Genomic DNA, 72,089 nt, shown 5'->3' on the forward strand with positions numbered 1-72,089 from the left:
CTCAATGAATTGAGACACACCAACGTCATAGCAAATGTGCCATACTGTGGCATCATTTTTGAACCATCATGTTTGCTTGGCTCAATTTAAACCCTATCCCTACCTATTTTGTTATAGTCAATCATAGTAGCGGAAAGCCCCACACAATTTTAAGAGAAACCCCAAATCATATTGAAAGGGAAGGGAGACGTAAAAAAATGGAAAAGGTTATAATTAACTAAATGTGTGCTAATACCGTCCACCAAATTCTCCATCCTTCTCATAAAATCGCACTTGTGCGGACAACACTTTCTTTTATGAGTAATCAATATGGCCCAAATCGCAAAATCTTTGCTTGGCTTTCCTAAATTTGAAATGCTTCAAAATTTCACCTTTTTCATCCCATTATGATACCATCTCATCATTGGGGCCTCTTTCGAGATATCATATGGCCCATGTGTTTCCGGGTGACCCACCTCAACTTTTTACACGAGGACCCCTCCATATAAGCATACTCTTCCCTAGCCCTTGGTTCCTTCTAAGCCATTTTAAATTCCTCATCACACCATCATTTTCCTGTCGTTGTCCTTTTGAGACATTATCGATATAGTCCCTCTTCAACAAAAATAAAATGTAGAACATGGTAGTCCATAACCATGGATTTTTAAACCCTAATCAAAATATTATTGGCTTTACTCTCTCACTCTAGTACATATCTAACATGTGGTGGGATACAATTGATATTTCTCCAACACCTTAGACCATTAATTTTAATACCCATAGTTGCCAAATCATCTGAGACCCTGTTACCCTCTCTGTAGGAATGGTCAATGACAAACAAGTCCAGCCCTAGGATGAGTTTCCTAATGTCCCCAATGATTCCTTCAATGGACCAACATGTTCTATTTCAGCCTTTCACTGCTTCGATAGTCAATTTTGAATCCCCTTCAATGGCTAGAGCCTTAACACCAATATAAAGAGCAAATTTCATTCCCCACAACATGGCCATCCCCTCGGCTTGGTCGTTAGTATATCCATTTAAATTACCAATAAATGCAATCACCAAATCCCCATTGGTGGATCGAATGACCCCACCAGTTGTTATAAAATAAATATTTTAATTATTTAGTTTCATTTCATTTTAGTTATTTAATTTAATTCATTCTAGTTATTTAATTTAATTTATGTAACATGCCCATTGTTCTACCCTTCAACTTACTAATTTTTTAACCAACAAGTGAAAGAATTTCATTTCTAAAAAACAAGTAATAAATTTTTCCGATTTCGATATCAATAATTAAGGTGCATATTTGAAATTAAACTCATTTCAATTCTTTTCATTGCATCCTAAAGTAAGTACATGATCATATTCATAAACATACAAAAGTAGTTACAAGTAATAAAAAATTTCTGATTTCCATATCAATAATCAAGGCACATATTTAAAATTAAACTCATTTAAATTATTTTCATTGCATCGTAAAGTAAGTACATTATCATATTCATAAACATATGAAAGTATTTACATTTTCACTTTCAAATTTCCATTTTCTTTAGGAATATTTGAATACATACAAAGCTTCTATGAGCTTAATTAAACATAAGAGTTACAAGTGGTAGAGATGTCCTCGCTGGCATACATCCTCAAATAGTGGTCAACAACTAAATGAGGAAGGGCATCAGTCAAGCACTTTTCCACCCAACCAAGATTTTACAGTCCCCTATGCCTCTTCTATTAGAAGTGACCTGACCCTTCGACAATGAGTTTGGTTTGGTAACTTCAAAATAATAGCCTTAAGAGCACAGTGTTGTGTCCTACATAACTAGAGCTTGACTCTCCCTATCTAGTATGTAAACCTGGATCATAGTGAATCAACAATGTAGACAGTGGCAACCTATACTACTTTGGCCAAACAATTCATCACCCAATACTTCGAGTGAGAGTCGTATGTCAACCCATTTCATTGCTCTATTTGGTAAACTAACCATTTATACTAAACCCATACCAATCCCATGAGTTAATAATAGAATGATTGTCTAGGTTATTCCCATCCACGAATTGACCTAGCCCAAGTTTAACCAAATCAATCATTCCTATTTACTAATAAGCATATCATAGCATAAATCTAACTTAGCTATCACATACATGATCTATCCATAAGATTAACAAGTTCTAACACATAAGAATGCATATACTACAAGTAACTCAATTTTGAACATTTCTTAATTTAAGTTTATGTAATATTATATAATATATTTCAATATAAAATAAAGGAAGAATCCTCATGCCTATATTATAGCTACCACAAAATACCAATTCCTTCCTCCAATTACGCTAGCTTCTCAACTTATCCACTAAAATAGAAATTCCCAAGCCTTTAATAGCAACTAGCCTATTCCTTCACAATAATTGAACTATTTCCTTCTCTCAATGAAGAAATAAAAACAAGAACAATAAGAAAAATGACAAGAGATTATGGTGAAAAAAAGATGGAATGTGATGAAAATGAGAGAGAAGATATTTGCTCCAAGAGAGCTCCTCTATTCATACATAAGTTTGAGAGACTTAATGCTATAATTGAGTTCTCTGAATTTCCACCACTCTCCCTCTTATTTCTACCACTAAGATATGTGGCTTCTCTTCTAATTACAAAGACTACACATAAACAATCCTATGCAATATTACTACAAATCATCTGTAATGTTATACTTAGTCAAATATGATCAACTAACTTACACATTACCTAAACAACTTAGACTTCTATCCTAATTACTACATACTTATTGACCAAGTCTTCCTATGCTTATTAGGATTGTGAAATGGGTTGATTGCTTTGTCAAAGTATCAATCCCCATTAAGTTCACCACCTTGCAAAGGGTGGGGGGGTCGATGTGTTGTTCATCACAGTTTAAATTAGCACTTTCATTGCATGAGAAAAGGATGGGGTGGTGGTTTAACCACTACACTACCCTCCTTTGGAGTAGGGTATGCCACCTTCCATGGTGGGCGCCCCCCGTCCCATTTCCTTCCCTCCCTCCATATAAAGGTCAAGGTAAATAAAGTGGTGCATATCATATATATATATATATTGAATACACATATAATCTATTATTTGATATTCAAATAATACTTATATTTATCGGTCGATATATATATATATATATATATATATATATATATATATATATATATATACATTAATTATGTGTGTGTGTGTGTGTGTGTATTCATCAATTAAAATATAGATATGAAAGCATAAAGATTTAAATCTATCATAGAGATTCAACCCAACATTATGAACAAGGATATTCAAACCATACCAATACAAAACGTTTCAAATAATCATCAAATTGACAGAAGGAAACTTACTGCCACCCAACTAATACATCTCAACTTGACCGACTAGGTTGTGAGTGTGTGATAGCTCAATAAGACTCATATATAAGATTACTGAACCAAATTTATCTCCTAAGTGATACTCTTCCTCCCGTTTGAAGGCTTGTTCATTTACTGCATCCAACTTAGCACATCACAACAATAGTCAGCTGCCATTAAAACATGTATATTCATCATATATTTCATATTCAAAACATCGTATTGACTGCATAATCATTCTTTTGATTCCTAATCAAGATACATATCTATTCAAAATATATTCATGCATTAGAGAATTTCAACTAAAACAAGTAATAGTAAATAGTAATATCACAATGGGGTGTAACATATCCTCCTGAATCATTGTCCCTGATGATTTTCAAGTATCAACTATAAAACATAAACTTAAAATAAAACATAGTAGCATTATTTTTATGAATTTTTGAACTAAAGAAAAACATGAGGAAATTTTTGCTTCATCTCAACATTATTCTCCCAAGTAGCTCAAAATATTTTGCATACTGATCCCACTAGGCCTTACATTGCAGAACCTCTCTTTTACGCAAGTGGAGCTTTCATAATCCAAGTACCTTGAGAGGCTCGATTGTTACCACTCCTGGATTCTATACCTATAGGCAATTCCAATCAATTGCATGATTATCCCTTGGTATGTACCTCTTAAGGTATGATACATGAAAGACATTGTGCATCTTGGCAAGAGTTGGTGGCAACGCTATTCAGTAAGAAATAGGGTTAACTTCCTTGAGGACCTCAAAAGGACCTACGAATCATGGAGCTAGTTTGGATGGCTTTCCAAACTTTATGGAGCTCTTATGAGGCTTAACTCTTAATATCACTTTTTATCCCACTGGAAAATGTCTAAGTACCTACTTGGAATTTGCATAACTCTTTTGCCTATCATTAGATTATGCTAATCTCTGCTTAATTATACCAACTTACTCTTCTATTTCTACTAGTAGATCAGGTCCAAGATTTACCCTATCCTCAAGCTTATCCCAACTTATAGGAGTTCGACACTTCCTTCCATACAATGCTTCAAATGGAACCATCTTGATTGTAGAGTGATGAGAGTTTTTATATGCAAATTCTACCAAGGGTAAGTAATCTTCCCACTTGTATTGCTGATCCATGCTATACATTTTCAGTAAATCTTCCAATACGTGGTTTACCCTCTCAGTTTGACCATCATTTTCTTAATGGTATGTGTATACACCTAAAAATGGTATGAAGATAGTTAATTAAATACACAATTATTTGATTAATTCCCCTTCCCAATTAATTGAATTCACAAGCAATTTAATTAATTTCTCTATTCATCTACTAGTAAATAAATCTACATGATGTATTTATATAGTTCATTTTATATCCCCCTTTGATTAATTGATTCTAAATTAATTAATGTCCCCCCATATAAATCAATTCTTCTAATCCCTAATTAAGATTAACAAACTCAAGTTTGTTGAGATTAATTATCATTTTCCAATTATTTGAATTTCTAAATTCAAATGAGCACATGGCTCCTAAATTTTAACCACCTAACCTAACCATCCCCTAACCTAACCCATTTCACCTAATCCTGGGTCTAACTAACCCTTTCCTATCTTGCACATTCTAACCTCCTTATCCTAACCTCCCATGGTGTGGATATTCTCTCCTTGAGACACATGACACTTTTGCCACATGTCTCCTCCCATGGACACTTGCCCTCTCACAAGCAAGGCTCCTTGACACTTGTCACCACAGAGATGACAAGTGTCCCTTCCTCCAACCTCTTCTCCAACTTCCTCAATCTTGGCCCTTGATATCTTCAGATCAGATCTAGACCGTCGATTCCTACCATCTCAGCTTTGGCCTTGGAATTCCTATAAATGTCCCCCATTTTGGAGCAATAAAGATCCCTTGCATTCATATTCTTAGCATCATTACTATAGGCAATTTGCATATCAATTATCTAGCAATTAGCTTTTGGATTAATCATAGCATGTTAATCTAGTTTCTTAAATCATGCATTTCATATCATCTCCATAGTCAATCATGGTCAAATAGCTACTCAACTCTTGAGTTGCCACTTTGGAGGTCATTGCTCTGCTGGGAGCCCATCAGTCCAACACCTTCAAGGTCCTCAAGAATAGAGGAAAATGGGACATTTCAAGGAAGGCTTATGGTTTGCATTTTTAATCTAGTTTTTAATTAAGCTTTTCAATTACATTTTATTGTCTCATTATATGTGTATGCCTTCTATATACCATATTTTTAGCATCACATTAATTGGCGCCCACCATGGGGCCTAGCCCCTTTGATCTTTAACAAGTTTACTTGCAGGAAATTTCATTGACAGGTTGATTAGCTCTTTCAGAGTGCAGATTAGCTCTCTTGGGCTCCTGAATCGTGTACTTGGTCTCTATTGTGGCGTTCTGTCACCTCAAATGACATTTTTGGGAGACTTCTCAACTCTGTTTTCATATTTTCTGTACATTAGCATTTTCAATCTATACTTTAGCATTTTTGGTATGTATTGTGGTGTTTTTGGCACATTTGTCAGCATTTTCAGTCTGTTTGACAACGTTTCTGGTGTGCAGAACAATGTTTTTGGTGTGTAGAATAGCGTTTTTGGTGTGTAGAGTAGCGTTCTTGGCACATATGATGGTGTTCTTGGTCAATTTGATGGCATTTTTAGTTTTTTATTGATTTTGCAAATATTGTATGTTGCATTCCTTATTTCTGCTTTTGGACTGTCATTTTCCCGAACCTAATTTGTAGATTATTGGTTTTGCAGGTACTTATTTCGCTGTGAAATACCAGAGTCATAAACTATTTCATTGTCAAAGAATGCAATATAAACTACTAACTTTGTTTGCAACCACGAGATTTTGCACTTAGTTTTGTTAAATTAGGCACATAGACTAATTACAATGGAAATGAACAAACATGTCTTATGTGTTTTGATGATAGGTGAGTATTCTCTCACCTTTCTTAGGTGATCAGAAAGCTAGACTCATCCTTTTATTTCAATAGTGCATATCTTTAGCGGGCCTGCCCTCTCGAGGAGCTAATAACTCTAAGCCATTAAGGTCAGTGAGAGGGGAACGACCCAAGTGGGAACGACTAACGCCAAGTACTCCAACCCACTATAAAATAAACGTGATTTGATGAAAATGATGTCAACGACAGTGCTTAGGAATAGATCTCCTCCATACCTTTAGGTATATCAAACCTTGGTTTTCAAGGCTGGGAGACCTCTTAATTGATTTTATACCCTGACGCACAGAATGGATCCCTTACTAGTTAAAATTAAATTAGAAGCTACCCAGTTTACCTTTGAACATTATTAAATTCTTACTGCATGGAGGGGGAAGAATATCTCCATACTCACCATATGTCCCTCTTGAGTGTATGTGTGAACTCCCCTTTTGAGACCTTATTGCTAGGCTCATAATGGGACTCCACTAGCTCTCGCAAAGGCAAAAACATAGGCATCCTTTAGGGGGTGACAAGGTTGTGTGAGCTGACAGGGTACCAAGTTGTGGGCTAAGAACTAATAATGAAGCCAATCTCCTTAGGGTAGATTGATTGATGTGTTTTCAATTGTTCAAAACCCATGAAAACTTGGGATTTCTTTAAAGCTTCTTGAACATACACTTTATGTGTCCTTTTGGACAAAAATACAATCTAATTTCTATGTTTGTAAGTCAAGTCAAGATCTCATCCATTGAAATACAACACACATTGAAAACTCAAACTTAAAATTGTCAAATTCACAAGTTTCACAACAGATTAGCTCTTTTGGTCCAAACATTAGCTCTGTTGGTCCAAACAGTCGCATTCACAGTCCAAACATTAGATCTTTTGGTCCAAACATTAGCTCTATTAGTCCAAATAGTCGCATTCATAGTCCAAACATTAGCTCTTTTTGTCCAAACATTAGCTTTGTTAGTCCAAATAGTCGCACCTATGGTCCAAACAATCACATTTTCAGTCCAAACGTCAGCTCTCTTGGTATGAATGTTAAATTTCTCATATTTCAACATTAACTCTCCAAGGTTGAGCACATCAGAGTTCTTGGTCTAAACAATAGAGTTCTTGGTCTAAACAACAGAGTTCTTGGTCTAAACAACAAAGTTCCTGGTCTAAAAAGTGGAGTTCTTAGTCTAAATAGTAGCTCTCTTGGTCTAAAGGTCAACTCCCTTGGTCTAATCAACAACTCTTGTGAGTTTAATGTCAAATTGCTCATGTTGCAACATTATATCTCCTAGTTTGTACTTGTTAGGTCTAAATATCCGTTCTCCGAGTTTGGAAATCACAAAGTTGGGTCAAAATTGCAATCTCCTAAGTTAAAACACTTAATTTTCTAAGTCTACACATCATTATTTTGAACTTTATAGTCACTGCATTGCAGAACATCATTTCTGGTTTGTTTCTCAACGTTTCTGGTCAATATAGCAGCATTTTTGGTCCATATAGTAGCATTTCTGGTCTGTTTCTCAACGTTTCTGGTCTGTTTCTCAGCATTTTTGGTCTGTCTGTCAGCATTTCTAGTCAGTATAGCAGCATTTATGGTCAGTATAACAACGTTTCTAGTAAATTTGTCAGCATTTTTGGTCAGTATAGTAGAGTTCCTGGTCATTTTGTCAACATTTCTGGTAAACTACATCAAAATCAGAAAACAAAACAACCCATTTCTCAAACAGTCAAACATAGAGACTAGATCATCTTCTTAGGTCATTCAATTAGGTTATCTTATGTCAAAAACAAATTCAAGAGATAGACATGCTAAAGGTCTCAAGTATTCACCTCAAACAAGTTTATAGATCTAACACCTTAAAGTGCAACATCACATTTTATTTGATAAACTGATCATTCAAACATAGTTTCTCATTAGGATCTATCATCCTTTATTCACGAAACTACAACGCTTGATTAGAATAAGCTCATTCTTTATCATAGGATATAACGTTCTTATTGAACTTGGTCATATCAAAAATCACAAAATTTGCACTCCAAAAACTAAGATCGAAAAAAACTTGACAACAAACAAATACTTGAAAAGATCATTTCCTCAACAATTGATCACTTATTGCGACACATTATGCAAGATTTAAATCTCACAAAAACATTTAAAACACATGTATGCCCGTTCTAACCAGGGCTCAGAGACGAAAGATTGCAGAAACATAAATATAAATGTTTGAAATAACCGAAGACTATAGAAACATGGAACACGAAGATAAAATACAAGTTGAAGGGGAAATAACAGAACAACATGTTAGAGACATCAAAAAAGATCCTCAATTCGATAAATTTATGGAGAAAATATTGGAGGGAGAAAAAGAAAAATATTTCCTAATGTTAGCAAAATCTGGTGCTAAACTCCCCCAAGATTTTGATGTGAACAAATTGACACAAAAGAGTAGTGACCCCCCTCCTTAATAACGAACAATACGAGGATATTTTTGGTCTCAAACTCAATGACACGCCAATTTCCTAGTAACACCAGAACCAATGAGGAAACTTACATTCCCAAAAGGGATGAAGTAGAAATTCTAAATAACGTTCATTCCAATGAGGATACAAGAAGGGGTAGAGATGATACAAGAAGAGATCAAGATCCTCCTAGAATACAAAATCATGGTTATACAAGAACAAATCATGTTGATAATCCTATCAAAACTCTCACACAATAAATACAAAGATTGCAGACACAAATTCAAGATATTTAGAGAGGAAATGTTAGAAGATACTCCAAGAAATCTGTCCTTATCCATTCGACATAAATATAAACATGATACCATTTCCTATAGATTTTGAAACTCCTAAATACAAAAAATATTATGGAAGCACTGGCCACCAAGATCATATATGAGAATTTTGCACAATGAGTATGGAGTTTGCACATGAGGATACCTACTTGATGAGATTATTTCCAAAAAGTTTAATTGGACTAGCTATGGAATGGTTCCCCAAACTTACACCTGGAATCAGATCATTCTCAAAATTGGTGGATAAGTTTGTTTCACAATACGCTTACAACATACAAAATGAAGTAATAATGCTAGACCTATGTAACGCCAAACAAAAGAGTGGAGAACCTTTCATGACATTTTTACAAAGATGGAGATGGTTAGCTTCACAATATCCTCATACAGTGCCAGATATGAAAAAATGGACATATTCATCGACAACCTAAATGATCAAATGAGTTATTATCTAAAAATGCAAGGAAATCAAAGTTTCAGAAAAATGAGTGATAATGGAATCAGAATGGAGGAAGCCATGATAAAGAAAGGCGAGTTGAAAATATACAAAGGAGTTCACCCTCTTAACAACACTAACAACAACAATCACAATGATAAGCCAAAGTTTTGGAATAGAAATTGTAATTTCATCAATGATGGGATAGTGGATAACAACAATGTGAAACCAAAGCAACTGGTTTTTAATTTATCCAATCACTCAAGAGTGGCTCAGCAAAACAACAATCACCAAAAAGCAACTATCAAAAATTTCTTTCGAAGGCAATTTACAAACATTCGTGAACCCCTTGGATCCACATTAAAAATGCTTATCACAAACAAATTGATTACTTTACCAGAAGAAAGAAACTTTGAACCCAAGGTAAAACCTTCTTGGTGGAATGACAACCATTATTGTGATTTCCATCGAAACAAAGGACACCAAACAGATGTTTGTCAACGATTAAAACATGTCATCCAAGATTTGATTGATAATGGAGTAATAACTATGGATGGACATACAACAAATGAATCTCATACAAATTTCAAAACTCTGCTTCCTAACTATGAGAAGGGTGAATATTCAATAGGGCAGAATGGTAAAGGTAAAGCAAAGGTAAACTATGCTCATGCATATGACAATGTGGTAAATGTGATTGTGGTTAAAGAGCAACAACATCAAGAACTTGCTCATGTTATCACACGAAGCAAAGCCAAAGTGGTTTTGCCGGGTCCTACAACAAACACATCATCCACTACCAAACAATACAATCTAGTGGATCAATTACAGAAAACACCTGCACAAATATCCATCTTAGAACTTTTAAAGCTTTCACCTGCACACAAAGAAATTCTAGAAAGAGCAATAATCGATACAACAATATCCAAAGATCTTGATATAGATCAATTCTAAACCATGGTGGGACACCTCACAACCCCTCACTACTTATCATTTACCGAAGAAGATGACATGTCCTTGCAACATCCCCATAATGTTCCCTTGCATATTGAAGTCCTCATTCATAAGACACGTGTTAAACGTGTCCTAATAGATGGTGGAGCTGGTTTAAATATTTTCTCATCGAGTCTTGTCTATGCTCTAGGTTATTCAAAAGATGCAGTTGATCCCCAGAAAAAGATCACCATCAAAGCATATGATGAAGAAGAATGCTCCTCTAAAGGAATTATGATATTACCCATCAGAGTGGGATCTTTGCAGAAAGACATAGCATGCCAAGTTCTAGACTTGGAATTATCATACAACATACTCCTAGGAAGACCCTGGATACATGACATGCAAGCTGTTCCATCCACATATCATCAGTGCCTAAAATTTACCTACAATGGGCAGGAAATCTCGATCTCGGCAGATTCAAATCCATTTCAGTATTGTAGTAATCTCAAACCAACTCAAGAAGTCATTGTTTCTCATAACAGGGAGGCATCATCTTCAAACACACAAACCAAAGAAAAATCATTTGACTCAATTTTGTCAAGTATGGAAAAACAAATGTAACTAAGAGATTGAGGGAATGAAGAATTTCAATATCCCAATGACCACTTTCTCCTAAATCCTATGGAAAACCATCAAACTCTAAACAACAACCAATTGTGAAACATCTTCCAATATTTGATGAGGCATTTGTTAGTGCTATAACCTTATCATAGAAAACAAAAGATAAAGATATGCTACAGTGGCTATACAAAGATGAAGAAGTCCAATGAAAGATCAACAATGTCAGAATACCCACCGAAAAGTATGGAAAAGGGTTTAACATTCTTCAAAAAATGGGATACACTGGAATAGGTCCGATAGGAAAATGACAAGAAGGTATCTTAGAACCTATCCAACCTCATACTCACAAGGCTACAGAAAAAATAGGCTTAGGGTACAGACAAGTTACTCTACCAGAGAACACATCCTCTAACCAGCACCAAGAGGAATATGAAAAAAAATAAGAACAACGTGCAATTGAATGGGAAGAAGCATCTGCCAAGCAACAAGCACAAACATACATGAAATGGCAAAAGAAGTAATACTCAACTCAACAAGAGAAACAAACCAATGATACCTCCCAAGCAACATTAACTCTCAATCAAAACAAGCATGAACCTAGTACTAATCAAGGAGAGCTAATAGAAAAGTTGACATAACTCAATCTCAGTCCAGAAGAAGTTGAATATGAAATAAGAAAAGATGTAGAAAGAAAAACAGAAGAAACACATCAGAAGCTATATGAACAAATTTGTAGATTGCAAGCTGCAATTGAGACTGATTCTAATGAATGGGAATGAGATTCCTATCATTCTGAAAAATCAGTTGAAGAAAGTTGCTTTGAAGAAGATGTAGGAGTCGATGTAGTTCACACGTATGTAGGACAAACGTTAGGAACTAGTTCACTTGAATTAGAATCACATTTGGCTGACTTGGACTTAATCGAGGATGATCAAGAACTTCTTGTACGAGGTCATTCTGATGAGGTTACCATTCTAGACATTGACATACATATTGAAAACTTTGATAGCTCAATCATGACCCTAAATACTCTTGAAACATCTCAACCTGATGAACCCCTACCTCTAATCCAACCCGAACTTATTGATTGGGAAAATGAAGGACATACTGCCATTGATACCTTTACGAATGACCATGCCATATCCGTATATCTTAATACAATCGAACCGCAACAACTTTCACCAGAAATTTCAGCAACGCATCTTTCAGTCAAGTGGGTGCCAAATCTCCTAGTCGCAAAAAAGGAAAATAAAAAAACAATATCAAGTCTAATGCTGAAAACCATTGCTTGGCAACATTAGATCAGGAAAAAGTAAAAAGAAAGGATGCATCTAACAGTGAAAACCTCCTCGAGGCATTGGAAGATGGGAGATTTGATACTTTACCTGAGTACTATCAAGAAAGATCATCAATTTTGATCGAACCAACAAAGGTAGTTAACATTGGGACAACAGAGCAACCAAAGATCCTACATCCAGCGACTTCTTTGTCAGAAGAAGAAAGGAAACAATATATGGAATTCTTCAAATGATGGCAAATCAATTTTGCCTGGTCATATGTAGACATGTCAGGATTGGATCCAAAGCTTATTATGCATCACTTAAATATCAGTCCAGGAGCCCAATTAGTCAAACATAAATTAAGGAAGATGCATCCACATATTGCTCTCCTAGTCAAAGAAGAACTAAAGAAATTACTAAATGTAGGGTTCATCAGACCTGTAGCATATCCTCAATGGGTATCAAACATTGTTCCTATTTCAAAACCAAACAAAAGTATCAGAGTATGCACAGACTTCAGAGATCTTAATAATGCATGTCTAAAGGATGACTTTCCTTTGCCTAACATTGACATCATTATAGATTTAACGACTGGACACTCCATGTTTTCTGTAGTGGATGGTTTTTTCGGATACAATCAGATTAAAATAACACCTGAAGATCAAGAAAAGATAACTTTCACATGTCCGTGGGGTACTTTCTGCTGGAACGTCATGCCTTTTGGACTAAAGAATGCAGGTGCCACATATCAGAGAGTTATGACAATGATATTCCATGACATGATGCATACATTCATGGAAGACTATGTGGATGACATCTTGGCCAAATCATACAACAAAGAATAACATATAGAGATACTGGAAAAGATCTTTGACCAGTTAGAATAGTACAAGCTATGACTAAATCCTAAGAAATGTGCCTTTGGTGTCACTTTAGGAAAGCTATTGGGATACATTGTTTCAGCTAGAGGTATTGAAGTAGATCCAGCTAAGGTCAAAACAATCATGGAAATGGCATCTCCCAAGAATATAAGTCAACTTAGATCACTCCAAGGAAGACTCCAGTCAATCAGAAGATTTGTTGCTCAACTAGTAGATAAATGTCACCCATTTACTCATATATTGCACAAAAATGTTCATTTCAAGTGGGACCATCAATGTGAGGATGCATTCAACAAGATCAAGGCATATCTTATGCAACCACCCATCCTAATGTCACCAATTCCAAAAAAGCCATTATTACTCTATGTATCGACAACTGAAGTATTATTAGGAGTTCTGCTTGCACAACATGATATTGAAGGAAAAGAGCAGGCCATCTACTACATTAGCAAAACACTAGTGGGATACGAGCTCAACTATTCCCCAATAGAAAAAGCATGCCTAGTGGTAGTTTTTGCTTCTAAAAAACTAAGACACTCTCTACTATCTCACTCCATCGAGTTGATAGCTAAAATCGATCCATTAAAGTATTTTCTCAGCAAGGCAACATTAACAGGATGACTAGCAAATGGATCATGATTCTAAGTGAGTCTGATATTGAGTATGTAGACAAAAAAGCTATCAAGGGACAAGTCATTGCAGACCAACTAGTCGAGGCACTGCTTCAAGATGATCATCCTTTACAGATTGAGTTTCTCGATGCTGATATCCTAACAGCCACCACAAAAGCATGGCAATTATACTTTGATGGTTCATATACACAACATGGATCAGGAGCAAGTATTCTATTCATCACACCACAAGGTCATACAATTCTGAAAGCATACAAATTAAGCTTCCCATAAACCAACAACACAACAAAATATGAAGCTTTGGTTGCAAGTATCAACATGGCTGTAGAATGGAACATTACACAACTTCAAGTCTTTGGAGACTCTCAGCTCATCATCAATCAAATTAATGATGATTACCAAACAAAAGATGACAAATTAATGCCTTGCAAAAAGGCGGTAGATGATTTCAAGAAGTATTTTGTAGAAATAAATTTTGAGAAAATTCCAAGGAATGACAACAAAGCAGTAGATGCCATGGCAACACTTGCTTCTCTACTTTAAACATAGGAAAATCAAGAGCGTTATGAATTCTTGGTGGAAGAGTTGTTTTACCTCGCTCATAATTGTCCTGATTCCCAAACTATTTGTCACCTTGTTGGGCATGATTCCTCCCGCTATGGCCAAAATTAGACATACGTAAAAGATAACACCCTACCTCCCGATTTATCAAAGAACCAAAAGAGAAACTTTATTCACCAATCCTCCCATTTTAATCTTGTTGTGGATGCCCTATTTAAACGAGGTCTAGATGGTACTCTTTTAAGATGTCTCGAACAAGAAGAATCTGAGAAGGCCTTACATGAAGTCCATAACGACATTTGTGACACTCATTCAAGTGGTCTTACCCTTTCAAAAAAACTCATACGCTTGGGCTATTATTGGCCAACTATGGAACGAGATTCTTTTCAGATAGCCAGAACATGCAAACAACGTCAGATCCATGAGAATTTGATTCATGCACCAGCACAAGAACTTCATGCTTTGGCAACATCTTGGCCTTTCTGCCAATGAGGTCTCGATCTAGTAGGAAAGATAAATCCTTCTTCATCTAATGGTCAAAAATTCATCCTTGTAGCTACAAAATATTTCACGAAATGGATTGAGGCAGTACCTCTCACAAATATCACAGGAAAACAAATTGCTGAATTTATCCTGAACTACATCATCTATCGCTATGGAATACCCATGACCATTATCACTGATAACGGGCGACCGTTCAAGAATCATGATGTACAAGAACTATGTGAGAAATTCAAGATCCAACACAAATTTTCCACACTCTACTATCCACAAGGGAATGGGCAAGCAGAAGCATCAAACAAAACTATTTTGAAAATCCTCAAAAAGATAGTGAATGATGCTGGCAGAGATTGACATATTCAATTGAACCATGCTCTATGGGCCTACCATACTAGTATTCACACACCAACAGGCACCACACCTTTCTCTCTTATTTATGGATCAAAAGAAATACTACCAATAGAAGTAGAAATACCTTCTCTACGAGTATCATTAAAAGGTCTTATCCCAGATGAAGAACAATGAGTATCTAGATTGCAGGAGTTAGAATTGATCCATGATCGAAGACAAAATGCCTTTGAATATTTAAAGGTATATCAGCAAAGAATGTGCCAAAGTTATAAGCACAAGGTCAAACCACAAGTCTTTCAAGTTGGGGAACTAGTACTAAAGGAAAATCCATGAAACCAGTTAGATTGAGAAAAGAAAGGAAAGTTTTGAACCAAACTGGTTAGGTCCATTTGTGGTCACAATAGTATTTGGGTTAGGAGCATATCAGCTATCATTATAGGATGGGGATCAACTCGACGAACCCATCAATAGCATGCATATGAAGAAGTTTTATGTCTGAAAAAGCAAAAAATGCAAAAATAGTGAAAAAACAGAAAAATCCAAAAACAATGAAAAAACAAAAAATCCAAAAACCGTGAAAAAAATAGAAAATCCAAAAATAGTGAAAAAACAAAAAATACAAAAACAGTGAAAAACAATGAAAAAATAAAAAAAATCAAATATGAGAAAAAGTGCAATAAAAACAGATGGTGAAAACCTGGCAAATAGGTGCTATCTGTCAGCTAGCTCTTCCATCTATTGGTTCATGCATTCTTTCGCTTGCATTCTTTTCCTTCAGCGCTGTTCATATCCATCATAAAGCCTTTGTACATACGCAGACATCCCAGGTGATTTTTCATCATGGTTTGGATCATTGAATATATCATAATAAAGTTTGTTTCAAGGCTAGGGGCAAAATCCTGAACCTGGTTGAGGGCAAAAAGTTTCGATCATTTTGAGCTTAATCAAACAGGTAGAACAATAGTTAGACAACTCTGGCCAAGTAAATATATGAGACACATCAAATGTTGAACATAAGATCACAGTATCAACCATTAACTATCACATATCAATCTAAACATGACAAAACACATATCAATGGATGATATATCTTGACTCATGATTTTAACACTTTGACATTAATGGTTCAACTATTTTATTTGGATTTTTGCTATCATGATTTCTGAGTAACTCAAGGATGTCTTTGACTAGAGGAACAAGGAAGGAACATGATATTTTTCTTGTCTACTGTCTATAAATTGATCATTAATATGTGCAAAGTTGGCTCAGGACATGATCATCGGAGTATCATGGAAGACATTTCAGACTTGCATATATGAATGGTTAATACTACCTATTTTATGCAAGCAACATTCAAGCCATCTTGGTTCAATTGTACCTCGATGCTTGTGCTAACTTGCAATATCAAAACCCAAGAAAGTAGTGCTCAGGTCATCATGGTTCAATTATACCATTGATGTTTGCACTCACTTCCCACATTTTAAAAGCTCAATGATGAAACAAAGCAATGATTCCATGACTGGTCCGATCACTGCATTGTATTTCATTTTTGCATTTGCATTTTAAAGTAGATTTGCATTTCATTCTGCATGGGATCACAATGCTCATCTTTTCCAAGGCCAATGACTAACATGGTATTATCTCTCTTATTACGTGATTAAGTACATAGGACAATAGCAAAAATACTCAATTCATTCATCTTGCATGATAAATTAGTTCATCTCATGTAACCATTGCATACTAAGGCATCATTCATATAAAGCATCAAATCATTCATTCATTCATTTAGTTAGATCGTTGCATGAAATCCATCTAATCTCAAATCATATAAAGTAGCACCATTGCATTACATCCATCTCATATTAACATGCATGAGAAAATCAGAAAAATATCATAAACATAGAAGGCATTACATTGCACATACATCACATAGTACTTATAAGCCTCACCATACATATTCACATTTGCATAGCATCATGTAAATACTGCATCATCATATATCCATCATCTAGAATCCATAAGCATATATAAATTAAAGCATACATCAAGAATACATCATGAAAGTAACTGCACAACATAATCATATATCAAATAGAATGCATCCATCATCTCATAGGTCATGTAGAGTGAATAGGATCGACTGTATATCATATCATCAAAACAAGATCAATATCCAAGGTACAATGATATCACAAAATATATGAGATACATCACAAATATACATCATGGGAATCATCAATATCTCATCACAAAAAGGTGTGTACATAAATGGATCAATTTTCCATATCAGTGTGACCATTGGGATGTGGAGCAGAACTCTGTCCTGATGTGGCAGATATAGTAACACTAGCTGGTACACCTATACCTGAGTCCCCACCTGGGGGATCTCTCTGAAGTGGCCCTATCACTTCTTGACTCTCAATCTAGCTCTGTCCTGATCTCCTGCTCAACTGTGAAAATCCTCGAGCCCTCCGATCAGTAGGAACAATAGTAAAGTATAAGGTCCTGTAATACTCAACCTCTTGGATCCCTTGATGCATCATCTTCAGGGCAGTCTTCCCTGAAATAGACTCTCTTGACAACTATACCTATGCCTTGGCCTGTCGACACCTATCCCTAGCTACATCTCTCTCGACTGTGAGAGAAGCCATCTAAGTCTCTAGCTGGGCCATTTGAGAGTCCCTCTCTACTAGTTGACTCTCTAGCTGCTGAACTTGATCATGTAAGTCAGTAATTTGAGCCTACTACTAATGAGATGACATCCTAATGAGGATCTGTCAAGGTGCCTCTTCCTGTGGCTGCTCAACCCATGATTCTATCATAAGTACCTAATCAACTAAGGGAACCTCCTACTCTGGGACCTAATGCCCCTGATCACCTGGACCTGATCTCCTCTGTCTGACCACTCGGGCATCCAATCTATATATACATCTTTGGAAGATCTAAAACTGTTAGCTCCTGGTGTGTCTATCACTGCCACTGCCACTGCTCGACCATCTCCCCCATCCCCCCCATCATCATCATCTCCTACATTGTCATCTCCCGCACCATGATCTCCTGCATCTCCTCCATATCCATCTCCATCTCCGCCATCATCTCTGCCTCCACCTCCACCTCCACCTCCTCCTCCCCCACCATCCCTCCATCATCTAGGAACTCTACATTGTACCCTCTCATCATCCTCATCTAAAACTAACTTTGGCTCATCCAGACATGTCAGCCTCGAAAACCTGTGTACGGTACAATGCACAACATACTCATGTGTCATCCCGCTATCCATCACACTTAGAAGATAATCCCAATCCATGGCCCCAATGATCGATACTCTACACATGTGTGGTCATATGAAAAAGAAGGCCCCCAAGTAGCCACATCCAATCTCTTGCAAGCATAATGAGTTGTACCCTGTGGTATCCCATGTATCCTGCCATACTGTCTCAACACCCTCATACAAAGGAATCGCTCGATGACATAGGGTGTCGATCCAATCAGATATCGTGTCATGAATACATACGACATCTCCACTACATCCTCGAGCCAAATCTCACAATCCCTGTATGGTCTCCATATCACAGTATCTAGATCATCCAAGGTTCGTCGCCAATACTCCAATTTGCCCAGCTTTCACTGGACAATGATACCTAGATACCCATTAGCATAAGGCCTGCTTATAGGTCTATCTCTATTAGCCAGTGGTTGTGTGATAGGCAGGTGCTCCCAGGCCCATATCTGAAGCACAGTCACCCCTGTTGATAACGCAGCTGATCTTTGGTACACAACTCGGTGCAGGTCATGATACAAGTGCGCTAGCATGCATGAACCCCATGCAAATCGGGTCCCCTGTGTCACCATCTGCTCAAGAAGATGGCCCCATCCAACATATAATCCCTTTGACTTGTGATCAGGACAAAGAAAACCTCCAATGAATCCGGCGAGCACAGTAGGTAATGTGGCATATCCTAGCTCTAGCATCTCCTGCCACACAATGTCATATCCACCTATCTCATCATCCTCAAACACTCGACAAAGTGCATCTGTCCCACCCCACTTGTTGAGATCGTAATACACTAGCTCGCCCATCATAGGGATGCACAATATCCGGTGGACATCCTCGGGTGTCACCATCATCTCGCCCATCGACAAATGTAAAGTGTTGTGTTCGCTATGCCAACACTCTGCTAAGGCTGTCAATAATCCCCGGTTTATCAAGGGCCAAGGCATGTCAAGAAGGGAAGATAAACCACACCTACCAATGTGGTCTTACTTCGCCTAGCTAAGGTGGGGTATCAACATCCATGTCTTTGGGAAGCGCTCCCAAGACTGGAGAACAGTAAAGTGCTCCTGAAATCAAATCATTTCATCATATCAGTTTCTTGATATATCTATCTATCAAATCAATCTATCTATCAGTCTATCTTTCTCAATTAAGATTTTTATCAAATCTTGTTGGGCCCCTATCAATGACACTCATCTATCATGAGGTCATTATCAATCTTATTTCATCTCGCACGTACATCGAGATAATCAGAACTGATCATCAAATTTATCAATCAGAAGCGTCTAATTTTATCAATTAGATAGCTAATCAAATCTTACCCTATCAAAATAAAAAATCAAATCAAATTGACAGCAAATCCAACCTCTTTATCAAATCATTTTCTTCAAAAATCAGGAAATCAAATCATTTTCTCAAAATCACCCAAATCAAATAGTTGGAAAAACGCAAAAAATCTTAATAATAAAAAAATCATCAAATAATCACAAAAATAAAATAAAATAATTAGCAAATCGACAAATCATCAAAATCGCAAAAAACAAATAAAAAAAAAAACCGCGAAATCAAAATCGAAAAAATCAAAATTCAAAAAAAAAAATTTAAAAAAGTCGGGCTCGTCGCTGCCCACGGTGGCGTAGCTCGCGACGCCCAAGGCGCTGCCCACGGTGGCGTAGCCCACGACGCCCAAGGCACTGCCCACAGTGCTAACACCACCCGCAACGCCGACGATGCCCACTGCCAAGGCACCACCGCTATCAAAATAAAAAATCAAATCAAATTGATAGCAAATCCAACCTCTTTATCAAATCATTTTCTTCAAAAATCGGAAAATCAAATCATTTTCTTAAAATCACCCAAATCAAATAATTGAAAAAACGCAAAAAATCTCAATAATAATAAAATCATCAAATAATCACAAAAATAAAATCATCAGCAAATTGACAAATCATCAAAATCGCAAAAATCAAATTAAAAAAAAAAAAATCGCGAAATCAAAAACAAAAAAATCAAAATTAAAAATAAAAAAAATAAAATAAAAAAAGTTGGGCTCATCCCCCCCCCTGCGGTGGCGCCGCCCAAGGCGCTGCTCACGGTGTTGATGCCACCCGCTGCCAAGGCACCACTGCCCCCCCCCCCCCCCCCCCCCAAAAAAAAAAAAAAAAAAGGCATTTTTTTTTTCAAAAAAGGGATTTAAGTAAAATGTTTTTTTTTTTCAAACAGGCGAGAGTTATATGCATAATAAATATTTTTTGGGGATGCGAATTGAAAATTAAAAAAAAATCCTACGAACCCATTTCGTAAATCGAAAAACCTATCTCAAAAATGTAGTTTTTTGCCCAACCCATCTAGCGAAAATGCTAAAAAATGTTTTTTTATGCAAAACAACTAAATTTTTCAAAAATCAACTAAAAATTAACAAAGCTGGGTTTTCTCGAGGTACATATCAGTGGACCGTATGCCGGAAGATGCTCATATCACCGAACTCGCTCGAACCTATGCTGGTGGTACATGATCGCCATTCCTTCCTCTAGAGCAAATTTTCTCAAACAACTGAAGTGCACAAATGAGGAGTGGTAAAAGGAATTCATCTTTTTAAACTCATAATGGGGCATTTAAGTGGGATTTTTATTCCACTGATTTTTAATCATTTAATCAACTAATCAACCTGGTAGGGCAGCGTTTTCAAATTTCTTATCGGGAAATGAATCGAATTGACTCTGAAAATCTCTAAAAATCAGAAAATCATTAAAAATAATTTTTTTAAAAAAATTTCAAAAAAAAAAAAATTGCAAAAAATTCAAAAACATTAAAAAATTTATCCGATTCATCTCCCAAGGGGGCATCCTCGCATCAATATCTATCAATCAGCGTCTGGGGCATCATATCAAGATTTATCATCTCAAAGATTGAAACCACTTCAAATCCTCATCATATCGAAATTTATCATCTCAAAGATCAAATTAGTATCATATAGAAACCAAATCCGCCTCAAATCAAGATCAAATCTGCATCCTATCGAAATCAATATCAACAACATCATCAATCGAGTTTTCTTTGAACCAACGGGTTGTCACACATCGCTTCGAAGAGGGGCAAAATGTATACACTTAAAAATGGTCTGAAGATAGTTAATTAAATACGCAGTTATTTGATTAATTTCCCTTCCCAATTAATTGAATTCACAAGCAATTTAATTAATTTCTCTATTCATCTACTAGTAAAAAAATCTACATGATGTATTTATATAGTTTATTTCATATCCCCCTTTGATTAATTAATTAGAATTAATGTCCCCCCATATAAATCAATTCTTCTAATCCCTAATTAAGATTAACAAACTCAAGTTTGTTGAGATTAATTATCATTTTCCAATTATTTGAATTTCTAAATTCAAATGAGCACATGACTCCTAACTTTTAACCGCCTAACCTAACCATCCCCTAACCTAACCCATTCCACCTAATCCTGGGTCTAATTAACCCTATCCTATCTTGCACATTCTAACCTCCTTATCCTAACCTCCCATGGTGTGGATATTCTCTTCTTGAGACACATGGCACTTTTTCCACATGTCTCCTCCCATGGACACTTTCCCTCTCATGAGCAAGGCTACTTGACACTTGTCACCATAGAGATGACAAGTGTCCCTTCCTCCAACCTCTTCTCCAACTTCCTCAATCTTGACCCTTGATATCTTCAGATCAGGTCTGGACTGTCGATTCCTACCACCTCAGCTTTGGCCTTGGAATTCCTATAAATATCCCCCATTTTGGAGCAATAAGGATCCCTTGCATTCATATTCTTAGCATCATTACTATAGACAATTTGCATATCAATTATCTAGCAATTAGCTTTTGGATTAATCATAGCATGTTAATCTAGTTTCTTAAATCATGCATTTCATATCATCTCCATAGTCAATCATGGTCAAATAGTTACTCAACTCTTGAGTTGCCACTTTGGAGGTCATTTCTCCACTCAGAGACCATCAATCCAACACCTTCAAGGTCCTCAAGAATAGAGGAAAATGGGACATTTCAAGGAAGGCTTATAGTTTGCATTTCTATTCTAGTTTTTAATTAAGCTTTTCAATTACATTTTCTTGTCTCATTATATGTGTATGCCTTCTATATATCACATTTTTAGCATCTCAGTATGCTGAACTTATATTCAATTGAGTCCCAAGTGAAGAAAATAAGGTTTTCCAAAACCTAGATCTCACAAGAGCGTCTCTATTAGAAATAATCCTTTATGGATTCCATGTAATCTAAACACCTCTTGAATAAACTTTTATTGTATAATAAAATCTCCATCCATTAAATTCCTTGGAATGAAATGTATGAACTTGGTAAGCTTGTCCACTACTGCCGGAATGACATTATTCTTATTACTTGACATAGGTAGACCTTGAACAAAATCCATACTAATGACTTGCCACTTCCTTTCTAGAACTTCATGAGGATACACGAGAAACCCTTATGTGGGAAAAAACTCGGTGAGAAATGTTGCTGGAGATCTATTGCTCCAATCTAGCCTCACAATGAAATAATAGTTTTACAATGTTTAGGGCACCAACCCCTAACAATTTATGGGCACCTACCTGATGGGGCTTTCCTAGCCTGCTCAACACTCCACCTAGTTGGTGTTGCTCAATTCCACCAACTCACCAGGCCTAGTTGCACTCTAGACCTCCAAGTATTTCTCAATCTCTTCTAGGGATTGATTCTTGACCTTACTAAGGTGTTTGCTTTAGGTGTTTTGGTTAGGAACCCTATCAATTCATTGTGCTTCTCAAGTGCTCAATTCTGGCCTCTTGGCTTCAACTTGTCAAAATGACCTCCAACTGTTGTGAGAGGATGCACAGGTGTAGAGAGGTCTTCTAACATGTTTGTAGTGCATTTGGGGTTCATTAGTGGTTTTCAACCTTGAGGTTTCTTACCGATTTCAAAATCTTGCCTAGAAAAGGGCTACAAGGAATGAGCCCCAATTAGGCCTCCAAAACTGGTTTTCTAATGCTCGAGGGAAAATAATTCAAAGGATGCCCAAACAAGTTTGATTTTTATTCAATAATTCACCCATCCCTAAAGTATTTTTGTGGTTTTAGGCCCTAGTCTGACCGTACAATGTGTGAACCCCAAAATGAGGGTTTTGAGGGTTTATAAGGCCTTTAACCGGCAGTGAATGAACAACTTGGGGTTTTGATGTAAAATGGATTTGTAAAGGCTCCTCCCTACATAGATAAGTCTTCCCCAACCCCATGGACCCCTCCAAACTCTGAAATAGTGATCTTACACTCACCCCTGCACTTTACACCACCTTTTCACCTTATTTTCTCTAGCCGGGTTGCTCCTGGACTCGCTTAGAATAAGGGGGCAGTCATGTATAAACACTTCTCCAGAACTTGAAACTGCATATGTACAATTTATAGGAGATTTCCAACCATGTCCCAACTAGCCATGATGGCACCACGTGTGAGACTCATGGGGCAACCATATTTACAAGAAAATTGCTATTTACAAGCCAAAACTGTCTGTTTACAAACTTGAACAAGAAAACACCTATGTACAGTAATTAAAAAGTCCTAAAATGAACCAACAGTACAAAAACACACAAGAGCAACTCAATCCATTTCTGGATCAGTGGATTCAATCCATATTCTATTGCAAAATTGAGTAAAACAAGCCAAAATGCTGTCAACAAGACTGAAAATGAGTAGTTTCAGTTGCTGGACTTAAAAAATACACTTCACCAACCTTGGTAAATGTGAAAGAGAGGGTTTATATTGATTTCTCATGTGCGGATTCCTTCCATGGTGTCGGGAAATCCCTAACTCCATCGCTAACCAATTTTAGGACACAAGTTGTCATGACAACTTTTTGCAACTTTGTGTTTTGTGCACTTTTGGTCTCTCCAACCTATGAGACCTATTTAAAGTCATCACATATGACATTTCAAACATGTCTAAGACCTATTTAACCCTCTCTAACTCTTTTACCAACTTTTGACACTTTTGACCAACAAAAAGGCCAAATACCTACTCAAACTCACTATTTACACTGTAGTACCCTTCCTCGTTTGAACTCATTAGACTCATATTTTATTATTGTTTACTTTCAGTGGATACATTACCATGATGTGTTATTCAGATTTTTATGACATTATTTCTTGCTTTATTTGGATATGAGATGCATAATTTATTTGCAGTATTTCAGTACTTGTGATTTATGGTAATTTATGGAGTATTGCTAATTACTGACATTTTACTGTATTTATGCAATGTGAAATTATATGTTGCGTGTTTGCGAGTGTATTGGATGCAAGGGGATGATTTTCCTTCACTCATTTTGGTGAGACAGGGAACATCGCAATTCTCCTTCATCGGTATGTATGCCGTGTCTTCTATATAGTATATATGCATGTGTGGTTCGGTGATGCAGGATATTGCAGGTACAAGTACCGGGTAGGTACGGGGTATCCTCTCCACTTGGCTTCACAGGTCTGAGCATGCCTTATATTTTTCGATGGAAGTGGAGGAGATTGTAGTTGACCCTATTTTATTCAGTTACACTCGTGTGAGTGTTGTCAGTTGGTCGTCCTATCAGTTTGTTCGGCCTTCGTATTTTTGTCATTTTGATCTTCTTATGAGTCTTTGCTTTGATTTGCTCAGTTGCGTGTTTAGTGATTTTAATTAATTAATTAAATTTATGATATTATCTCATAGTTGAATTGTTTATGCATTGAGATTATAAATTTAGTTAATTAAAAGAAATTATTAAATTAAGTTGCAAGCTGCATGATATTAGAAATATATTTTTATTAAAGTTTTTGTGGAAAAATAAAATAAATTAATCGTATTTATTATTTCCTAGAATTATAAATAAATAAAAGAATAAAACAATAAATAAATGAATGAATAAAATAATTAATTAAAATTAAAGTATTGCTTTAATTTCTTTATTTAGAAAATTAATTAATTTGCATGAGAAAAGAAAAGAAAGAATAATGATTTTTAATTATTGCATGTTAGCTTATCTTTTGTTATAAAATTAGAAAAGAAAATAAAATTACTTTTATTCTAAATTTAGGTTTTTTGAGAAAAAGCTATTGAACCTAGAATTTTAGTTTAAATAGGGAAATAGGTCTTTATTTTAGATACACAGGAAACAGGTCAGGAATTTGGGTGAAGAAATTTATTGGAAGCTTATTGAAAAGATTAGAGCTCTTCTACAGATTTCTTCTAAGAAAGCTATACCAGGTTGGATGACTTCTTTGATTTTGGGTTATTAGAAAATATTCTATTTTTCTCTGAATGATGTGTGTGTAAATTATTGTCAATTCCAAAACCCTCTTCTGGTTAATTCAGGTTTTGATTTAAAATTCATGCCTGATGATTATTTCTAGTTTATGGGAAGAATTTAATTTTGAGAAAATTAGAAAAATTATTATAGAAAATTTGTCAAGATTTTATGATGCATGGAAATTGCAAGATTTGTGAGAAAGGGTATTTACCTGAGAAATTATCCCTCTTGTTTGATTTGTTCTGATAGTTTTTTCAAATAATGGTATCTTTGTGAAAATTGTTGATCACTTTAGAAATAAATTTAATTGTGAATTAAATTTATTGGAATATCTAATTTTCTTTTAAAAAAATTTGGGAATAAAATTATGTGAAATAATTTATTGAATTGGGTATTTATTTTTTTGTTAATGCTGTCGCAGGGTTTTTAATAAAACCAAAATTTAATTTTTTATGTTTTTAAAAAAAAAATTAATTTTTTTTTTTTTTGTGGGGAGGCATAACCTCTACCCACGCAACAGCTACCTAACGGTAGCGGCTGCTGCCTTAGGGCAACATTGCTACCCAAAGAAAGCGGTGGCAGCAGCGCTACCCAAGGGTAGCGACTACTACCTGTGGCAACAACACTACCATTGGTAGCGTTGGCTGCCATATGGTAGCAAATGGGGGTTAATAATTAAATTTTAATTTTGTTTATTTTTTTATATTTTAATTTAGTTTTAAAAAATAAAATAAAATAAAATAATAAGATTGTTTAAATATATGTATGTTATATATGTATATGTATATGTATGTATATATACATATTAATCATAACATATATATATATATATATATATATATATATATATATATATATATATATATATATAGTTGTTTTATTTTTTAGCTTATTTTAATTTAAAGTAATTTCTTTCGCTATGGATTAAAATTAATTCTTTGTAAAATATAAATGTGAAAATTTGGTAGTTGAAGAATTATTTTTGTTTAAATATATGTAATTAAATTCAGAATTTAGTTAATTCGGGAAAAGCTTATAATTTAAAATTTCATATTTATGTTTGTAAACACATTAGGAGATTAATTCATATGTGAATTTATTTAACTTTATTGGACAAATGACAAGTTTGATTTCTTTGTATTAAAATAGTTGTAAATTCTTATTATCTGGAAATTCTTAAATTGCAAGTTATTTATGCTTTTGGCTGTTTTAAGAAAAGATTGCCTATATTAGGATCTTGTGTAAATGGTGTTTGCAGTCAAGTTTAATTTCATTGCAATTCTGGTTGAATTGTCATTGTGTCCTACGTTATTATTTCTCCTTGGTCAGGTGTTGTTGTATAACCTTGTTGATGTGAACCATTGTGTGTTTTGTCAAAATGGTCAATCTTGGGTTAGTGATTGTGTATCCTTCACCTGTGCTTTGTCAGGATTAGTTATAGCTATTTGTTTTGCCATATAGCTATCGTAGAGAGACCTTTCTTGTTAGTGTCCTATGAGAGAGAGTGGCTTTCGAGCGGGGGCCGTGCCCGAAGTGGATGACATGATAACCCGTCGAAAGTCAGTTTAAAAGTGATAACCTAATAATTGATTAGGGGGTGGGTAGAATAAATATTAATTAAGATAATGTACCTTGTGCATAGGTGCAGTGCTTGTACATGGCTCATAATGTTGTGAGAAGACCTAGAATGGCAAACTTGCCACCTTGTCTTCACGAAAGGATTGGTAGGGTCCGCATGAGACTTAGTTGGAATCGGAGGCTCGGGAGAGGTTACCAGGAGAAACCCAGGATGGGGGCCAGGACCTATGGAGGCTGTACCATGGTATCCACCGTAAGACATGCGATGACACTCTCTCCTTAGAGTCACTTGTGTTTTGTGAGTTGAGTTACATGGGTGTTTGTGGAGTCTTGTAGTCCTTTCGTACTTGTCTTACTTTGCTTACTTGAGGGTTTTCTACTATCTCCTAGCACGGTGGGGTGGTTCCATTTCGGGATCACATGGTCGGGTGGTAGTGCCACTTCCCATCAGATGTTCTAGATTGTATCTTCAGATGAGGAAAGGCTTCGCTGGTGTTCTTGGTTCGTGGTTCATGTACCTGCTCTTGTTCGAGATCATTGTTCAGTTGAGACCATGTGGTCATTGTATCAGATTTTTATGTAACCTTGATATTGTAACTTTGTAATCTGTGGTGTTATTGGAAGCCATGTATTTGTGAATATTGTAATAGTATGTCAGTGGAATGTATGTTATTTTAGTTACTTAAATCTTATGTTAAAATGTTTTGTGGAAATTGGATACATTGGAATACTTTCATTTCTTCATTATGGAATTTAGATGTATGTGTAGTTTTAAACTTAAGCATTTAATTTATCTAGTTAAATGGACAATTGGATTAACTATGGTGTTAATATAATCTATGAACTAATCTTCATTGGTAACCCTTAGGAAATCATATGTTAGACTTCCGCTATGTTATTAAACGTGCAATGGTTATAGTTTGTGCACTTAGTCTTTAAAAAAAATTTATTTCACCCTTTAGTTGCTTAGTTGAGTTGTTTTCCTTTAGAGTTCCTGGAGGGGCATTACATACACAAAAATGCAAACCTAAGTAAAATGAACTCAACCTAGGCCTACATTGACACAAAATACTCACTCTTGGACCCTCCTAGATTCCTTATTCACCACTGACTTGGCTAGGGTCAGTACAAGCCACAATTGTGAAAGTTAAATTGCCTAAGTCCTAGGTGCTCTTGCACCATTCTCCCAAACAAAGAAGATTATGTCACCTCTTTGGGAATCGGAATTTGATCAATTCCAAGCTTCTAAAACTCTGTCTCCATCACCCATGTAGCTTCTACATCATCCATACCCTGCCATTTGATTAGGTGCTCCTAATAGACTTGATGCCTTGTCTTCTTGGCAATCCTTGAGCTCAACACCTTCTCGGCCTTTGGATTTGGTTTGGCTGGTAATTGAAGGTTGTTTACATCAACTGAAAGCTCTTAGTGACTGCAATCTAAACCTTGAACTGGTCCCTTGTATGTAACTAAGTCTGCTATATTGAAAATGTCACTAGGTAGATCCACCTTGTAGGCATTTTCTCCATACTTGGCTAGAATGACACATGGACCTATCATCCTCATTTGTAACTTGTTTGGCACTCCTTTTTGTAGCCTTTCTTTGTTCAAGTGTACCATGACAAGATCTCCTACTTGAAATTGGAGGTTCTTCCTCTTTTCATAAAATTTTTGCTTGAGCTTGCGTGTGTTCTCCATCAATGCTTGTCTAACTGAATCATTGACTTCCTTCATTGATTGAGAAAAGTCCTTTACATATTCGCTTCTTGCTACTGCACTTCCTAAGTTTCTCAAATCCAAAGTGCCTCTGGGGTGCACACCATAGACCACTTCAAAATGGCTCTTGCCGGTAGTCCTATTCATGGTGTCATTGTATGCATATTCACCTTGTGAGAGTACTTGATCCCATGTTTGTCCATACTTCTTAGTAAGGCACCTTAGCAAGTTTCCCGAGCTCCTATTCACCACTTCGGTTTGCCCATCTGTTTGAGGATGGTAGGCTGATCCAAAAGAGAGGTTGGTGCCAAGCTTTTGCCATAGTGTCTTCCAAAAATGACTCATAAACTTTGAGTCCCTCTCTGAAACAATTCTCATGGGTAAACCATGTATCTCACTACCTCTTTGAAGAACAACTGAGCAATTTGGCATGCATCATGAGTAGTCTTGTAAGGCACAAAGTGAGCCATTTTTCTAAATCTATCCATAATGACATAAATGCTATCATATCCCTGCTTTGTCCTTGGTAAACCTACTACAAAGTCCATGCTAATGCATTCCCAAGGTCTATTTGGTATGGGAAGAGGTTGATATAAACCGACATTTGTTGAAGTACGCTTGGCCTTTTGGCAAACTATGCAAGTCTCCACATATTTCTTCACATCTTGATTCATCCTTGGCCAATAGTAGTACCTCTGAACCAACTCTTGAGTCTTATTGACTCCAAAATGTCCACTAAGGCTGCCATTATGCTTCTCTTGAATAAGGTTTTCTCTCATTGAGCCTCTAGGCACACAAAGTTGCCCACCTTTGAACAATAGTCCACTTTGCAAAGTAAAATCATAATACTCACTATGGAAGTGATTTTGATATTCCTTACACATATTGTAGGCATTTGAGAAGTCTTCATCCTCTAGGTACAAGTCTCTAAAACTATCCACACCTATGCTTCTCAATTGGATTTCTTGGATTGTCAAAAGTCTTCTACTTAATGCATCAACTACCCGGTTTAACTTCCCTTTCTTGTGCTTAATGGTGAATGTATAGGCCTACATATACTCCACCCATTTCATGTGTTTATGAATAAGTTTATCTTGTGAGTTTAGGAAACTTAATGCTTGGTTGTTCGTATAGACCACAAATTCTTTAGGGAGGAGATAGTGTCTCCACTTCCTCAATGCCTACACTAAAGCATACAACTCAAGATCATATGAAAAGTATTTCTTCTTGGCGTCACTTAGCTTCTCACTATGGAAAGCTACTGGTTTTTCTTCTTGGCTTAGGGCAACACCTACTGCAACATTGCTTGCATCACATTCTACAATGAAAAGTTTCTCAAAACTAGGCAACACTAGTACCGGTTGGGTAGATATCTTCTCCTTCAAGGTTTCAAAACCTTTGTTTGCTACTTCACCCCACTGAAACTTTGCCTTTACTCCAACCCTAATGGTGTCTAGCATTGGTGCACATATTGCACTAAACTGCTTAATGAACTTTCTGTAGTACTGAGCTAGTCCATAGAAGCTTCTCACCTTTGTTGCTGTGTTAGGAGTAAGCCAATTTACAATGGCTTCAACCTTTCTTAGATCCATCTTGAGGTTTCCTTGAGACAACACAAACCCAAGGTAAACCAACTCCTGCTTGACAAACTCACACTTATCCAAATTCATGGTTAGCTTTTCATCATACAATCTTTGTAATACATCTTGCAAATGATTAATGTGATCTACCCTATCTTTACTGAAAATGAGAACATCATCAAGATATGCTACCACAAATTCATCTATGAAGTCCTTCATCACCTCATTCATGAGTCTCATGAAGGTGCTTGGAGCATTGGATAAGCCAAATGGCATTACAAGCCACTCGTAAAGACCCTTAGTAGTCTTGAATGCAGTTTTCCATTCATCACCCTCCTTAATCCTAATTTGATGATAGCCACTCTTAAGGTCAATCTTGGTAAAGTACTTGGCTTTCCCTAAACAATCCATTAGGTCTTCTATTCTAGGAATAGGGAACCTATATCTGATGGTGATCCTATTAATGACTCTAGAATCAGTACACAATCTCCAAGCACCACCTTTTTTTGGTGTCAACATGGTAGGGACATCACAAGAGCTAATACTTTTCCTAATTAGGTCTTGGTCTAAGAGCTCTTGGATTTGCTTGGCAATTTCAACGTTTTGTTGAGGAGTCATTTTTTAGGCTGCCTTATTAGGCAAGGATGCTCTGGGAATGAAGTCTATTTGATGGCTTATGGTTCTTTTAGGAGGTAAGGTGGCTGGTTGTCCTTCACTTACTATGGCTTTGAATTTCTTCAACAAATCTTGCACCTCTAATGGCAAATCTTGCTGCTCTTTCTTGTCTTCTTCTTTGGGCTTCATCACAAGTGCAAACCCTATACCTTCACCTTCCTCAAGTGTCTTTAAGAACTGTTTTTCACTTACCAAAATAACATTAGGACCTACGACCTTTTTTTCACCTTCCTCAAGGATAGACTGAATCTTGAATGTGACTCCATCTTTCTTGAATGAGTATGCATTCTTGGCTCCATCATGGATAGCTTGTCTATCAAATTGCCATGGTCTTCCTAAAAGAAGATGACATGCATCCATGGGTAGGACATCACACAACACCTTGTCCTTATACCTTCCAATGGTAAAATCCACCCATGCTTGCTCATTAACTAGGACATATTGGCCTTTGTTAAACCAAGTGACTCTATAGGGATTGTTGTGAGGTATCCTTTGCAATTTGATCTTGCTCACTGCCTCTTCTGACACAATTTTGTCTGTAGACCCTAAATCAATGATTACTCTGCACACTTTGTCCATAATCTTGCATTTGATCCTAAATAAGGACCTTCTTTCGCTTGGCTCTTCTCTGACTGGTTCTTTGATCAATGTTATCCTCATCATCAAGTTGTCACCTACCTCTGACTCTAAGGAAACTTCTGAAGTCTTGGTGCTTGAAGACTCTTCTTGGAGATAACTCACTTTTCTTTCACCACCATGTGATGATGATCCCTTCTCTGGACACCTATATGCTGGATGACCAAGTTGGTTACAATGGTAACACTTCATTATTGCAAAGTATGAGGAACCTCTACCTTGTCAACTAGATCTTCCTCTGGAACCACTATTTGATCCCCTTCCTCTATTGAATCCTTGTCTATTGTTGTCACTCTCTTTCTGCTCAGTGAGTTTAGACTCTCCTTGTGTTCTTTGTTCAGAACTTCTTCCTCCAAAGCCTCCTCTATGGCCTCTATTGTCTTTTCCTCTACCTATGCCCCTATTATTGCTTGAGTTATGTCTTCTTTTCATTTTTTCCTCCACCTTAAGGGAAAGTTGAAAGTTTTGATGGACTATTTTTGGGCTCATTAAACTGATTTCTTCTTGGATGTTCCACCGTAGACCATTTAGGTACCTAGCAACCTTGAGACTCTCTTCTTCCACTGCATGAGATCTAAGGCTAAGTTTGTGAAACTCCTCCGTATAGCTACTGACATCAAGATCCTTTTGTCTTAGGTTTTGCCTCTTCCTATGAATTTTCACTTCATAGTCATTAGGGAGATAGACTTCTTTGATTTTGACTAACATCCTTTTCCAAGAATCTTGTACAAATTGCCACCATGTGAGGGTAGCTCCTCTCATCCTAGACATGGCTACCTTGACTCTCTAGGCTTCAGTTATTCCTTCACATTCAAAGTGGTTCTCCATACCTTCTATCCATTCTAGGACCACTTCTGCCTCCATCTTACCAGTGAACAATGACAATCCTTCTAGTGATCTGCCACTCAAGGCCTTCAATGCCTTCAAGAAAGGTTCTTTCTCTAGGATAGGATCAAGTTCAGGTATCTTTTCTATCTCTAACACTTCTTTACCCTTCCCTTCTTCTCCTTCCACCTTTACCAACACTTCATCAACCTTGGTTTCAATTGCACCAAGCTTACTCTCCAATTTAATCAATTTCTCTTTCAGGAGTCTATTATCCTCCTCCTGATCATCCACTTTTCTGGCCAACTCTGCATTGGTCACCATGTTGTTGTCTCCTATAGATTCCACTGAGGACATCAACTCTTCTAGCCCAAATCTTATAAGCTCTGATACCATTTTGATGGGATTTTCCTAGCCTGCTCAACACTCCACCTAGTTGGTGTTGCTCAATTCCACCAACTCACCAGGCCTAGTTTCACTCTAGACCTCCAATTACTTCTCAATATCTTTTAGGGATTTATTCTTGACGTTACTAAGGTTTTTTCTTCAGGTGTTTTGGTTAGGAACCCTATCAATTCACTGTGCTTCTCAGGTGCTCAATTTTGGCCTTTTGGCTTCAACTTGTGAAAATGACCTCCAACTATTGTGAGAGGATGCAAAGGAGTAGAGAGGTCTTCTAACATGTTTTTATTGCATTTGGGTTCCATTAGTGGTTTTCAACCTTGAGGTTTCTTACCGATTTCAAAATCTTGCCTAGAAAAGGGCTACAAGGAATGAGCCCCAATTAGGCTTCCAAAACCGGTTTTCTAGGGCTCAAGGGAAAATGATTCAAAGGACCCCCAAAAAAGTTTGGTTTTTATTCAATAATTCACCCATACCTAAAATATTTTTTGGTTTTAGGCCCTGGTCTGACTGTACAATGTGTGAACCCCAAAATGAGGGTTTTGAGGGTTTATAATGCCTTTAACCAGCAATGAATGAACAACTTGGGGTTTTGATGTAAAATAGATTTGTAAAGGCTCCTCCCTAAATAGATAAGTCTTCCCCAACCCCATGGACCCCTCCAAACTCTGAAATAGTGATCTTACACTCACCCCTGCACTTTACACCACTTTTTCACCTTATTTTCTCTAGCCGAGTTGCTCCTGGACTCGCCTAGAATAAGGGGGCAGTCATGTCTAAACACTTCTCCAAAACTTGAACTTGAATATGTACAATTTATAGGAGGTTTCCAACCATGTATCAACTAGCTGTGATGGCACCACGTGTGAGACTCATGGGGCAACCATATTTACAAGAAAATTGCTATTTACAAGCCAAAACTGTCTGTTTACAAACTTGAACAAGAAAACACCTATGTACAGTAATTAAAAAGTCCTAAAATGAATCAACAATACAAAAACACACAAGAGCAACTCAATCCATTTCTGGATCAGTGGATTCAATCCATATTCTATTGCAAAATTGAGTAAAACAAGCCAAAATGTTGTCAACAAGACTGAAAATGAGTAGTTTCAGTTGTTGGACTTACAAAACACACTTCACCAACCTTGGTAAATGTGAAAGAGAGGTTTTGTATATATTTACCACATGTGGAGTCCTTCCATGGCATTGGGAAATCCCTAACTCCACCGCTAACCAATTTCAGGACAAAAGTTGTCATGACAACTTTCAAAAGTTGTCATGACAACTTTTTGCAACTTTGTGATTTTTGCACTTTTGGTCTCTCCAACCTATGAGACCTATTTCAAGTCATCACATATGACATTTAAAACATGTCTAAGACCTATTTAACCCTCTCTAATGCTTTTACCAGCTTTTGACACTTTTGACCAACAAAAAATACCTACTGAAACTCACTAGTTACACAAAAATGCAAACCTAAGTAAAATGAACTCAAACTAGGCCTACATTGACACAAAATACTCACTCTTGGACCCTCCTGGAGTCCTTATTCACCACTGAATTGTCTAGGGTCAGTACAAGCCACAATTGTGAAAGTTAAATTGCCTAAGTCCTTGGTGCTCCTGCACCATAATCCATACTAATGACTTGCCACTTCCTTTCTAGATATTCATGAGGATACACAGGAAACCCCAATGTGAGAAAAATATTGGTGAGAAATATTGCTAGAGATCTACTACTCCAATCCAGCCTCACAATGAAATAATAGTTTTATAATGTTTAGGGCACCAACCCCTAACAATTTATGGGCACCTACCCAAAGGAGCACCAACCCCTGATCTATTCTGAGCACCAACTCAAGGAGCACCAAACCCTACACTAAGCACCTACTTAGTGAAATACATTGAGATATAAAATCAATACCATGATAAGCACCTTGTTATGAATGAGTTTTGTAACCTTTGCAAACTATTCACTCTGCCGGTTGAACTATTTTCCGTCACACTACTTCTTCTCTACTGGATCTCAGTTCTCTCTATCTGAATCTTCTTTAACTCAACTTCTGCCTAGTTGGATCTCCTCTAAAACTCTCTCTTCTCTTTTTCACTCTCAGCGGCTACCTTACCAGTTTAATCTTTGTCGGTTTGATAGACTATTAAGCTTCGTAATAGTTCATCGGTTACCTTAAACCTTGTCGGTTAAACCCTTCTTGCCATTTCTTCTTCTAACACCCAGTCACTTCAATATTTTGCTATTAACAGTCAAATTGATCGACTCTCCTCTAGTATAATCAGACACTCTTTTCTAATCAATCATCCATAATCAATCTACTTAAGTCTTTGTTCTGCATATTTATACACATGCTTTCTCATCAAAAAATAAAGTTCAAACTTTACATGTCTAGGGTTTTCTTCACTGACTCAGTCGGTATCAAATCAAATCAGATCTTATTTCTTAGATTGACAACCTATAATAAATCAAACATCACCCTCATTTTTTATCCTTCCAATACACGTTCACTATATTTAGCAAACTAGATCATGTTCATCGGCCTTGAGTTTGTCGATTACAATAAATGATCTAGTTGTTTCCTTCTCCAGATCAACAAGACGATAAAATGTCCTGCTTCATTCTTAACACCCAAAAATATTTGCCTTTTGATCTTCTTTGAGCCGCAATTCTTTGCAATCGATCCGTGATCTCCGTAATCTTCATTTAATATCAACCTAATCGACAACTACCTCTTCGATGCACCATTCACCTACCACTGCATGTTCGCCACCTGGAGTCCATGTAACATCTCTATCAACATCCAACTCACTTGATTGTGTCGGTTCAAACTCAGTCATCAACCAGACATACTACCGGTATATACCAACTGGTTAACCTTCATATCATGCACTTATTTTTTCTGTTAGCTAGGACATGTTATCATTTACTGGTGACAGTCCTCAACCATTTTTCCAAAGTGGCAAACACTTCACAAAATTTTATCTTCTTATCCGAGTCCATCAATTTGTCTCTTTTCTTTCTTATCAGATGACATACTTACCAGTTGACATCAACATGCCAAAAATCTTCAATATTTCTACTTGCATACCGGTAATATCAACTTGCATATCGATTGATATCAATGACAACACAATGCCAATAATCTCCCCCTTTGGCATTGACGTTAACACACAATGTCAACTCATATTTTATTCACAACTGCACTCTTTCTCCCCATTTGACAAAAATGACAAAGGGCTTAAACATCAACTTCACTCCAATTACTATGATCGAGTTCTCCCCCTTTGAAGTTACTCTCCCTGTCAAGCCAATTGCGAGTTTTGTAGATAGACAAATTGAATAGACAACTTCTCCAAATTTCAAACATGTCGGTGGTGCACACTCTCCCTCTGTGTATAGTACATGGTCCAAGAGTCAAAATATGTATAACTGCGAACTCCTCCTGAACCATAGATCTCCACACACATTTAAGTGCAAAAAACTGGTGGGACAACTCCCAACTTGTGTCTTAGATACTCAAATGTGTTTGTCGGTAGATTTTGTGAAGATATCAACAACTTGTTCACTTGTAGGAACATATTCTACCTTTACTTCTTTCTCTGCAACCTTCTCCCTCAGAAAATGGTATTTGATGGCAATGTGCTTTGTCCTTGAGTGCATAACCAGATTCTTTGAAATGTTGATTGCACTTGAGTTATCACACCAGATAGGAATAGGGTCAGATATTTGTACCTGAATGTCCTTGAGAGTTTGCTTCATCCATAACACCTAAGAACAACATGTAGCAACAACAATATACTCCGCCTCAGTAGTAGATAAGGAGATTGAATCCTGTTTCTTACTGTGCCATGAAACCAACTGGTTACCCAAAAAGAATGCTCCACCACTTGTGCTCTTTCGGTCATCAATTCAACTTGCCCAATCAACATTAGTGTAGGTCTGTAAAGTGAAAATCTCCTTGCTTTGGATACCATAAGCTATAATTAAGTGTTCCTTGTAGGTACTTGAAGATCCTTCTAACTACATTCACATGTGACTATTTAGGTGCAGCTTGAAATCTTGCCACCATACATACTTCCTGCACTATATCCGGTCTTGAGGTAGTAAGATATAATAGACTACCAATCATGGATCTATATAGGTCTGATATACTTCCAGTAACTCATCAACTTTGCTCAACTTGCATCCGGTCACATGGGGGTACTAACTGTTTTGCTGTCCTCCATCTGAAACTTCTTCAACATATCTCTGGCATACTTGATTTGAGAGATAAATGTTCCTTTATCTTGCTGTAAAATCTATAAACCAAGAAAATATGATATCTCTCCAAGCATTGACATCTCAAACTTCATCTGATCAACAAACTCTTTACACAAGGTATCCTTATTGCCTCCAAATATTTTATCATCCACATACACAAAAAAAATAATCATCTGATGTCCAACTGCTTTTATGTACAAATTACTATCTGCATTTGTCTTTCTAAAACCTTGCTCCCGAAGATACTTATTTAACCTTGAATACCATGCTCTTGGAGTCTGCTTTAAACCAAACAATGCCTTTTTCAATCAACACACAAAAGTCTCATCATCATGTAGCAGAAAACCTTCTGGTGTTCTATGTAGACTTCTTCTTCCAAATTTCCATTCAAGAAGGAAGGTTTAACGTCCATTTGATATACCTTGTATCCTTTGTAGGCAGAGAATGCTAAGAATATTCTAATAGCCTCAAGTCTTGAAACCGGTGCAAATGTTTCTTCAAAATCAATTCCTTCTACTTGAGAATACCCTTTGCACACTAATCTTGCTTTATGCCTGACAATCTTACCTTCTTCATTCATCTTGTTTCGATAGACCCATTTAGTACCAATGACATTCTTATATGTTGGTCTAGGAGCTAACTCCCAAGTCTTGTTCTTTTCAATCTGCTGCAACTCTTCTTCCATTTCATTCATCCATTTCTCACTTTTTCTGGCCTCATTAAATGTTTTGGGTTCCATTTCGGTCATGAGGTAAAAATTAACTTGTTCATTGTTCCGTGCAAGTCTTCTTCTAGTCTGCACACCGTCATTTTTATTTCCTATAACCTGCTCTTCCAGGTGATTTTTCTGCACATATCTATTAGGGGTCTTGTTGGGTGCCTCTTCCTATTCACTTTCTAACTGCACTTCATCTTCATCACGAGAGTTAGAATACCGGTTTACTTGTGTTTGTTTGCCTTTATGTAAGTCTTCATCAACTCTTACATGCACACTCTCAACAACTCTTCTCAGTCTTTTGTTGTAGCATTTGTAGGCCTTGCTGTGAGTTGAGTAACTGAAGAAAATACCTTCATCACTCCTAGAATCAAAACCACCTAAACAATCGTCATCTCTCTTGATGAAGCATTTACTTCTAAACACTTTGAAGTGTTTGACTGATGGCTTCCGGTCATACCACAATTCATAAGGTGTCATTTTGCTATTTACTTTCAGTTGAACCTGGTTCAATGTATATACAACAATATGAACTGCTTCCTTCCAATATATATCCAGTATGTTTGCCTCATTTAAAATTGTTCTCGCCATCTCCTTGACAGTCCAATTTTTCCTTTCTACGACACCATTTTGTTATGGTGTCCTTGGGGTTGAATACTGTCTTCTGATTCCATGTCTCTCACAGTAGTCTTCAAACTCATTTGATGTGAACTCACCACCTCAGTCAGATCTCAGACACTTCAGCTTGCATCCAATTTCCTTCTCAACCATCTTCCTAAATATTTTGAACCTCATATGCTTGTGAATTGTCATGTAGAAAGGTGACCCATGTCATTCTTGAAAAATCATCAATGAACAACATGAATTATCTTTCATCGAATAAATCTCTTGTTTTGGTTGGTCCACACAGATCAATATGCACAAGTTCTAAGGGCCTTGATGTATTATGCTCTTTGGTCTTGAAGGTCACCTTAGTCTCCTTACCTCTTAGACATTCATCACAAAATGTGCTTGCCGATTTGGCAATTTGTGGTATATGTCTCACATAGCCTTTCTTGCTCACCTTGACCAAATTATCAAAGTTTATATGGCCTAGTCTTCTGTGCCACAACCAACTCTCATCTACTTGTCCCATCAAGCATTAGGATTCGAAGCATTCTTTGAGGTTGTATACATTTCCATCTGTCCTTTTTCCTTTTGCAACAATTTGTCTAGTACTCTCCTTTCTTATCTAACAACCAGTAGAGTCAAAGGTGAACTTGTATCCTTTGTCACACATCTGACTCACACTTAGCAAATTATGCTTTAGACCTTACACATAGTATACATCATGTGCTTTTAATTTTCCATCTATGTTCAAAGTACCTTTGTCTTTTATCTTGATGGAAGAGTTGTCTCCAAACCTCACCAAACCTCCATTCCAATCCTCAAACTTGATGAATTTCTTTTTGTCTCCGGTCATGTGATTGGAACAACCATTGTCAACTACCCATAAATTTCTTCTTTCTGCATGCAAGGCAATCTGGACAATCAAACTTGACTCAACCTTATTCTTATCCTTTTCTACCCAAAAGTGTTTGGCTTCCATCTCTTTTCCTGCAACACCTTTCTGCTCTGGTTTTGCTTGTGGTTTTTGAGCCGGTGCCAACTTCTTTTGCTTAGATGTCCTGAGTTTGCAATGCTTTGTAATATGGCCAAAATTTTGACAATGATAGCATTTCACATTGACATTGAAAGATGAACTTGAAAAACTGTTGTAGGAAACCGACAAACTTCTCCTACATTCTTAACTCCTATGACCAAACCCATTACATTGATAAAAAATAACATTCATTTCCCAGAGCACAGCAAATGGATTTCTACTTTCAAAACTATGAGGGGGCTTATGCATCAAACTGCAATGAACAATTCTATGTCCAAGCTTATTACACCGATAACAATAACCATGGAATTTGGGTACATACCACTCTTGTCTCTTTGGACTAGCAAACCTTTGTCTCACCTAGTGTCTTCTTCTCACGTTATTGACTTTAGTGATTCCTTCATTATCAACCTTGGCCTTGGCTTTAGGATCTACATTTTGATACAATGAGTGAGCCTTCCGGTTCAAGGTTTGAACATTCCGGTTCACAAGCTGATTTCTTGTAGCTTCAACATAGGTCTTCTTAGTAGCTTTGCTGACTGTAAAGCTTTATTTTTCTTTACTTTCACTTGAAGAAGTAAACTGTATCTCCTTGTAGGGTGTGTCTTTGTTGTTGGAACTTTGTCCCTCTTCAAATCCTATTCCTTTGATATCTTTTGAGTGCTTTTGATTACTCAACATCTTGTCCAAGGCTTTAGTATTGTTTTCATATTTGCTCCTCATCTTTAATTCATTCTTTTTCTCTTTTCAAGCTCCTTATGAGCCTTACAATTTCTTCTTCCAGATTCTGATGCTCCTTCTCATTCTTTATCAAATCAGAGGATGTAACTTCACATATCCTTTTAGCTTCTTCCAACTAGAGTTTCAGATCAGAAATTGTTTTCTTGGACTCCTCCCGAGATTGCTCTAAATGATCTTGTTCATTTGCAACAACATACTTAAACTTCTTGAGTTCCCTTCTTATTTTTCTCAACTCCTCAAGAGCGCTTATGAGATCACCTTCCAATTCCACTTCATCTTCAACGTCTTCATCTTCATTAGCTTCATCAACTGGTTCATCCTATGGCATAAAGAGATTAATTTCTCTTTCATCCTCACAACAGTCATCTTCTGAGGCACTTTCTTCATTTGCAGCATCATCTTCAAAAGTATACAGGTTATTCTGCTTCTGGTAGCTTCTTATTTCTTGTCGGTAGGCTTTCTTGTTTTTATCCTTACTTGAAGGTCTGCTGGTGCTTTGTTGCTCCTCTCCAACACTCTCACCATAGGGACATTTTGAAGAAAAGTGTCCTATTTTTCCACAATTAAAACATTTCAAAGGCAATTTTCCTTTGTACTTACCAGATCCTCTTTTAAGCTCCTTACAAATTTTTCTACCACTGTATCCGAGTCTTCACTAATTTCTCCATGAGCAATTTCTTCCTTACCCTTTCTGATGGAGTTGAAAGAAGACTCTTTCCTTGAAGTTTATTCATCGATTGTTCTCATCTCATAAGCAGTTAGGGACCCAAATAACTCATCCATTGAAAAGGTTTTCAGATCCTTGGCTTCTTCTATTGCAGAGACCTTTGTATCATAATTGTATGTGAGTGATATAAGTACCTTTTTGACAATAAATTCATTAGATATATCCTCTTCGAGTCCTCTAATAGTATTCACCATTTCATCAATTCTTTGAAGATAATCAAAAATATTTTCTTCATCTTTCATTTTCAAGCCGGATCTCCTCTCATACTCTCTCTACTCTCCTTCACTCTCAACGGCTACCTTACCGGTTCAACCTCTACCGGTTTAATAGAATGTTAAGCCCTATAACAATTTACTAGTTACCTGAAACCTTTATGGTTAAACCCTTCTTGCCGGTTCTTCTTCTAACACTCAGTCACTTCAATATTTTTCTATCAACACCTAGACTTATCAACTCTCCTCTAGTATAATCTAATGCTCTTTTCTCATTAATCATCCATCATACATATTCTTAAGTCTTTGTTCTGCATATTTATACACATGCTTTCCCGCCAAAAAACAAAGTTCAAACTTTACGAGCTTAGGGTTTTCTTCACTGACTTAGTCTGTATCAAATCAAAGCAGATCTTATTTCTTGGATTGTCAAACTGCAACAAATCAAACATCATCGCCATTTTTGATCCTTCCAATACACGTTCACTATATTTAGCGAACTGGATCCTGTTCATCGGCCTTGAGTTTGTCGATTACAATAAATGATCTAGTTGTTTCCTTCTCTAGATCAACAAGATGATTAGATGTCCTGCTTCGTTCATAACACCAAAAAATATCTTCCTTTCAATCTATGATTTCCGTAGTCTTCATTTAATATTGACCTAATCGACAACTACCTCAACAATGCACCATTCACCTACCACTACACGTTCGCCACCTGGAGTCCACGTGACATATCTGTCAGCATCCAACTCACTTGATTGTACCGGTTCAAACTCGGCCACCGACCAAACATACTACCCGTATACACCAACTGATTAACCTTCATATCATGCACTCTTCTATTTTGCCGGTTAGGACATGTTATCATTTACCGGTGACAGTCTTCAACCATTTTGCCAAAGTGGCAAACACTTCACATCCTTTCATCTTTTTATCTGGGTCCTTCAACTTGTCTCTTTGCTTGCTTATCGGTTGACATACTTACCCATTGACATCAACATGCCAATAATCTTCAATATTCCTACTTGCATACCGGTAACATCAACTTGCATACCGGTTGACATCAATGACAACACAATGCCAATAGTCTCCTTCTACTTAGGGCATCTGCAACATGATTCTCTTTTCCTTTAATAAACTTGATACTCAAATCATAATCTGATATCAATTTTAACCATCTTCTCTATTGAGCATTGAAATTTGGTTGGGTAAACAAATACTTCAATCCATGATGATTGGTTTTCAATTCAAAAGATTTTCCCAAAAGATAGTGCCTTGACATTTGTAACGCATGGAGAACCGCAACTAAATCCAATCACGTGAAGCATAATTTTGCTCATATCACTAATACATTTGGGGTCAAATTTCGATGGACAAGGAGCATTGTGTGAAAATTTGATTTAAAAAAAAAAATGCCTATGTTCGTCGGAATTCCGACGACATCGGGCATTTTATTAAAAAAAAAAAACACAACACATTTTCATTTTGAAAGCAATTCGAAGCAAGCGGCGACCGTCTTGCCTCCCTGCCCCCCCCGCCGGAGTGATCTCTACACAAACAAGGTAAGGGCAACTAATTTTTTTCCGCAATCATATTGAGACTGGTTTTTTTTGCGAATTAATCACATGCCGTGTGTATGCTACCCCATTTTGTGATTTTTGTTATTGGAGAATTTGCAACTAATTTCTGACAAAAAACCCCCTTCGATTATGCTTTGATGGATGTCCATACCTTGTTCCAAAGCTCCTATTTTGGCACACGCAAGGAGGATGCTGGCAAACATTGAGAGAAACTTTATTAACAAAATACAACAATTATGGATCATGAAACCCTTGACCCAATAAACACTACACATGCAAAGCTCGAAATGAGTTAATAAAATATTTTTGAACCAAATGCTTAACAATATTTAGACACGACAGTAACGAGGATTTTTACAAAAACAACCCTTAATCATACAATAAATATACATACCAGTTTGTATATTTATCAGACACGGGCTACCAGTTACATAGTTGAAAATATAACAATCAATGGGAAACAAGGTAACCAATCATAATGTTTAGCTTACCTTCCAACAGTGGTTGCTTCAAATGATATACCTCCACCAAAGGGGAGAATGAGCTCCAACGTTTCAAATTGATAGTAGCAATAGGAAAGGAAGGGGAGCAAGAATGAATAGTCAACCCAAAAAAGAGATTTTTAGGAAATGGATACCATTGATGACATAGATATATTGGCAATGAAGCTCTCCACACCCTTAGGACATTTGTACAAAGATGAGGGTGGAAAACAACCAACCAAGGAAAAAAGAAATCCATCACACTAAAATCAAAGACTATACCCCATCTTGAAATGTGTGACTATTTAGTAATCCTAGAAAAATTGTGAAGGGGGTAAGTCTTGATAATAGCATTTGGTATAGGTGGTGAAAGAGCCCTAGAATATTTGAATGAGCACAATTAGCGATTCGAAACTGGATCAAGACAAACTATTATTTCTTCAATAGAAAATTCACATGCATTTGAGAAATGCCTAGAAATTTTGTGTCTGGATGATACCTCCTCTCATTTGTTTATCACAATATGTTGAGACCACAAACCATGTATACATTGGATCTTCAAAGTTGAAGGGACAAATTTGGTAACATCAAATAATATGGATAACTTAACTTAACTAAGAATGTTGCATTATCAACAATAAAAATCTTGATCTGGTTTATAGATGCAATTTTGTGGTTGAAATTTGGGTCTCAGGGCTGACATTGAGATAAACATGACTGTATTTCATGAGGATTTGAACTCAAAGCATTGACACTATCACTTATGGCTATATTAGCTTTTTAAGACACTTTCATAGTGCACTTCACCTATCCTAATAATGGACTATCATGAGATTCTTGAGAATGGAAATACTCCAAACATTCATGCCCTTTATGTTGTCATTGTGGTTTTCAATCATTGTGACTACATGCTTTTCAAGGACCAAGTAGTGTTCTTTTTTCATTGTTCTACTGTGCTTCTCAAGCTACACCAACATAGTTTTATTTAATGACTTTGTTTTGATAGTGATTTCTCCATGGCTTCCACTGTCTTTTTCTTGGCACATTCAATGCATTGTCATCTATCACTACTATTTATTGTCCTTTTTACCTTTATTGAGGTTGTTCTCATACATGTCATTCACTTTGTCTATGAGTATATCTCAACCAATTCACTGTTGTAAGTAGAAATAAAAGATTAGTCTCATCTCTTTTACTATTTTACACCTTCATAGTAATCTTTGCAATATATCATTTCCTTCCAATTATATGGAATAATGATTTTCTTTTTATGGAATGTGATGAAGGCTTGAGTGTGTCTTCTTGAACAAAAAGAGGACTTAGAGAAAGTAGATTCACATAAGGATAGGTGGATTTTCCTAAAGATGAAGGGATAAGACTTAACAAAAAGAGGACTTAGGATGATGACAAGGAGGATTCATTTAAGGATATGGCATTTTCACCTAAGGGATAGTGTATTCTCCCAAGAATATAGAAAAATTATTGATTGGTGGAATGACATACTAGATCAAGGAATGATACAAGGGTAGATTCACCTAAATATAGGGTAAATTCAGCTAAAAGGGTACCCATGAGATTGTGGTACTGAGTACCTATCTATGGATGGTGTATTTGGATACAAGTATGATGAAACCATGCTTGTGTATGATGAAACAGAGTCCAGATCTCTATTATAGGTCCAACATAATCTCTATTATTTGAGACACCATTTTATTAGCATATCCAATTAGGGTAATTTATGGGTTTAATTATGGATCATGTTGTCTATTTCCATGCACTATTGAACTTATTTGGATGTATTGTGATTATTTTAATTTTGAAGTTATAAATAAATTATGTTTGTACCTTAGAAAGGGTAACTCCAATTGATGTTTGGGCAGTTTATTTGAAAACTTATGGTGATTATTACCCTATGTTATGTAATGGAGTTATTTTTACACTAATTAATTAACTAGAAAAATGAATTTGTATTGTTGTACAAGTATGGTGAAACCATGCTTGTGTGTTTACATGTTTGTGCATCCTATTGAGAACCAACCTCGCTGTTGAGGAACTCAATAAATGTGGTGTTAAGTAGAAGAATGGAAAACTCAAGAAGCTATGGTGACATTTTGTGGCATTAGTAGGGATTATCTCTATTGACCACACCTTTCAAAGATAGTATCCCCTAGTTCTCCTCATAGAATGGACCATTGGATGGCTCATAGTGGTATCCTATCCTACATTTATCTTGATGGCATTGCCGATAGTTGGTATGTGGTTCTTGGTACGGGTTTCCTCTTACCCTATTATCTTATTTATATCTTTGTTCCAACATGTGGAGATTGATTTTTGTCATGCTATGATGATTTTCATGTTTGCATGTGTTTTGACATTATGCAAATAGATATGATGTCACACCATACTTATGTTTTGATATAGTGTAGGTGATGGTTACATGTTGTTGATGATAGCGATTTGGGTTCAAAGACACAATTCCACACACACACACAAATATTTGAAGATGCATTTTATATTATTCCTTCTTAGTGGTGATTAGTGTTGGAAGATTTGCACACATGTAGAGAGGAACTCATGTTAGATACAATAGGTTGTGTTTGATAACATATGAATGTGCCCCATGATGTATACATATAGCTTTGGTGTGTGACATGCATGCACATTTTTCCATAAGACACATTGCTATGTGGCATGTGCCCTATGCATGTCTTCTTTGTGAGGCACGTTGCTATGTGCAATGTGGCCGTAGGTGTGTCTTCTCTATGAGGTGTATTGCCATGATATGTTAGGATTTTTAGTGTGCAGGCCACAAATGCATGCATGAGGGACTATTATTATAGTCATGTTTTTTGGGCATGTAGCCTAGGCATGTCTTCTCCATTAGGTACATGGCCATGCCATGTGGGAGTTTTTGTGTTCATGGCACAAATGCACACATGAGGGACTATTATTGGAGTCATGATGAATCTTCACTCTATTTAGCCACAATTTCTAGTCGTATAGTTATGTAATGTGCACTTTTAAGGATTGTGAAGTTTCCTTCAATTATTGATGATCTCTCATCTTTGTTGCATGGGCCAACAATTTTATTTTATCTTGTTTGAATTAGTTTAATCACTATTGTGAGTTTTCTCTATTGTGTAGTTATTGTGGCTATGTTTGATTTGATATTGGAATTGGACACATTTATTTGACTTATTATTGGTACTATTTTTTAATTCTTTCAATATTTATGATCTTTGGTAGTTTAGTGAAACTCTTGCTATTTTTAAATGTTGCCTTCTTTGTTGTGATGTGATTCCTCACCAAGATCAACATAGATAACCTTGGATGAGTGTATATAAGGAATCAAACATTGGGAAAATTTGAGGATAGGGGTAAGTGTTTGTTGTCCCATTAAACAAACAAGCAAGAGGGAAGTCATACATAATCGTATGGATCCTCCCTAGTTGTGTGTGGATTCAAGACCATCATTTCATATGGTTCTTGGTTACTTTGTGAGACCATGGCATCCTCTTAGACCAATATGTGAGCCTTGTATTGTTATCCATGCAATGTGGATGAATAAGTGTATGTTAAAATAAATGCTTTGCATGCCATATAGTTGCATATGAGTTGTTCACATCATCAGATCATGATTTAGAATATGTGAATTATTTTATCCATGTGAAGTCGAATGATTGATTATGAAAATGTGTTATACATTGAAGCATAATTTGTAAGATGTTCTCTTCAAGAAAAAATATTTATGCTTTCATAGTGAAATGTTGACGAAATGGGCTCCTAGTCTAGGAAAGTAAACTACAAACTTATACATTCACCATTTCAAAACATTTTATTGGGGAATAGTCAATTTGGTTCAATTTAATTCCTCTAGGAGAGACCAATAATATGATTAATTGTTCCATTTTGATGTGATTGGATATGATTAGATATAATTTCATTGAAGATGCAAGAACTAAGCAAAATTATGCAAAATTGACAAGATTAAGCATAAACAGGCAAATAATAAAGAAAAAAGCTAACATAGAGGTACATATTTAGAAATAAGACTCTAAAATGAACCTAATCAGTTACCTATAAGGAAAATGAGGTTACAGATAATCTACCTATATGGAAAGTGGTTAAACTCTACCTCTAAGTGGCTCATCTTGATCATTGTCGGTATATGGGCATTGATGGCATATTATATCTAGTGGTTCTATCATTTTTGTGGGTGCAAAATTAACAAGGCAAAATAGTATTAGTGGGATCATGATCTCATCAAAATGGTTTTGGCTTTGCATTTATGATAGCACATTGATCACACCTTACAAAAGGTTCCAATCTCATACATAGCATCCCAAAGTAAGGTCAATAATGATGTAACTTAATGCTTAAATTGGAGTTCTGGGTAGTCATATACCGATCATTTCCAAGATTGATGCTTAAACTAGAGTTCTGGGTAGTCATATACCGATCATTTCCAAGATTGATGCTTAAACTGGAGTTCTGGGTAGTCATATACCCATGGCATAGGGTAGGGGTGACCTGCAAACAATGCTAGTTCTAGATGCCTGTTTGCTTGGTGTATAACTTGTCAAAATTAGATCGATTGGCTATAGGTCTGCCATAAAGTTTCCAACTTATCACCAGTGAAAATACAAGAACCAAGGCTTAGAATACTCAAAAATGTCTCTCAGAAAGTCTGCAACAGGCAAACTTTTAGTAAGAATTTGCAGACACAGTGCTCAGAAATTCACACAATCAACTACATTAAATACGTTCTCTATTAAGTTCAATGTTTTAAGATGAAAAAGAAGAGTTAAATGGTTTTGGTTCAATTTGCAATTTTTGTCAATCTTTTGAAGAAAGACCATGTCAGATAATATCAGCGAAGAACAAAATAAAGAGACAATTGCTAGATTATGGTCTAACTTGAGAAGAAAAGGTGATGGGAAATGTTATTGTCCCTGCAAAATTTGTAAGGGCTTAAAGACTAGAAGACTTCTAATCAAAACAACTAAGAAACATTGTAGGCAACATGGTCACATTGAAGGGGGACATGATTATCATCCACTGGTAAGTTGTTCATTATATTGTTTTAACAATTTATATACATAAGAAATCACTTGATAATGAGATCACGATCATGGTTTATTTATGTTGATCATTTTTATATAGGTCGAGAACCCTAGGGCACATGATATGGACCAACACAACCCGAAGAATATGGTTTTCAAAGTGGAGGAACATGGAGGTGTGAATATCAAAGCTGAAGATAATGATCCCATGGAAGATGACGATCATGCACCAGAAAACACAATTGAAGATGATGGTACAAATACATTGATCCATGACACATTTAGTACTGGCACAGTTGATCATGATGATCAACATGACCCTGATGTTCATGATTTACCTCTTCTTGAGAAGGCATATGAGCCCCTTTACAAAGGCTTCCAAACAACTCTTCTCTTTGTTGTATTGTTGTTGTTGAACTTGAAGGTTATGAATGGTTTATCCAACATAACAATCTCACGTATGTTAAGGTGTGTCATACATGTCATTACAATTAATAAATGGTGAATCATGTACCATTAATATTCTTTATATTAACACCTCAAACTTTTTTTTTTTGCTGTAGATTGATAGGGGAGTTTTTCTTACCACCATCAAATATTCTACCTTGCTCATACCGAGAATTATCTGCCATTATGAAAGATATTGGAATGGAGTATCAAACAATAGATGCTTGTCCCAATGATCATATTATATATCATAAACAACATGAATTTGGAACAGAATGCCCTGAATGTCATATTAGTAGATATCGAACAGATCAAATAACAAAAAAGGTGCCTCGCAAGGTTCTTCGTTATATTCCCATTATTCCACGTATGCAATGATTATTCAGGTGCACTAGCTTGGCACAATTTATGGATTACCATGCACGCAATAGAAGTCGAGATGACATTATTCGAATGCTTGCGGATGGTTCAACATTTATGGACATAGAGGAAAAGTGGCCACACTTTAAAGAAGAACCTCATAATCTCAGGCTTTCATTGGCAGCAGATGGTGTCAATCCATTTGGAGAGTTGAGATATGTTAACTCGGTGTGGCCTATTTTTGTTATCAACAATAATATTCCTCCATGGATGTCAATAAAGAGGGAGCACATAATGTTGGCAATGATTGTTCCAGGTATTTTATTATTTAATAGTCATCTACATTTAATTATAAATAATGCAGTAAAATGGTCATAATAATTATGTAATATTTTTGTTCATTCCACTAGGCAAGTACCAAGTTAAAGATATGAATGTATATATTGAGCCTCTTATCGACGAGTTGCTGGAGTTATGGAATGATGTGACCATGTATGAAATCTCTAGACCAATAGGACAAAGACAATTTCAATTCCATGCAATGCTTGTATGGACAATACATGATGCCTCAGGGCTAGCACATTTTGTGGTACGTTATAGTGTTCAAGTTGGGCATGATAATTATAATTATAAAAATTAACAGATTTAATAGAATTATACATTATCTTGTAGGTCTTCAAACAAAGGGAAAATTTGTATGTCCAGTTTGTGGTCCAAAGATGAAATCCCGTCATTCAAAAAGTTTAGGAAAGCAGGTGTTTGATGAGTATAGGCACTTCCTTCACAAAAATCATAAGTACCGGAATACTGAAAAACATCTTTTCAATGGGAAAGAAGAGACTACATCAAAGCCACGAAGAATGAATCCTCACTTATGGAAGTTGGAATATAATAGAATTAATCGTCAAGGTAATGTCATTCCATCTAATGGTTTATGTTTGGAATTTGAATTTTTCTGTCGTGTTTTGTTTACTGGTGATGTAATTGATGATACTGAAGGTCATCAAGGCATGGATGACCACCTTCCAAAGGGACTAAAAAGTTATCCTAGACAATTCAGTAGGTTGCCTTACTACGAGCAGCTACAAATTGTGCATTTGTTTGATACAATGCATATTGGAAAGAATATAACAGAGACATTATGGAAATTATTGGATAGAAGGCGTGACAAAGAAAAAATTGTCAAAATTTGTAGTGACATTGTGGAATCCAATCACACAATGAAAAATGTCATTCAATCAAATAGCAATGGAGATCAGATTAATATAAGTGCCCTTCCTTGGTTATTAACAGAGCAGCAAAGCAATTCTATAAAAGAAGTCATACGAAAAATTCGATTTCCCACAAGATTTGCTATGAACATAAACAATCTCATATCAAAGAAGAGTGAATTTGGGCTAGGGATGAAAACACATGATTGACATACCTTCATTAAGGTAATTCGCGTTCTTGTGTATTTACTATATATTTGTATACTGCGCATGAACTTTTCATTGTATTATGTTAGAAAACAATGAAAAGATCATTTTATAATTGTTGCAGTACGTTCTACCTCTATCTCTCCCAGACCACTTCGACAATAATATCAAGCAAGTCATATATGATCTTGGAAAATACATGAGGTAAGTAGTGATGTTTGTTCAATTTGTTGTATAGATATTATATTTTCCATTTGTTTTACTTGTTATGCAATATATTGTATATTATTTTGTAAAGTCTCGTTTATATATTTTTGTGTCTTCAATCTCTTTTAGGTGGTTGTCATCTAAATAAATCCACAAGGAAGATATAAAATATTGGAAGAGAAAAATTCCTCATCTAATGTGTGAAATGCAAAAGTGTCTACCTTCAACTTTTTTCAATGCACAAGAACACTACCTCATACACCAAGTTGAGGATATCGAATTGTGTGGACCTGTACACACTAGGTCAACGTGGATGGTTGAGAGGCACTTGAAATTTTTGAAGGCTTTGGTTCGAAAAAGAGCACATCCCGAGGGTTCTATGGTGGAGGGATATATGGTATACCAAACTATGGTGTACATTACTGAATATCTTCCTAAGTTTGCAACAAAAATCCATGTAGATCGCATTTGGGATCCCAACCCCATTAATAAATTCAAAGGGGAGCACTTGATGGGGAAAGGTAGATTGAAGAAAGTGAGAGGTAATTATAAGATGTTATTGTAGTAAATTAATTCTTCATCTTCTAAATAAATAAGTTGTAAGTGGTCTATTAATTATTTGTACAGTTGGTCGGGAGTGGGATGCGCTACATTTTTATATTGCAAACAATCTTCATTGGATGATGGTGTGGATTGAACAATGTCAACATTCTGTTCACACATTAACATGGTATGGTGTCACTTCATTGGTTAAAGAAGCTCATCGTAATGGAGATTCCAATGTTACACAAAGGGAAATTGATTTAGCATATGGTTTAAGAGATCAACAGGTACGTATAATTTTGTTAATCACCCGTATGTTTATCAACTCATGATGCAATAATTTTAATATGTTAGACATATTGTAGGTCAAACACCACAAGGCTATGTGCTGCAATGGTCATAAATTTCGCATCAAACAGTTGGATGACACAAAGAAAACTTGTGATTCTGGGATAACTGCAGTCTTTGAGGTGACCAATATTTCATCTAGAAACGACATACATCCTCAAGAGTCTCAAAATCAATACTATGGCATTTTGGATGATATACTTGAGTGTGACTTTAATTCCTTCAAATTAGTTCTGTTCGTCGTCAAATGGTATAGGCTACGACTAAATAAAAATGATCCTGATAGAACTGTTATCAAACATGATAATGGATTTACAATGGTCAATACAAGGTCATTTGAACGAGTTGGGGATGAGCCCTATGTTCTTCCAAGTCAATGTGAGCAGGTATTTTACTTGGAGGTTCCACATAAACTAGGTTGGTCATTTGTTGTTAGACATGATCCAAGAGGAAGGTTGATAATGTATAATGTGATGGAAGAAGAAGATACCGAAGAAGTAGAAGATGATATGGATGATGATCACGATTGACAGTTAGTCGATGATGTTCCTGATGGAAATGTACACGAAGAAGAAGCTGATGATGATGATGCTGCTGCTGATGGTGATGGTGATGGTGATGGTGATGGTGATGGTGATGGTGATGGTGATGGTGATGGTGATGACGATGACGATGACGAACACAATGACGACGATGACGACGACGATGATTACGACAATGACGACGACGACAACGACGATGACGACGAGGATGATGATGATGATGATGATGATGATGATGATGATGATGATGATGATGATGATGATGATGATGGTCATAATGATGAGTTGGATGAAGAAGAAGATCAATGACATGAATGAAATGTATGAGATGCGATTATTATATTATCTATTTAATATTGATATCTTGATAGAAATTGATTTGACTTATATGGTTACATAAATAATTCATATGTTTTGAATTCTAATGCCATTAATTAATTCATGATGCACCTCTAGCTATGTGATAGATGGTGATTTAAAATACATATGTGATGGATTACATGCTTATGATGATACATGTGACATTTTTTGAACTTTGTGTTTATTTATGGAATGTGGACTACTTATTAGCTATGTGATGGATGGTGATTTATGATATGTATGTGATGGATTACATGTTTATGATGATACATTTGTGATTCTTATGATGCTCAATTACATATATGATGATACATATGTGATGCTTATGATGCTTATGATACTGTAGTATTTATTGTTTATCAAATTACAAATGTAATGCTTATGATGCTCAATTGTTGGTGCAGGAACCTGAACCCCTTTGATGAGGATCCTGCACAGTCTCATGGATCGACAAGTATAAGTCAATACACCTTATAGAAATAATATATTTTTAAAAATTACAAGAAAAACAAACTTCCTCAGTTTTTCAAACCTCAACATTAGCAGCAAATCTAATACAGTTATCAACACTTGAGGCCCCAGTTGGACTTACTCAAATTTTAATCTCAACATCAACTTTATGGCTGACTTCTTCATCAATATTACCCTCATTTGCAAAATATATCTCTCATTACCAACTAACTCTCTCATTTGATGGTGCACAGTATCACCAAATAGGTATTTGTCAGATGTGTCTTCCTCGAGTGAGGGAAATGTAGGAATAGAAGAGGAAACTGAGACATGTAGTAGATCTCAAATAGGGAGATCAAGTAGAGGTCAAAAGATTAGAAGAAAATTCAATAAACGTATGGAATTTTTTCTTGCTCAAGGGGGGTCATGTTCTTATGATGATGAGACCAAAGGCGACATTGAGGTGCCCTTGAGGTACAAACATCTACTGAAACAATGTGTACCCAAAGAACTTCCTCCAATAAACACTGATTTTTGTGTTAATGAGAGGATATATCTCATAGCACCTTCATCGTTACATGGTTTGGGCCTATTTTCCATGGACAACATAAAGGTCTCTTACAACAAAGTTGTTGAATTGATGGAGTTTGTTGGACCTTGTTACAATTATAATGATTGGATGCAGATTGTTCGATATAAAAAAAGTATGCATAGGTATGCACTGTCAGCCAATTATATACAACAAAAAGATAATGATCAAAGTAAATGAGTGGCTGTATACATTGATGGAAGGCCAAAAGCAACAGGGAATATTGCAGGTTTTATAAATAGTACACAACCTGGGTCAACTAATAAGCAACCCAATTGCATATTTGAGGCACATGAGGGAAATTGTGTGTTTGTATGTGCAATAAAATCAATAAGTGCAGGGGAAGAGCTGCTAATCGATTACAATTTGAATCATATAGATACAAACAAAGTTACTATCATGGGGGTTGTATGTACTATATATATACCATTTAAGCCAACTTCCAATTAATGAATCTAATAAACCATTATATTATTAAGTTTTTTTGCTAAGTCTATTGGTTTCATTTCGCTAACGTTTTTATATTTTTTCTTTGTCACAGGGCCACATGGATCCACCACATAGCACAGATAGGGGTGTAAGTCCCGACACTTCTACGGAGCAGGTAAACCTCATTGTAATTGTACAAATGAGATAGAAGAAAACTATTACATTATGATCTTTTCTTGAGTGTTTTGAAGTAATTTCGATAGTGTTAATTATATTCTTGTCACAGACGGATGTACGGGATAAGGGAAAGGAACCTGCAGTACCTCAACACCTCCATAGGGATGTGGGGCACTCGACAGTGTTATGCGCTGATGACATCGCACTTAGCACAAACCCTATACAATTGGTACAAAAGAATATTAGAAAAATTGGCCAAGAGATTGTTGATTTGGCAACCATAAGCCCTCAGACTGATGAGATAACAGAGAGGGTGCAACTATTGTTGCGGACAGTGGACAACTTGCAAGTAAGCAGTAATGAAAGCTTTAATCATAACAAAAGTTCAATAATGGTCTATATTTTTTTCTCTTTTATGTCATTAACTAAAATATGTATGTGTTGTTTTTACAGAAATTTATAAGGCCTCATCATCCTGGTGGTGATGATTAGGGTATTGCGGGTAGTTCAGGTGATGACCATGTTCTATATATTAAAACCACTCCTTTGGACTTGTGAACTTGCTTTTTTAATGTTTTACATATTTAATGTATTACTCTTCAGGTGCTGACATGGGTCCGAGGTCGACCCCAACTGTATTGCCAACTGCAATGTCGGCAACATGTAGCATGCAGACATTGTCTGTTGCACCAGCTCGTGTTGACCCGCCCACTAGTGGTAGATCCCTCTTTTTCTCTCTCTTTCGTTATGTGTTTATTACCCTTGAAGTGTTCTTTCTTGGAGGCATTTCATAGTGGATTCATTTACTGTGGCAGGAGATGCACATGAGGATGCGCCAGAGGCGACTACTGGTGATAACATACCATCATTTCCTGGATCTTCCCGTATTGCTAGTACGAGAACGTTGCAGCCCACATTGGTGGTGAGTGATGAAGAATTGATTCCCTTGAAGATACAGAAGGTTCCAGGTACTTTAAAATTATTATTATATATAGTCTAATTGTAATTTACTTACTGATCACTCATTTTGGACTAATGATCCCATGTTTTTTTTGCAGGAAATGATATTTTTTATAAAAATCTTAATGACATTACATTGCAGATATTTGGGCCCACCATATGTAAAAGGTGGAACATCATACGTGAACTAACCCTTATCCACTATTTTGATTTCATATCATTGCTAGAATAGTTTTCCTTTTATCCATTTCTTGAACTATATCAAAGGTAGCTTCAGTTTCTTCCTAAATCTAACAGGTTTATTTTTGCTTTAAAGGTGGAATGACCAAGAAAAAAAGTTAAAAGATGAACTCACAAACTGTATGGTAGGGTTGTTTGGAAATGACACATTTGACAAGACTAAGCTCCTAGAAAAAGCTAGCACATATCTAAAGTATGTGAGGGACCAATACAAGACACATTTAGAGAAGAACGTAAAGTATGAGCATCCCCCCATGATTCTAGAGAGGGAGTGGAAGGACCTGATTTTGGATGCAAAGGAGAGAATTGAAAGGAAAAAAGGAAATACACCACCAAACGCTAGAAGAAGGTATGTGATACTATTAAGAATGTGAATATGTACTAATTATTCATTATATTTATATAATCTAACATATTTAAAACTTTTCATAGATTGAGTGACACGTCAAAGGCAACCAAGGCAAGACAAAAAAAGCATGGCAACACAAACTTGACTCTGGTGGTTATATGAAACTTGCCGCATGAATTGTAAGAATCAGTAAATTAAGTATCACATCAAAATATTTATAAATTGTAAACAATTTTGTTTTGATCAAACAATACAAGGAAAATTCATAATACTAAGCAAAAATGCAGGGCTCTGAATTCAATAGAGCGCCCATAGAAGATAACAAAAGAATTGGCTACCAGCAAGGCTATATAGCCTTGGCTGAATGGCTATGAGAATTGAGTGGGCAAACACGAGATTCTGATGCATCTATCACAACGGTAATTAAGCTAAATGAAAATTATTTCAAATTGAATACTTAACCAATAATCTATTTGATGTTAAGTTTCAACATAAAGTGACTATATTTTTTTAAATAAACAAGCAATGATAACACTGCACGTGACATTGGAATGCAACATGATAATCGTAGAACAAAACCTGTACATTAAGGTCTGGATGTGCATCCTAGTAGTGGAGGTATTCATTTGCTATTAAAACTTTTTTATGTAATTATTAATACAATTAAACATCTTAAATTGAAAATTAGTGTAGTAATTAATGTAACCTTTATTGTTAATATTTTAGAGCATGTAGTAGGTGGTGACCAAGTGGAGCATGATCTGGGTAGACAACATCAGGAACGTGATGTTCCCCAATCAGGTAAAGAGGACCACTGTTATTCCTTTAAACAAATTTAATTGCAATTGGTGTATTGATTAATGTATCGTTTCGTATTTCAACTCCAGAGGATCTAGAGGGTGTTCAGCATGTCGAAGTTGAGGCTAGACAAAATGATGTGGAAGATGATGTGGCCCCATTAGGTAAAGAGTGTAATGGTTGTGTTCTTTAAATTAATGAAATACTTGTAACAATAATAAAAAAATGTTTTGAATTTAACCCAATTCTTTGTTATTGCAGAGGACCCCCCTTTGGTTCAACATCCTCATCCTTTGTATAGGACTAGGCATACATCAAGAGCACGAGAAGAGGGTAGAACATCCGAAGATGGGGGAAATGATGAAGACATCGATGTTCCACTTAGTCTTTTCATAGCTTCAAAGAAAAAACAAAGAAAGAAATGATTGTAATCTACCTTATTTGATAATGACTGATTTTTATGTGTTAATGAATGTAATTATGTGGTAATGAATGTTCATGAATGATATGTGTTGATGATTATTGATGAATGTTGCGTTTTAATGAAAGTTAATGAATTTTATGTGTTAATGAATGTTATGTGATAATGAATGAATGTTATATTTTAATAATGGATGAAAGAATGAATGAATGTTAGATGTTAACGGGGAATTTAGAGTGATGTTAGGGGGGGGGGGAGGGGCCAAATGAGCTTCCACCTTCACGTGGCTGGCCCTGTTAAGTAGAGAATATTAAACTATTCTCGAAACAAAGCGAAGCTCAATAAGATAACACACTTTTCAATATTTCATTATGTTGCATAGTTAATCTTATTGAATAATGTACGTATATTGAATCTTAATTGTAGGGTCAAACAGAGCCAACATGAACAACACCATGGTGCGACTGCAAAAGTTGTGAACATGCCTCATCATGAATAAGGCTGAATTAGTGCATTCTCTGTAAAATCTCAAATGCTCTATACTTTGGAAGTTTTGAAATTTTTATGATCATATCGATCCCTTGCCTAAAAGCTTTTTTCCTTGATTTGTTTGTGATACACATTGAGAGATTTTTGTTTTCCTTTTATTTATGCATATCTTAACCATTCTCCACATACTTCCCATTCTTATTTAGATTGTTGTATTTTTACATATGTTGGAATCTGTAGTTCCACGTACATGTTTTCTATGTTCTTGTAACTGTATGAAAAGGTGTAAAATGTGGGTATAGTCCAAAATCTTGATTACCAACAACCTATTGTTGTTTAATAGTTCCAATGTTTGTATTAATTGAAACAGTTTAACCCTTTTAACATGTTTCATAACAAACCTGCACTTTGTATGCAATCTTATTGTTACAGTTCAATTACTGAGGTGATGTGATTTTCAAAAGTATTCTGACGAAAACAAAATTGGTTTTCATTTATGTATTTTATTAAAATTTTAGAGTTTCCTCGTGAACATTTAAACTTAGAAGGATTTAAAAATTCAATACAAGAGTACTGGACATAATTTCTAGAGATAGAACTGAAAGTCTCTCCAATGACTTCAGATTGTTTCCATGCTCTCTAGGCTAGTAGCTTTCATACACAAAACATAGGTCTTCTAAATTCTGTCCCAACATTAATTAGTTCCTTTCTCTTCTTTTTCATCCTTTTGGAAAGAGAATTGGAAATTGTTAGGATTGAACATCTTCCTAGGTGATTTGTTAAAATACAATGGGGAACTCAATCAAATTTTAATTCACTTCGTTTTAAGTTATTATCACAATTCATTGAATTATACTTACAAAAGGCTTATATTTCCAAGGTAAAATATCAGTATCTTTCTTGGGTGATATTAGATAGCAGGGCCTCTTGGCTTAGACAAAATCACCCTCTCATTATATTCAAAGTAGATGCATAGCAAAGCTAGATGCATCAATCGTTAAATCATAAACAAACACAAGCTCAAAAATTGTGTTACCAAGTACACTTAGAACCTAGCCTGTAACTAACTAGTTCATACTAGATATTGTTTGGGTATGGTATTCAATTCTATTAGAATCTACAAAATAAATATTAACCTAGAAATTAATGTAAGTGATAACATTTTTAAAATTGTTAAATATAAATGATAATAAAATCAAATTAGCATAACATAGTTGATTTCATAACATATTTGAAAGGTGAGAGTCCACAAACAGATGTGAAATGTTTAAGTAGGCCTCCCAATGAAGTGGATCTCATAGACACGAAGAATCCTATATAGAGAATCATTGAGAGCCCTTGAAGAAGCAAATTTGAACTTTGATGAAGCAATACATGATGGAGGAATATCTTGCAAGAGGAAATCAAAGTCATTATGGTGTCATCTAGATCTGAAATGTGGTCTACTTTTCAAAAAAGTAAAGATGCTTGATAGGAATGTGTCCTAGTGGGGTGAATCTAGAAGACATATAATCCTATTGCAAAGAATCATGGAAAGTTCTAGAAGAAGCAACTTTTAATTCTGAAGTAGCAACGTGTATAAGAGATGTTCTCATTTGTAGATGGATTATCAAGAAGAGGATCACTAGTCCATGGACCATGTCATTGTTGTTAAATACCTACGCTTTTGTTCATAGTCACTTGGTGTAGGAATGAATTCAATGAGATAGGGTAGGAGATCCTACATAATGTAATTTTTCACTATCCCTTGTTTCGAGTGCAAATGGTTCTCTAAATTTATCTTGACAATAGAATGTCAGAATTTAATACCATAATCCATGATGAAAACTGCCAAAAATGGAAATTTATCTTAGTTCGCAATTACAAAATGCTTTTGTATAGGCCTCTCGAAGATTAAGTACATCAAATTGAGACTTTATAAATTGAGTGTATGTATTAGCAATCTCCCAAATTGTTCAATGGTCTCCAAACCTTGTCAATTTTTTATTTTTATTTTAACTCAAATATGTATGGTATAGGCATATCATTGGTTGTGTGATTTTTTTTTTCCTTAAATGCTTCTATGACCAAAAGAGACAAGTTTTAGATGAAAATGGGGTCTTATGGGCCTTTTTGACGCAATGGTAGGTTCTTTAGACCTGAAAATTCCCCAACAACTAGTCGATTGCCTTAAGTTACAAACAAATCCTTGTTTGTGAGCATGCTTCTTGATCTCCAATTTTGGTGGAATGAAAGATAATATTGAATTTCTCAAGCCTTTTGGATGCTTCGAAACCACCAAAAAAAAGCTACTTTGATCATTGAAATGTTGTAGTGACTTGGACAAAAAAAGAAAACTAAGTCTAAACTTTAGAAGTTAGTTTTTTCTTGTCAAATTGTTTTCAATTTTCAAATCATCCATGGATGCAAGAGGAGTATATTTTGTTATGACAAGATAAAAAAAAAACTTAGAATCTTTTGAAACCATTGAAACATGGGGACCCCTTCCCCCCCTCCAAAATCCCTATTTTTTTAGGATGCAATACTTAGGGGAAACATCCCCTTGCCGCACCACTGAGGGACATCCTAGGGACTCCAAGGAGTCTCTTGACCATCTTGAGGATGCCTATGAGTCTCCCATGGACCCCAATTAGAAACTCCAATTCTAAACAAAAATGGTGAAATTATTGTGAAAATGTCATCCGTATTAAAGGTTTGGCAATGCCCCCTAACCTTGATGGGGGCTCTGCCTCAAACCCCCCACAAGGGGCACTACCCTTTGACCCCAAACCCCTACCCACCATTCTTATTGTTAATGCAATCATTTCCATTTTTTTTATGTTGACTAGTTTAAACACTTTTATGCCAAAGTTTCATCTGCAATTCTTATACTTATTCTTAGTTTGTTCCCAAAGTTCCAAAACTCTACCACCATTGTTAATGTTCAAATTTCAATGGGCAGACATGTATGCAACATGTGGAAGCAGAGACAGGGTACGTGAACTGTTTGACAAAATTTCTCCAAGAAATGTGTCTCATGGACTGCGATGGTCGTTGGATATGCAAAATTTGGACTTGAATTTTTTTACAACCTTTGCCAGCATCCTCCCCACCTGTGCCAAAATGGGAACCTTTGGAATAGGGAATGGACATTCATTTAAGCATAAGGGAATATAGCTGAGATCACTGGGATCCACATCTTTTCTTGTGTTTTCATCTATTACATAAAGCCATTGGTTCTACAATTTTATTTATGTCTTCCTGGGCAACTATTATGTCTTTGACATTCATTTTTTCTCAGCTTTCTTCAATTTAGAGAAAAAAAGAAAAGAATAGGTTAGATGGAGGAAAATATAAATCCATGATTTGGGTTAAATCTAGGTTACTATTATATAAACAAAACAATATATCTTTCTGTGGAAAAGTTAAAAGTTAAATCATCTGCACATTCTGACTATTCATGTGGGAGGATTGCCCATGTTAAGCACCATACTCATCTACTTTAATGGTGTTCTTAAAGATACTTTGTCCCCATGTTCTAGCTTTCAGCTCTGATCTTTTCATCTATGTTGCTCAGTTTTTTAATTTGTTGTGAGTGCTTTGTAAAATTGATTTCTATGGTTTGAAGATTTCACAATATTATTATCTTTGTGAATCTTCCAACTCGAGCTTGAAAACTCTGTTCCAGCTGGAAAATCTCTTGGTATTTTATTTTGTTTTAAGATAGAAAATTGAATTTGTAACTAACAAATATTATAGTTTCAATGTTCACAGGTTATCTTTACTATTAAGTTAAGAATTCCCTCAAACTCCAAGATTTTATCAACATTTGAGGTAACACAATCGCTGCACTTTTTTAAACTTTGATGTTTTGTTTCTTAATTTCTAAGATTAAATTCTGTATTTAAAGCACTACTGTGCAACATGATTGCACAAGATTGATGCTCATAAAAGTTTACATTATACTTTCAATACTTGTCTAACATGATTGTAGGTTTTATCTTGATGAAAATGTTTTATTGATAAAAATCTGAACGAGGTGAAGCACACCAGCTAGAGGAATATGTGGACTGAAGAAACAAACCTGTGGATAAATCCAAACATGGCGGAATCCTTGCTGCAACTTTTGTTCTCTGTAAGCATTCAGAAAAAAACGTTGAATTTGTGATCTATAATTTATGTGTTTCTCAATTTGGTTGACATCTTCAAAATAGACTCAAAAACTTATTTTTAGTATTGTGTGTTATTATACTTACCTTTTAATGTTCTTTAAATAAATAATGGTTACAGACAGCGAAGTTCCTTGCAAATAGAAGAAGCTCGGTTTTGCTTTTGTGACTTTGTATGTTATGTCTGATTGTCAACAAAATACAGAGACATAATAAAGACGATTATGGTTCGTGGTTGATTTTTTAGTTGAAACCATTATTATGAATTTTATGAATTTTTTTTTAAACATTGACATGGTCAAAGCCTTAACTATGCATACTGTTCTCTTCAGATTATTATCTTACCCCACCTTTTCCATTTTAATTCATTTTAGTTTGATTCAATCTTTTAGTCAAGTTTAATGATAGTTTCTATTATGCCTTTTTAATAACAAAGATTAGATGTAGACATTTGCTTGTCCTTCTATGTTAGTGTGTTCTTACGAGGTCAATTCTTTCTTATCTCAAGAAACCTCATTGACCTACAAATTCTTATACTACGCTACTTACTACCACTGATATCTTAACAAAAGCATACAAACATGTAAGGTAAAACTCTCTCTAGAGAATCCTGAGAAACATTGTAACTAAAATGCCTTGACCTCTTGCCAAGCATTTGATAGTTAAAAGTCTTAAATCCTGTCCAAATCATAGGATAGACATTCAAATCCTGAGATCATTAATTCCCCTAATAAATGGATCCATGGTAGAAGCCTATAGAAAATGTGTTCCACAATAGAAAGGCAGATTCAAATTCAATTTTGGCATTGCTCCAAAGGACAACCCAGGTATTGCAGGAAGTGGAGGACTCATTATGGATAGTGAATGTAAAGCCCTTCGCATTATTAAGCTTTAACCCTCCACTTTGGCATTAGGGGACTAGAGATAGAAGAACGCTCACTCCTTGTGATCAAAGAAGTGCAAAAGAAGGGAGTGACCAGCAGGAGGTTATATAATATTATAACAGTATCAGTGCTAAGCACAGACATAACTTTTGCACATTGTTATGAATAGGAAAAGTTGGCAAACAAACCAGCGGAACTCCTCGTCTCTAGAGGAACCCTTCAAAGCAATCAAATAATCTACTAACCTCATTACAGAACTATCGAAAAGAAAACACTGGATTTCACTTATAAGACAAATAATTTCAATAATTTGAGCAAACAACCATCTGACATCCCATGTTTAAACCTTTCCTGCTAGCATGCAAATATGTAAACTAAGCTCTAAGGACCAGGAAAATAAACAACTATAAGTAATCTATTCTGTACAATAGAAAACTAGGATCATATAGAACCTATGTTTTTGTTGTAATTAATCAACCCTGAACAAATAAAAGAATGTGATAACACAGAACCTATTGTTTTATGCGCAGAAATGACAGTGGAATTCAACTTGCAATACCGTTATTTCCAGAGTTTACAAAAATTCTTCCTGACTTGTTTAGATTCTGATGTTCATGAAATATGTAGGGTTGGGTGTTATTAATAGTACAAGCACATTTTCCTTCACTAAAGCCTCTGACATGTGACATGGGAAGTGCATACAAAGCTGGGATTTGCAAGCAGGTGGAAGGTGGACAAACTATAATACTCTACACTGGTCTGTATGTCATGGCTCTTGGTGTTAGAGGCATTAAGGGCTCTTTGCCTATTCATGGGGTAGAATAATTCGATGAGAATGATGGAAAAGAGAGAAAGCTGATATCAAATTTCTTCAACTGGTTTTTGTACATCATAAGCATTGCACTTGTATTAGCTTTCTTTCTATCATATACACTATATGCAAAATTAACTCATTGTCTCAGATCAAATAACAGTTTGTTTGCATGATGACATTTCATAATGTACAATAATGGATTTATGCTTTCATCAGGCTTTAATTATTAGCTACTTTTCTACAAAACCTTCTTTCTGCAATCATTGACATATTTTTAATGTTTATTGTAAAATTTACATAGTGTGGTAAAGTTTTATTTACAGTTGTTATACTTATTCTATACACATCCTTTTATAATTAATTTTTTAAGTTGTATATATATTTGCATCCCACCCCGCCCCCTTCATCATCCCCATGTCGTCCCCAAACTTAAGCCCTTGGTATGTTAAGATATGAAAGCTCACAATAGTTTCATTTGATATGTTAATCAAGGAAAAACCTACAATATATAGCTTCCAAGATTCCAAATCCACGAGGATCTTGAAGAGGTAGAAAACCAAAAAAAGAAATTGCTTATCCAAGTTTCCAAATTTGTGACAAGGAAAAAGTAGATTCTCAATCAAAGAAGGAGAATGTGCAATTCATTATCTTATTCTACCTAAGTAAAAATATTACCTAATTAAGCTTTTTAATAGTGGAATATCACACTTAGGATAAAACATATCCAAGGTAAATAAAATATTACATTGATAGGCTTCTTTGGTTGCTCTAAAAGTGGTGCCTTATGAATTATGTTCTTGGATACTAAAGTTTCCAAATTCTAGGCACTCTTGATAGCTTCTCATAGAGATTGTGATTTGAAGGCTTTAACCAAACCTTTCAATGGTTTCTGTTGATGTGCTTTTTATGCACTATGCAACACAAAATAAAATACTAAGTATTCTATCCTCTCTTGAACAAAATCCTCCCAAGTGCTAAACTACGTGATCAAATGGGATGACTCCAAGATTCCAATAGTTAGGTCTTGACTTTATATTGCAGATAGACTCAATGATTGTGATGTGATATCTGCTGGAATCACAAGGGGGACTTACGTTGCTTGGGTCAAGACCTATCCATTCTCATGTTTCATGATTGATTTACACTCCATGATTTAGGTCATCCTTGAGCAACATCTCGACTAAGCCAAATTTTGTTTTTTGTACCCTAATTCTTTAATTTTGACCCCTTACTAGCATTGCCTTAGGTTTTATTGGAATTCTTGCTTCTCTAGCATGGGCACATTTCTAGGGTTCATTCGCACAAATTGCTCTTGATGAGCAAGCTAGTATCATGACCATGACTTAAACAAAATTTTAACTTAGTCAAATTATCTCCTCCAAACTTCTATGAGTTCATCGCCTTCATTCTTCATCATTTGGATGTCTTTGGTCATTGGAAGGTAATTCTTGACCACCATACCTCAATCTTGACCTATGCTATACCCTAAACCCTAGAACCTAGTCATGTTTACAATTGAGATCTTGGTGACTTGATCACTTAATACAGCTTAATCATGCAGGTCTCATCTAACTCCGACTCCAACACTTAAGCAAATCAACCCTAGCAACCAAGTACTTTGGGAAATATCTTGCAACTTGACAACATGGGTAATGATGGAGGAATGGAAGGTGAGACCTATAGAGGTGAGAGAGAGAGAGGGTAGGAGGAAGAGATAATGACCTGGAGAGGGTAGAGAAAGAGAAGTAGAGAGGGAGAGAAGAAGAGAGGGTGGGAGGAAGAGATAATGACCTAGAGAGGGTAGAGAAAGAGAAGTAGAGAGGGAGAGAAGAAGAGAGGGATGGAGAAAGAGACCTAGAGAGGGGAGAGAGAAGAGAGATAGTAGAGAGGGATAGAGAAGAGAGATAGAAGAGAGATACCAATATCAATCTTTTTCTATAAATTTTTTTTTTCTGAAAAATTGGCCTATCGTCGGAATTTAGACTCCAAAAGATAAAATTCTGACAAAGGAGTGTCGTCGGATGCACAACATCCTCATCGAAACTCTCTTGGAGGCCGTTGAGGATGCTGTGCATCCGACGACACTCCTTTGTCAGAATTTTATCTTTTGGAGTTGAAATTCCGACGATAGGCCGAGATCATGATGGTATTCTTTCAGGGTATGAGCATCCATGGCAGCTGTCAGAAAGGTTGGAGGTGATGTCGAAATTGGATGACCATAAGGATAGTCAGAACTTCCGACACAAAGTTTTCGATGACTTTTTTTGTCGATACTGCGACAAAATTGTGTTGGAATTCCGACAATTTGCCATCGAAATTTTGACCTGAATGTACTAGTGTATGGCTTGAACTTTCTTGATTCGTAGGCTATGAATCACCCTTCTTGCATCAATACTCCACCTAAAACTTCTCCTAATGCATCTATGATAACTACAAAATCACTATCTGGATTAGGTACTTTCAATATAGGAGTTTTAGTCAACTTATCCCGAAGTTGGTCAAAGGCTACTTAACATTTTTTTGACCACTCAAACCTCTTCCATTTTCTTTGTAATGAAGTAATGAGAAAATATATTGTAGAAAAGTTTTCTACAAACTTACGATAATACCTAGCCAGACCCATAAAACTTCTAACTTCTAATACATTTCTTGGTACTGGTCATTCAACTATTGCTTTTATCTTTGTAGGATCAATTGCAATTCCCTCATTTGAAATCACATGACCCAAATATTGTACTTTCTTCTAAAATAATGTACATCTGGAGATTTTCCCATACAACTTATGCTCTCTTAACCGTTGTAAGACAACTCCCAGATGTTGGAGATGCTCCTCTTCATTCTTGGAATATATGAGAATATCATCCAAGAAGACCAACATAAATTTATCCAAGAAATCTTTGAATACATTATTCATCAAGTTCATGAATGTTGTAGGTGCATTCATTACTCCAAAGTGTAGGACTATGAACTCATAATGACCATACCTAGTTCTGAAAGTTGTTTTAAAAATGTCCTCATCCTTGATCCTTAATTGATGATATCCTAATTGTAAATCATTTTTTGAGAATACTTCCATGATGAATACTAAGAGGGGGGGTGAATTAGTATACCAAAAAATATTGAACTCAAACACTTTATCAGTCTACCAGTAAACCAATATAATAGTTTAACTAACAAACTGGTTAACACAAATGCAAACCAAACAACAAGTAAGGCATTCACCCACAGAAGCACAATCACCATAGCACAAGAGATTTTGACGTGGAAACCCAAATGGGAAAAACCACGGTGAGATGAAACTCACGAGTAACTATCTGCAGAATAGTAACTAGACTGGTTAAGGTCATACAATGTTCTTTACCAAAATAGATCTGTTAGGAATCTCAATCTCTATTAGGAGATAAGTCCGATTAAAGACTACCTTGTGAGAGGATTTCAGATCCACAGATGTGAATCACCTTTTTAGAGGATTTACAAAGGCTTTTTTGGACCTACCCGGTTAAGGGTTTCTGACTTGTCAAAGATGTGAGTAATCAACAAGTGAATGATCTAGCAAATGGCACAGCCTGCTTGATTAGATCCATGGTAGCTCATTGCTAATGCATTTCAGCATTACTTCAGTCTTTAGTAAATCCACACTCTGTTACAGTGCACATACTTGATCTTCTCTGTTAAGATCGCACATACAAGAACTCATCAACCACCAAAAACCCTAATAGCTACACACACTAAAACCCTAGACATGATGTCCTTAAAAGGAATCTGATTTCATGTCGGTCCAATAAGATTACATTGCAAGTTCCTAGGTTCATTGTATCTAGACACATTTGGTAACACGACACAAAATCACCGTCAAAGTGTCGGTGGATGGTAACTCATCACAAAAATATACCAGTTGGTAACTCATCACAGAGTATTATCGGTTTATAATACTTTACCGATTACTGGTTGATAACTCAGAGTAGTATCGGTTTAACTATTAAACAGATTACCGGTTTGACAAAAATGAAGACTGGGAAAATGATAACTGCCGCTTCTAGATCCTTTGCTCCATTCCGCTTGAGATCCTCGAACTGCTTGAGGTCTTCATGCCGCTTGAGATCTTCATGCCGCTTGAGATTGGTAAACACTTTCTGCAAAACACCGAGAGTCTAAAGACTACAACATAATAATGGTTGAGCATAATTCATACATTCAAAAAGTAATCTCATAGCAAGTGTGTGTCCATCAATGACAATCACAACATAATAATAAAAAATGCCAACAATCTCCCCCTTTGGCATTGATGGCAACACTTAGGAAATTTTTTGACATCTAAGTGTTTTACAAAAATAATATGCCATAATAAAAAATACTCCCCCTAAGCATATACACTATCCCTTTGCAAAAAATAAAATGTATACTACTTCCTTATAGAGATAAACATGAGAGTATACATAGCATGCATCAAAATTTTAAATACTAGAATACTTCTCTCCCTTTGCCAACAATGACAAAATATAGCTGAATAACCCATGTTTCTATTAGCTGAATAAATGTTTATGACAATAAAGTGTGAAACTTGTCAAAAATAGATTTAAAGTCCCGCATAAATTGCTTCATGGATAAGGACCATGACTCAAGTAATGAGGTAGCAACCTCACTCTCTGTTTGCATCTGGGATACATGTTCCTCCATGGCGTCCAAGGTACTCATCTCTTGAATAACTGTCAAGGCATCCAGATTGAGATAGCACTTATGAAGTATTTGCAGTCTTGGTAGTAGAACCAGTTGTATTTCCTACAAATCCTTGGTCCGGTTGCTGATTTCCAAATCAATTCTTGCAACCTAAAGTTGAAACCGGTGAACGGTTTGCCCATAAGTGGTAAAGGAATCATATGGCGTCTCGAAGGTGCTTATGAATGTCTGCAAATCAGTTTGCAGTTTGTCTTTCTGGGAAAGCACATCATCACATAATAGATGGGGTTGACATATCTTACTGAGCGGTAATTTCCCCTCATCCATTGCATCTCTGATGTCCTTCTGTGCCTTATGTAGATTGGACCGGAGCTCATGGAACTTTTTCACCAAGGTAGTGTTCAAAGCCTTTTGATGATCCTTCTTGGCATGCACTCCAACTACCTCTTCCAGGCTCTATACCTGGTCCTCTACAACTGTGCATAAGAGTTTCAGTTGGGCTACAGAGGAATCAGTACTAGGGAGGTTGGTACCGGGTATCAAACCGGTAAGAGTGTCCACCACAGCTTGGATCACGTCTTGCTCTTTCTTCCTCCTTATCACCTCCAGGCGTTCTGGAGAAAGCTTAATGCTCTGCAACAACTCTGATTTGTTTGCATATTGGAGATCAATGGGGCTAGTAATGTCAGTCGGTTTGGCTTGACTACCGGTTGCCTTTGGAGTCTCCACTTGAGTGCTCTACGTCGCTTCCTCCTTCTCTTTCTCTCTTAGCTTGTCTTCTTCTGCCTTCTTTTTCTCCTCTTCCTCTGTTTTTCTTTTCTCTTCTTCTTCTTTCCACTTCTATTTGTCCTCATCCTTTTTCTTCTTCTCCTCTTCCTGCTTCCTCTTCTCCTCTTCCTTTCTATTCTCCTCTGCCTGTTTCTTTTCTTCTTCCTTCTCCGCTTCCTTCTTCTTTTTCTCTTCTTCTTGTCTCTTTTCTTCTTCATTTTCCTATTTCTTCTTTCCTTCTTCCTATTGCTTCTTCTCTTCCTCTGCCAGTTTTTCTTGTCCTATCACTTCAGTTGGTGTACCTGAAGTAACATATTCATCATTCAAGGCATCAACATCAATGGGTTCCATTTGATCAGTGACCGATACTCCTTCATTGTCATATGCTTCATTCAGTTGACTGATTTCTAGTTCTTTCTCAGCTTTCCTGTTGGCTTCTACCACTTGGTGTAACTTTAGAGCAGATTGAGCAAGGGAGTGGGTATCTTTTACCACTTCTGAGACTTTTCCTTCTAGCAACAGGAGTCTCCTTCTTCTCATGAAGAAGAGGCCCTTATATTTTTCCACCATTTCATAAAGTTCTATTTTAGGCACATCAGGAAAGTATTGTGCAAATACTTCCTCTCTTATTTCCTGTTCCTTCTCTATGGCAATGCACCATTTGTTATCTAAAGAATTATATAAAGAATCAGGTGTCTCAGATTTAATTTCTGATGGCCACCAATCATTAATACATAAATAATTAATGACTTCCTGTTCAACCTCTTCCTTTTTATCATCATTAAAATCATCAAAGCACTCTTTCAGATCACCAAGCACTTTTCTTCTAATATTCTTAATAGTTCTTTGACAATGTGTCAAAGGTTTGTAGGAGGAAATATCAATATTTACTGGTGCAGATGTTGTCGGTTCATTCTTTATCTTTTTCCTCGTTTGCCTGGTCTTCTTAGGCTATTCTTCAGACACAGTGTCCTCTGAGTCTGGTGTGTTGTCTTTTGTCTTCCGCTTTCTCTTAAAGACTTTGGCAGGAGCACCTTCTAGTTTCTTCTTTGCTAGTGACCGCTTGGTCACTTTGGGACTTGCTGCAGTAACCGGTGCTGATACTGAAGGCACTGCCTTTCCCTTCTTTACTGACGGTTCTTCAACTGGTGTAACCCTTTCCAAATAGGTGTCGGTTCTCTTTGCCTTTGGATCAAGGGGCGAGGCGAGTAGGGTAGAGGCATACCCATCTAGCATGCCATACATTACCTCATATCCCATGGGTTCCACTTCTTTTCTAGGCTCAACCGCCTCCATTATGCACTCATCAACTTTGATGGTGAAGCAGATATCATCTTCATATTTCTTGACAATATCACCTGATATTCTCACTCTTTAGCTCATTTTGTGTCTGAACTCATCAAAGTATTTGTTCAGAACTTTTGGATAACCGGTTCCAACCGCTTGAAGGCTTTCCTTGATTTGCTTTGTAACCGGTTGGTCGACAGACCATTGAATATCTCTAACTCCTGGGAAGTAACCTTGGAAGTAGAAGAACAACCCAACCAATAGTTGTCCAAGCTTAAATCTCAAGGAATTGTCCTGTTTAATCGACTTTAGGTTCACCAGAAGTTGCCTTTGCATATAGGTGCATAAGTCAAATGATGCATCTTGCATGATCATCCTGTAGGCAGCATTTACCACTGTAGCAGAGACAGAGTTGATCCTGCTAGCATAAAATGTCCGGTAACTTATTACCATGTAGGCATATTTGACTAGATCATCCTTGATGGGATTGATGGTCATTCCCCATTGGTCGCTCATAGAACCAATGAGCTTGGTCATTTCCGTCTTGCTGATCTTCCTTAGGGCTGGCATTTCACCAACATTATAGAAACCGGTGACGACATGAATCGCTTTCGGTGTGATGTCATGCATCCACTCTAAGTACGTTTTATCACCGTGCACTCTGCTTAGAATGATGCAGATGTGATCATCTAAAAACTCTTCAAGGAAATAGAATGCATTGTGAAGCTTCTTCTTTTCCAGGACACTAAATTCTGGTTTAATCTTCTTATCCTTCCCGCATAACAAACTCAACTGGGAATGGATTACAAGAGATCTGAAGTCTTCAATTTTATAGTCAATGTAATTGGAAATGCCTTCCTCCACTATAACACCAACGGGTATTTGAGATAGGGCATTGTATTCTGCTTTTCATTAAATGAAGTCTACTAAATCAACGAGTGCACTAGAGCTAGAGTGTGATGCAGAAGCCATAATAAAAAGAGAAATTTGAGAAAAACCTTCATAATTCAAAATTTAGGGCTTGCAAATTACACTTCGCCACACACTCCTTCAGTTGCTGAAATACCTCTTTGTGTTCTACACTTGATCAATTGATATTAGCTTCAGATTCTTCTTCAAGGTTTTGAAAATTCTTTGAATCACAATCCAAATCTCTTTTCGTCACTCAGTGCTTAAAAAATTCTTCGCTCGAGAACAAATAAGTGAAAAATGACTTGAAAAATCCTTTTAAACAAGTTCTTCACCTACCATAATAAATGCTCCACTCTTAGGGCTTAAACCCTAATTTGCCTTTTACCATTTCCGGTCTTCTTCCAGTTGACAGGTATCACATACCAGTTAAGGTCTTTTGCCGATGTAAACCGGGGGTTCGAAACATTTCATTGATTGCTCCCCCTAAGCTTTTCTGATGCTTAGTTTTCCAGTTTAGTGTCTTCCACACTAGGTGCAGAAACCGGTTCTTCTTGAATCACTTCTTCTGGCTTCTTCTTCCAGGTTTTCTTCATATTTGCTTGAATAGTTTCAACTTCAATCTTTCCTTCCGAAGTGACCGATATATCATCTGATATATTCTTTCTCATTCTACAGAATCTTGTTGTATGACCCGGTTTGTTGCAATGATATAAAATC

This window comes from Cryptomeria japonica, chromosome 11 (genome assembly GCF_030272615.1).
Source record: "Cryptomeria japonica chromosome 11, Sugi_1.0, whole genome shotgun sequence".
NCBI lineage: Eukaryota > Viridiplantae > Streptophyta > Pinopsida > Cupressales > Cupressaceae > Cryptomeria > Cryptomeria japonica.